Source organism: Tripterygium wilfordii, chromosome 17 (genome assembly GCF_013401445.1).
Source record: "Tripterygium wilfordii isolate XIE 37 chromosome 17, ASM1340144v1, whole genome shotgun sequence".
NCBI classification, from domain to species: domain Eukaryota; kingdom Viridiplantae; phylum Streptophyta; class Magnoliopsida; order Celastrales; family Celastraceae; genus Tripterygium; species Tripterygium wilfordii.
In genome coordinates, this window is record NC_052248.1 from 10,842,062 (window position 1) to 10,914,150 (window position 72,089).

At 37.2% G+C, this 72,089-nt stretch overlaps 2 protein-coding genes across 7 annotated transcripts in view; one reads left to right on the plus strand and one right to left on the minus strand.

Annotated features, from left to right (window-relative positions):
- Positions 1-2,855, plus strand: part of LOC119982153 (inositol-tetrakisphosphate 1-kinase 3-like) — a 6,786-nt gene extending 3,931 nt beyond the window's left edge. For 4 of the 5 annotated variants that reach the window (XM_038825366.1, XM_038825364.1, XM_038825362.1 and 1 more), the window contains 8 exons: positions 1-104; positions 255-347; positions 544-663; positions 753-929; positions 1,546-1,601; positions 1,718-1,802; positions 2,329-2,522; positions 2,600-2,855. The exon at positions 1-104 is cut by the window's left edge and continues 17 nt beyond it. In XM_038825366.1, the coding sequence (XP_038681294.1) occupies positions 1-104; positions 255-347; positions 544-663; positions 753-929; positions 1,546-1,601; positions 1,718-1,802; positions 2,329-2,420 (727 nt within the window). In that variant the 3' untranslated portion in view covers positions 2,421-2,522; positions 2,600-2,855. Of the gene's footprint in view, positions 105-254; positions 348-543; positions 664-752; positions 930-1,545; positions 1,602-1,717; positions 1,803-2,328 lie in introns of all 5 variants that reach the window. The other variant, XM_038825363.1, reaches the window with a different exon arrangement.
- Positions 2,856-6,096: 3,241 nt separating this feature from the next.
- Positions 6,097-51,943, minus strand: LOC119982056 (serine/threonine-protein kinase TOR). Of its 2 annotated transcripts, XM_038825231.1 has the most exons (57): positions 51,600-51,943; positions 50,872-51,210; positions 50,526-50,600; positions 50,165-50,337; positions 43,330-43,428; positions 41,865-42,024; positions 41,593-41,736; positions 41,229-41,398; positions 40,936-41,140; positions 40,666-40,860; positions 39,897-40,049; positions 36,934-37,055; positions 36,690-36,789; positions 36,505-36,600; positions 36,126-36,256; positions 35,245-35,347; positions 34,984-35,166; positions 34,824-34,916; positions 34,668-34,703; positions 34,477-34,575; positions 34,293-34,391; positions 33,958-34,120; positions 30,729-30,853; positions 30,535-30,587; positions 29,888-30,011; positions 29,615-29,800; positions 26,789-26,941; positions 26,572-26,724; positions 24,596-24,667; positions 24,377-24,511; positions 24,216-24,277; positions 24,002-24,099; positions 21,255-21,364; positions 20,998-21,171; positions 20,840-20,905; positions 17,979-18,047; positions 17,763-17,873; positions 16,014-16,154; positions 15,786-15,914; positions 15,529-15,694; positions 15,204-15,418; positions 14,253-14,459; positions 12,409-12,522; positions 12,121-12,324; positions 11,755-11,835; positions 10,931-11,005; positions 10,787-10,853; positions 10,542-10,702; positions 10,129-10,302; positions 9,883-10,011; positions 9,701-9,784; positions 7,608-7,669; positions 7,459-7,531; positions 7,223-7,357; positions 6,802-6,975; positions 6,454-6,719; positions 6,097-6,263 (listed from the first exon to the last, which is right to left on the minus strand). In XM_038825231.1, the coding sequence occupies exons 1-57, from the start codon at positions 51,705-51,707 to the stop codon at positions 6,245-6,247; spliced, it is 7,413 nt and encodes a 2,470-aa protein (XP_038681159.1). In that variant the 5' UTR covers positions 51,708-51,943; the 3' UTR covers positions 6,097-6,244. The 2 variants fall into 2 exon arrangements, with proteins under 2 accessions (XP_038681159.1, XP_038681160.1); XM_038825232.1 differs by lacking the exons at positions 50,526-50,600; positions 50,872-51,210; positions 51,600-51,943 and adding an exon at positions 45,462-45,496 and having other exon boundaries at positions 50,165-50,263.
- Positions 51,944-72,089: the final 20,146 nt, after the last annotated feature.

Consider the following 72,089-nt stretch of genomic DNA (forward strand, 5'->3'; position numbering starts at 1 on the left):
TCCAGAAGTAACCGTGCTTGATCCGCCGCATGCTATTCAGCATTTGCACAATCGCGAGTCCATGCTTCAGGATGTGGTAGAGCTAAATTTAACTGATTGTCATGGTAATGCTTTATGTTCGACTGTAAGAGGATTTTTTTTCTCCTTAAATTTTCTCAAGATCCTTCTTCTTTATTTTTTCGAGTACCATAGATGATGTGTAATATAATATTTTCGAGGTACTGAACAAATTCTGTAAAAACTTACTACGATAGGCAAGGTTGCTGTTCCGAGGCAAATGGTGGTCATGAAAGACCCATCATCCATCTCTCACGAAGTTAATATGGCTGGGCTAAAGCTGCCGTTAGGTTTGTTTTCTTTGTTCCCTTTGCAAGACTGGTACCCTTCAGGGGTTTTGTCTTTCAAGTTAATATATTAATTGTCATGTGTCTCTTATTGGAGCCTCATGCTCGTTAGAAACACAATTCCTGATTTTCTGTAAATGGATGCTTTATTTTTTATTTACTATTGGATTAATTGATTTCCTTAACTAATTGTTTGCAGTTGTGAAGCCACTGCTAGTAGATGGAACGGCCAAGTCACATGAGCTGTTTCTTGCTTACGATCAACATTCACTCTCAGAACTTGAACCTCCATTGGTTCTGCAAGAGTTTGTTAACCATGGTATACAGTTGCAACTAATAGATAAGCGTCATCAACCATGCAATCATCATTACTGTTATTTTGAGTTTATTTTCTTGATCTAATTGTAGGTGGTGTTCTCTTTAAGATCTATATTGTTGGGGAAACCATAAAGGTCGTGAGGCGTTTTTCTCTACCAAATGTCAACAAGTGTGAACTAGCAAAAGTGGGTGGTGTATTTCGTTTTCCAAGAGTTTCATCTGCTTCGGCTTCTGCTGACGATGCAGACCTGGATCCATCTGTTGCTGGTGCGTTCATTAGAACTTCTTCTTTAAATGATTACACGCGTTCTTCATGGTGCGTAGATTTATTAATGTGGATGCCATATCCAGTCATATTTTTATTTTGTTACTTTTAAAAATTTTACAGGAGGTTGTTTGTTAAGATTAGTTAGCGGAAGTTCTTGGGTTCAAACCTTAGCTTCCGGAATTTAAACCTTCATTTGTTGTTACCCCAAGTGTGGGCCTTTGTGTGTGTTTGTTGTTGACCTAAGTGAGGGCCTTGTGTGAGAGTAGTCCTAGTGTTGGGCTTCGGTTGTTGTGCACATGTTGGGCCGTTGAATTGCCCAGCCCACAGGTGAGGGGATTGTTAGAATATGTATAAATGATGTGAAATGCCCAACCTAACAAGTTAACTTATTGGGTTGAATCACTTGAATGGTAATGTAGGATCAATCTGTTCCTACCTAGTCAGTTGTATCAATGAGTACTTTCTTTGCGGGACCTTTGGATGGTTGAGTTTTCCATCCAGATCTTTGTTTAATTAATGCCTTCTGCCATCTTGTTTGAGACATGCAATAAATGTACCAGTTTTATGTTTATGGGTTCTAGCGGCTTTCCTCACACTAGTATGGCACTCTTGCAGAACTTCCACCACAATCATTGCTTGAGAGGCTCGCAAAGGAGCTTCGTTGCCGACTAGTAACTTCCACTACTTCTCTTTTTCCTTCTCTTCTCTCCTCCTCTAATCGAGTTATCTGACATTACTTGCATAGTTCTCTGGTCTTTTCCTTATCTGTCAAGTTTATTTGCTTCAGGGGCTCCAGTTGTTCAACATAGACATGATACGAGAGCATGGAACCAGAGATGTCTTTTACGTCATTGACATCAACTACTTCCCTGGTAAGTATAATATTTTACCTTTTTTGCTTTTCTTTTTGATGGAATCAATTTTTCTGCATTTGTAAAATTTGGAATACTTAGAATGAAACTCTTTCCTTATAATCTGCAAAGAATTATATTGTGTTTGCTTCTAAAAAAAGAGATCTGGAAAGTAATTGTAAGTTTTATATGGACAACTGAGTAAATTACATGTAATGTACCATCCTAAGGAAAACCAACATCAAGGATGGTTTTAGTCGTTTTAATAGTAAAACAAGAATACCAAAAAGGGGAGAGGGAAAAAAGGAAGAGAACAGGAGGAACTGAGAAACAAGATGCTCTGCTGGGCATATTTTAATTGTTCTTGGCACCGACTTTGGAAGGAAACTCCCAAGTAATGTGCAAGTACCCACTTAATTCTGGCACCCTCCTCTACTGTATATCTAAACTACAGCTAGACCTCTTCATGTAACAAGTTTTTTTTACGCATGTATCTTATCATATGAATATGTGGTGTGTTATTAACAAGTTCACTGACGAATTGCAGGATATGGGAAAATGCCAGATTATGAGAACATCTTTACAGATTTCCTACTGAGACTAGTGAAGAGCAAGTATGAAAATGGGGTTGCTACTTGACTGGCAGAGTACATTTGGCTATTCTATATGGTGCTCCTTGCAGGTCTAGTTTCTTGGAAAGTGAAAGAAGTTGCTAAGTATCACTTCTGTAATTGCTGGATGGTATGAAATGCCCTTGCTGCTTGCTCCCGGTTGCAATTTATAGATTCATATTTGTTGATATTTCATGCTATTTCTAGGCAAGACGATGCCTCTCCATGAACCACCGTTTGCAAGAAATAACAATGCTTTAGTGGGCTCTGGGCCTTCGACTGGATCCCATCAACGCTCTTGCGATCTGTGACAGAACTAATGATATTGATGCAGAGAGTCAGAGTAGCTCTATTGATAGATATTTTTAAATTCTTTCTTTTTGTGAAAAATTGGCAAACATTTGGGAAAATATATCTGTAAATTTCAATGATTTAGCTATGCAAGTTCCTGATGATGATGCAATATCTGTAAAATACCACCAGCATTCTTGTTTTGCATGGTGAAAAGTCCACTTGCAGTAAAAGTGCATGGATAATCTAAAGAGAGAACTATGGTTTTGGGGGGAAGTGCTAATTGCTCGTATAGGTCGATGTGATTATAAGTTAGAAAATAGGTTCCATGTGATTATAAGTTAAGACACTTTTACTAACGAGAGGTGGCTCGGTTGATAATCGGTTGGGTTAGACAGATGTGTGTCTAATGTTCAATTTCATTTCAATGAGAAAGGTAACAAAACTATTATAAACTTCTATATAAAAATAATTCGATATACTAGTAATGTCAAGCTCAATTTATTGAAAATAATTAGACGTCGTAAGGATAGTTTTGATATATCACTTTTTGTTGAAAACTAAAAGATGTAACGTAATGATCCGTCTCGGAAGGGGGTCTACGAAATTACTATACTACCCTTGACTATCAAAAATTTTGTCAAAACTCCTCGAAGTGTATTTATTGTTTATAAATAGTAGAAATATTCAAAACAAACCAAACAAATTAAATATGCGAAAGCTCAAACGACAATAATCTAACGAACACTATCCATAACCCACAATCTCAGTATTCATGGTATATCGCATCCATGCTGTCGAAAACTGGTCACCATTTACGAACTCATTTAAAAGTGGGAAAACAAAAGAGAGGTGAGCTATAGATCCCAGTAGGAGTAAGTACCCGACAGGATCCCAGATACCTATGAGACAGATATTCGAGCGAGCAACAAGCAAACGAACGAAACAAACAACCAAAAATGACTACCGAAAACAAGCGAAGCAATATCTAGGGTAGGGTATACCTACTGAACAAGCGAGCAATTAAAATGAAGATTTAACCTACTGATATCATAAACAAGCTAACGAACCAATAACAAGAAATAATGTAGATGAGCATACCAAGTCACAACCAACCATGCATAGTAGTAAGTATACATACAAAAAAAAAAGTATACATAAATGCATGTCAAATAACTACCGCTAGCAATCAACCATCGAAAAACAGCTCAACCACTACATCCAGCTACTATCAAACAACTAACAATCTCCACAACAAGCGAGCCCACTAGGCCGACAATCACAACAAAGCCCACTAGGCCATCCAGCAACGACAAAGGCCCACTAGGCCATCCAACAATAATAAAGGCGCACCACGCCATCCAACAATAACAAGACCCACTAGGCCATCATCCAGTAGTAACACGACCCACTAGGCCAATCAACATCAACACGGCCCACTAGGCCAATCTTCAACCACATGGCCCACTAGGCCAATCAACAGCCACACGGCCTACTAGGCCAACTAACAATCAATCAATCCAACAATATGATGCATGAATTTTCCATAAACTACCCATGCACTTAAAAACGATTCAAAACTAGTTTAGAGAAATATTTATTTTCGAAAAATTATATACAAGACTTACGAAGAATTCGAAACAAACCTAAACACTTTTTATTTGAAAATTTTCTACAATCCAATTTCCAAATCAATGCACTCCTAACTAAATGCCAAAAGGATTATTTTAGCACGAGTGTACTATTGTGAATCGACGAATAGAGATCACAAAACGATAAGACGAAACAAGTAATGATCACGATTTCCAAGAATGGAACACGAAACAATTGACAAAAAATAGCAACGATTAGTCAAGCGAGGAACAATTCACAGAACTATACAAAGCGATAACATATCAGGCACTAGAGGCCAAGAATGTGAGAACCCCTATCTCGATTGCAGTGATACAATCACTATGCATCTACAGTGTCAAACATGTCTCCTCCATCTCCTATAGAAATACCAAGACACTGCTGATTAATAACAACCCAATCTTATACCGGCGGCACATTACTCGAAACAATTTACTAGGACTATAATCCTATGCTCACCCTTGCCCTACCACTATCAAAATACCACGGCATTGCGTAAACATGTTATACAAAATTACCATGGGATTAACCTGTGTATTAACTCACGAATAACTAGACTCGTCATCATTAGCTACGTATAAAATTGATGAATAATTACATAAGTAATAGGAATTATAAGTGAAAGAAACAAAACTCTATCTGACCCCATATTCTTTTAACATCTCTGTACACACTAGTAATATATATTGCTATCTATACTTTACCGGTTTTATCTAATAAAACAATAAAACCATCTTATTTATAATAGTAATCATTATACAAACTGATATCCAAATGAAAGTATCAATATATTCTCCCCTATTGCAATTGGGAGCGAGTCTGTCTATCTCTAATTGATGAAATGAGTGTCGATAATGTTTGAGTGGTAGATAAAATAAGAGGCGGTAGATGAAATATTTATTTAAAAAAAAATAATATTAAAAAACATTCATTTAGGATATATATTTATTAATATTATTTTAAAATTAATGTTAAATAAAAATATTATTAATATTAAAATAATATTATTTGCATTTGTTAATAATAAGTCGGAATTGAAGATAGTTAAAAGTAGTTATATTGAAAAATAATAAAATATTTGATGTGTAGCTAGAATAAGAATGTGATTGGAGTGATGTTAAATTAAAGATTCCCTAAAATAGATTTTTGGTTAAAATGGAAAAGAGGAAGTTGGAAAATAGAGTTGTGAGTTGGAGGTTCTCTAATGCTCAACCAGCAGAAAAATGACAACCCATGAAAACTACCATAACAATTGTCGGAAAAAGTGTGGTTGAATGACAAAATTTTAAATTTTTGTAATTTCTGAAATATTTTGCACTCTCCATGAAAGTTGCCATGTTATTTGGTAATAATTTCATTCACTAATATTATCATGTTATTTTTAAGCAAATTACTTTTAACTCTTAAAGGACAAACAATTTTATTCCTTTGGGAAAACCCACTAAAATTAGTACAAAAGTCCCTGGTTCCCTCTTTTGTTCTCTCTGATTTTGTTTCTGTTTTTCCTCGCTGTTAGATGTGGTTCTTGCTCAGTTACATTGTCTGCCCTACGGGTGGAGATGGTCACCACTAGTTGTGGTGTGTGTCGGTTTTTTCTAATACAAATGGGGTCGATCACCTTCTTCCAAAAAAAAAAAAGAAAAGAAAAAAAGAACAAACTCCTAAAATATTGGAAGAAGATGGTAGTGAAAACCCACCAAAATAATGGGATGGTAATCCACTATTCCCACCACAGCACATGAGAATGACAACATAGTTTTCAATGAAGAGACAAATATACATGTAACAGAAAAATATTACAATTTTTATTAATTGAAAGAGCATCTATTTACATAGATTACAGTGACAAAGATAGGGGCAAATATGGATGCTTCTAATATCTTACCATACACAATATGTACAAAATATATGAAGTATACGATCTTCAGATCACCAGAAAGGACACCACCTGAAAAGGGGAAAAAAAAAAAAAGAATTAGCAAGTCAAAACCATTTCCTGATGTAAATACATCCAACAAAACTAAGCTACTTTTTCTTTATTTTGATAATATATATTTTTTAATTTTATGAGCTATCGAGAGGGTACTGTAAAAGTTTGATCGACATTCCGATGTAAAGCATATATTCCGATGTCCTACCCGACATAATTTTGGCACAAATTCTCATGTGATGAGGCTTGGTTAATTAACTTCTGAACTTGCAGCTTGACAGATAACCCATGCTCAACTTCACGAGTATCTCCAGAAATCAAGGTGCTGTGATCTACAGCATGTTGCATAGAGCTTGGGGATACTGAAGAACACGATGAAAAATCCCTCCCAGTAAGCTTATTGCTCATCCGAGCCATGACAAGCACAGCACGTTCATTTAAAACCTCATTCGCATCACCAAGTTGGTTAACAGCCTAAGCAAAAACCCAAGTGGAAATATTAGAATCCTGGAGTTGCAGCATCGACAAAAAAATTACAATATTCAGCATCTAATACCTGAAGAAGTTCCCTCTCACGAGCTCCACGTTGAGGTTGAACAAGCTCTCTATTTGGAGTAGTTTCCTCGTTATTTACAGCAGCAGGAGCATGACTACTTGCAAAGAATGACATTTGAGGAACTTCATTGAAGTTGAAAAGGCGCCAATTGATGAGAGGATCGTGAACGAAGGCCTAATAACAGGTGCAACTAAGAATAAGTTTTTCATATGTTACTCGGACACACAAAACAGCTAGTCCTTTTTACATGAAAGTTGTATTACAAGCATGGTAAATGGATTCGGTCAACCCATTTGAATGCATTATATTCATCCTACATATATGATATTAGGAAGTCCCATTGGATACTTTTGGACTTAAACTTGGTGACAAATATTACTGGAAATGAATAGAATTAATACAGTAATTTAGGCATTTATACCTCCATCATGGCCATGACACTATCCTTATGTGTCCTAAGGACTTGCATCACATTTTCGCAGGTAAATCGGAAGTTTCCCTCGATACCACTAACCTCCATAGCTTTCACAAGCATTCTAGTCAAGCGGAAGGGAACCTACATATATGATATTAGGAAATTCGAGATATTCAACTCTAAAATAGACCCCAAAACGTGATAAAACCGTTCCAAGCGTATAATTAGCATTTGGAACACACCTTCTCAGGGAACTTCTCTCGATTCATTGAAGCTTCAAAGCAGTCGCCAAAATCGATGTGCAAGATTTTGCCACTGCAAATAGAAAAAATTTATGCATAAGAAAATCTTCAAGCTAACATGTTTATTTCTATTTTCCATTCCTATCTACCTGTAGCGATGTAGCATAAGATTGCTTGGGTGCCGGTCACCTAAGCCAAGAAGGTAACCCACCTGGAATGAAAGCAATTTATCATAAAATCAAACACCAAGAAAAACCTATTATACAAAACAGCACACTTGCACATTCTTATATATAGACAAAATGGATAGAAAACACAAAGTAAGAACAAAATAATGGACAGGGGAGTGGTCTCTATTTACATTCACATATAGACCTAAACCCAAACTTCTTACATATGACATGTTAGAAAATATATAAATGATGTGAATATATAACAATGATGTTGGGTTGAATGACAGTAATTAATTTTAACATAGTACGGAGCGGGATGTTTTGGATTCAAACCTTAACTTCCACAATTTAGACTCCCATTTATTGTTGCCCCAAGTATGGGCCTAGTGTGAGTGTAGCCCTAGTATTGGGCCTCATTTTTTGTGCTGGGCCGTCAGATTGTCCAACCCACACGTGAGGGGAAATGATATAATATATATAAATGATGAGAAATGCCCCAATCTAACAAGTTAACCTTTTGGGTTGAATGAAAGTAACTAATATTAACAACATACATACGTACATACATTTTTCCTTTTTATTTTCCTTCAGCAAGAGCAATAAAACTCATTGGATTCAGGTATATTTGTTTTACCAAGTACAAAGTTAATTTTAGGTGAAGCTATTACAAGAGATCAGTCCTCTTGGAACCATAATTAGAAATTGAAAGACAATAATAAATTTTCTGATGCTACACATATTCCTGCGTACTGGATTTCTCTCCAGTATCTCAAAGGTGCACAATACTACAATAGAGTTAGTTAAGTTCTTCTAAAAGCTTAAGCTGATAGGAGGGGTGAGTTAAAAGGTTTTCATAAGTGATCCTATTACTCTAACACCCCCTCACTTGTGGGCCAGACTTTGCCTCTTTTAGGGAGCTCCATCAAGTGGAACATTCAATTGTTTTTCAAGCGGGTGGAGGCACGATTTAAACCCAGACATGCCGTTAGGCTGTCTTTGATACCATATGAAATACGAATTCTCCTAGAAGCTCAAGCAGATTGGAGGGGTGAATGTTAATTTCTTATATTACTTTGTAGGCCAATTACTCCAATAGAGTCACATGTAGTTTTATTTGAGCCTACCTCTAACTCCAGTTGGCGTAATGGAAGTTAATTCAAGGATAATTGTTCATATGGAAAGAAAAATATTCAAGGGAAATTTGTTTGGGCCTAACGTGGATGAAGACCTGTCCCCATAACAAGTCACCCCCTTTAAGTGTGATTGGCACCTGTTAATCCATGATAAAAGTTAAGTTTGCCCTTCCGAGAAAACTTCTTATGGGGGGGATAGGTGTCCCTGTTTTGCCTTCCTCTTACCCACTTTACACCACTCACCAAATAAACTATCTAGAAACAGTTACCCCAGAAGAAACACAATTAAATCATACAAGTCTGCAAAAGTAGAATTTCACCAAGGGGCACACAGATAGGCAACTCAAAGATAAGGAGTGCAAAGAAAACCACCAGAAGGTAACAAAACAAAAGGACACTTAAGTCATGTTACATCAAGGGTAAAAATTTCATAACAGTTGCCGCATGGCCTGGATAACTAAAAACTTAGATGTAGATAGCCAATTATCTATGACTGATTCAGTGTAGTCTCCTTCTCCTTAAAGAATCCGCTTCAAGCCAATTATCATACAAGTACTCACTGCACTTTTACCAAATACAGTTTACTGACCGGTTAGCCATATCACAGTTTATCCAACCAGACTTAACAAACACCTGCAAATAACTCTTGTAAACTTTCACCCTATTTTATTCATTTTTTCCCAATAAGTCATATTATTATTATTATTAGTGTGAGATGGGACTTTAACCTGAGCAAGTCCTAAGGAGTAGGCTACCACTAGGCAAGAACTCTTTTGTTCACCCAATTTTTTCTCTACATACTGTAAGAGTCAAAGCTCAAGCTATCTATAGATTGCAACAACATATGCCACTCCTAAGACTTCCACAACCACAAGTCATTGCACTCGTATTTCTTTAGTTAAAATATTTGTAAGTAATACCAAGATAAGCCCATACCATGCTCATAACTGCTAAACTTCGAGTATAATTTGTCCTCCTCTCTAGCCATATCTCAGAAGTGCGGCTCTTCAACCAGAGAACCTAAAAAAGATCCACATCTTGGCTCTTTCAGATAACATTCAATGAAACAAACCAAATAAGAGAAGAATAGATAAATCACAGCCTGTAACATTACTTACCCTGGCCAGGTCATTTCCTTCAGTATTTAGAAGAGCATACTGAAATACTTCTACTTTAGCAATGAGCGGCAAATGGTCATAATCCGGAGCAAAACTGAGCATGTACTTGTGCTCCTGATTCAGGGTGATCTAAAACCAGGCAAAGAAAGATTACAGTAATGAACACACTACCACACTCACATTATGATTAATGTTAGCCATGAAAAGAATGATTTTATGAAATACACTGAATGGACTTGAATGTACCTTTCTAGCATCCCTATACTCTCGAATGAGATGGTGTAAAGTGTCACAATTTGGGACCCATCCAATTAAACCACTATTTGGAGATAATGGAATGACATCGTATCGTTGGATGGAAAGATCCTTCTCAGAAGTTTTTCTAGAATTTTCGAGCAAAGTATTCACTAAGCCAAAAAGCTGTCGAAAAAGTTAGATTTCAGTCATAATAGTGTTTTGACAAGGGAAAGTAATTAAAAAAAAACAAATAATGGTCCCCTCAGAACAAATAAAAAAAGTAGCATAGGATACAGCGATGTAACATCAAAGCAACAAGTTCTACTGAAGCATCATCCAGCAGCAACACAGTGGTTGAAGTTGCCAGAAAAAAAAGATACCTGCATTCATTCATAAGAATTTAGAAAGTGCAAAGAAAATACCTGCATGACACGTTCATCTTGACGTAGATCTTCATGTCCCTTCAACAGGAATGCATAGTCTTCACCATCACTACCAATAATTGTCAATTTCCGGGGTCTCTGTTTCGATGTAATGACAACAAGCTGGGGTGCGAATGATGCAATGGTCACCACTTGTAAATCTGAATATGAAGTCAACAACTACTTAGAAAAGATACTTGGGTTTCAAGTACGAGCATGCTCTTGAGAGAACAACTGCAACCTACCAGCACGATACGTTCCTGGGACAGCAAGCTCCAAATTACGGCATTCCAACAACTCTGGTGAAACAGACTGTTCTTGAAAATAAATTAAGAACGTTAGTATCACTATAAAAACAAGTAAATGGAATATAGAAGTGTATCTCTTACCTGCAGGTCCAGGGTAGTAAGGCTTTGAAGTTGCTTGTCAATCCGTCTGAAAACATGATAATAGAGATCCCATGCCTGGTCAAAAGATAATTTATATCATCAGCGTATAGGCATCCACAATTTGCAAATTTGAACACTAGATTAATATCCCAAACAATACGTTAGATGTTATTTCAACATGAGGACCAATTACAGTAATCGTTCATTATGCGTACAAAAGGATAAACGAAGACCAAAAATTCTATGCTTTCTATTGTAAACTCTGTAAATATTGCGTTGGGCAGTCGCAAAGAAAAGAGTATCAAATTTCGTGAAGCAATACAAAAATAAACGTGGCACAAAAAGTTTCTGGTTGAGGCTTTTAAGGTTCTAACCAAATTCTATAAACGAGCAATAAGCGAAAGAAGAATAAAGAGGCATCAAACTTCGAAGTGATAGGCAAGCCTTAAATAGGAGAACTTCAAGCCCAATTGCACGTAATTGACCTATGTCCAATAGCAAAAGATAGAGGAAAAGTAGCAAAAAAGATCAATGTTATATAGCCTTCCCTCCACTCCTGAGTGATTGAATTTGTATCTTAACATTAGCACACACAGAAAATAGATAGACACAAAGCAGAACTGTTTGACTGCTATCGAACCCACTCGGCTATGGGAAAACTTTAGTGATTATCAAAGTAAGTCTGCGACTAAACTTAGAAAGCACATGAAAACTTCAGTGACTGGTTTCTCTGAAGGGAAAAAAAGTTATGCCCTTTTTATGAACCACACATGCAGACATAGAAAAACAACAGACATATTATCACTGGGTCACTGGGTCTACACCTGAGTAAGCTCAGCCTCGTTGAGAGTTCTCTTATAGTTCATGCAACATTCATACGCCTCTGACAACTCATCGCGGTATGCCTGCAACAAAATTAAGAAACAATTATTGGAAGATAATATTATACAAAACAGTCACCTGATGTTAGTGAACTGAGAGAGGAATAATTTCCAATTTTCAATATGGCAGAAGATTTGCAGGCCACAAATGATGCCCTGTTCCATACTCACGATTGGGAAAACACTAAGTAATATCCCAGAATCACAATGCCGTGAGGATTTCAAAAAAAAAATATCGATTGCTTTCAATGCTTGACAAAATAAATAGAAGTATCTAATAACACCCAGTACAAAAAGAAAAACAGAAACCTCGACAAATGCTCTCTCTTTTGTACTGATATTTTCCCTCATAGCACCTTCCTCAAGCATTTCATGCAAAGGCTCCAACACCTTCAGCATTCCTTCAATGTTATGTTCACCAAAGTACAATCGACTAGCTTCTTCCAATCCCTCATGCCACATTTCATGCCAAAGGATAGCCATCCTGATGAGCTGCTCTGACACAAGAAGTGCCTGTGTAAAAAGAACCTACTTATAAGATCAACAAAGAAAAAATTTACATTCAGCAAAAAATTCAGGATATACGGTAGATTTGACCTGATCCACCAGTACTCCACTACGCTGCCGAACTTTGTCAACGACTTCTTGAGCAGCAGCTCTGCGTAGATTACTTACTGATTTACACGCCACAAGAAGGGGATACATAAGAGCCTGCAGAAGGTACTGCATTACTATAATGCAATTGAAATCATTTTAACAAGGACTTGAAATATAAAACATACATACACGATAGAAAAGGTGGAAAAAGCTATTCCTTCGGCCTCGTTTCTTAAAACTCAATATTTTTTTCCTCCCAAAAGGTATAGATTAATGCAGCTACAGTATAAGGGGGTCTATAGAATATGACCAGAACAGAAGAACAACAAAACCAAGTCTAAAACAGATGTTGGATTTTCCCCAAGGAATGTGACTTTCACCATTAAAGGATAAACAGAAAAAAGAAACAAAAATCACCAAAAAGTCGAATTTTCCCCAAGGAATGTGACTTTCTGCCAAAGCAAATATTATCGAGGATCACGAAGCTGCTCTTCTACATTTTAAGTGGGGTTGTCCCAAGACATTTCAAAGCCACCACTGGCTCTTACCAAGACAATTTCTTCCCTTAAAGTCCAGGTGCAAGTTTCTTCGATGGAAGAGTATCTAAAAGCTGCCAGCTTTCCTTATTCAACTGAGCTTGAGGAATAAAGTTATTGTCAAGTAACCCTATTACAAGTAAGATCTCCATTCCTTGTAACAACTGAAAATATCTGGTAAACTTTTACATACACTCTGTGTAAATAGCCAATTGTGAGAAGAATTTGTCACACAACAAACGAAGATAATATGAGAATTGGGCCAGGTTATTTTATAATCAAAAAGTGTTCAGGTTTTAACTTGGAGTGAACTATTAGGATTTCCATTTTGATGAATGAAATTTGGATAAACTTAAGGGATGACAGCTAAAAAATTGCAACTATTACCAGCTATCATGTATGCTAAAGTGGATAGTGACATGAAACCTACACCATTAGCATACTTTTCTTATTATTTATTGAAATCGTTTCATTAAAATGCATGTGCTCCCCTGCTTGATATTAGGCTGATGCAGAACAACTCTGAATTAGAAGCTAGGGCTATTATAGAATCAATACAAATGGGCTAAAACATAAGTGATTATTGAAGAGAAAAGGTAGGGAAATGCATAAACTATTAGGGTCCTTGCAGGTAACAACCAGACTTGGGAGAAGAATATTGCAACTGACTTTTCAGTATGATCACAGGAAACTCAATAGATGAAGCAAAAGAGGAGAAGGCACTTAAGATCATAAGTTAAGAAAATAGTATAAAACCAATACAATAAAGATAAATATAAATATAAAGACTTTTTGACATTATATTGTTGTTACCCTATGTAGCACGGACACGGACACGGACACGTGACACGACACGACACGGACACGCGGACACGTGATTTTTTCAAAAAGTGGAAGCTTGGCAAATCCTCACTTCTTGTAAATCCAAGGCTAAGTTTTTGCTTCTGGTTTTTCAATGCACCTGTTGGTTAATCTGGAAGGAGCGTAATTCCAGAATTTTCCACGAAAAGGAGTGTTCCATTGGGATTTTCTTGGATAATTGGCTTTCAGAGCTCAAGCTCTGGTCGTTTGGTTCTTGACCTAACATTTTCGATTATATGAAAATTTTGTAGTTGTGTTTGTTCTTGGGTTGCACCCCCTTGGTGCTGGTAATAAAATTTTTCTATTCAAAAGAAGATAAAATATGAAACCTTGAATTTGAGAAGAATTACAGAAAAAGAAAACCAAATACAATTTATAAACCACAACCACCTATTATTATAAGCGAAAAACAACTAATTACAATTTAATGGTTAAAAAGAAGCAAACCTGAGGGTGACTTTGTCCAATTCGTACTAGCAGTGATTGTATCAATTCCCTCACAGCATGGTTATTTGAATGTATCCTAGCAATTATTTGAGGTAAAACAACCAGCCATGTGTTGATATTAACATGTGCAAACCCCTTTTGTAGAGCCATTTGAACTTCGATGGTATCCCCATGGTTGAACCACAATGTGAGAAGACGAAGTATGTCCTAGAGCAGATAGCAGATTTCAAATCCTTGTCCAGCAGAATATAAAATGGCAGAAACTACCAAATAGAGCTAGATCCATTAAAGCTCAATGGGCGAATAACATGATATGATACAAAACCAATTACAGAAATAGGCATTATAGATTATGTAGGCACCACAACAAGAACTCATATCTTCATCATTAGTCATATTTACAAATTAACCAACACTGTGACTAGACCCGAACATTCCTGAGAAACCCTCATCCATAATCACATGAAATCAATACATACAACCTGATCGAAGAGGAGAAAAATCTTCAGAGATTGTTTATGCATTTTCTCTTTTTTTGCTTTCTTTGGTTTGTGGGGGGCCTGTGGGCCAGGGTTCTGGCCTCCTGGGTTTTGGTGATGGGGTGGGGGGGAGAAGGGCATCACACTTGCATTTACCTATCTGTAACTTGATTATTTGTAAACGTTACTGTATCAATTCTGTTATTTCAGTTCAGTATTTGAATTTAAGGGACCTTGAATATCTGATTAACTGATTACCAGGTACCAACACAGCTGAAGGCCAGCCATGGAGCTTTTCCACTGCAACTTAGATGTCAAATGAACCACAAAAACATTCTACGCTGTACAGGAGCTAGAATCCTACATCTGCCCTCTCCAGACCCTAGAGAGGTTAGTGGGTGGATTGTGCACAGGCGTTTTGACTTTCTTTTAGCCTACCAATACAAGCACAAATAAGGAAAAAAAAAATTACCTGTAAACTATCATCAACACCTTTAGCATTAGCTGCACATGCTATTGAATGAAAATATCCAGTGACAGCTGCAACAACAAACTGCGGTGCAACAGCAGGAAACCCTCTTAAAGTGTAATGAGACATAACTGCTGTATTAAACAGTGCCCATGTATGCCAAGCTTTTGCCCACTTTGTTGCACACTGCGTAGCATTTCTAAATGCAGCAAGGATTTCTACAAAATTTGAATCTCAATCAGTAAAAGATAAAAAATACATATTTTTCTTATTGTTCTGGGCAATGACGTCATTAATACAAATAGGAAAGCTTATATGTGATGTTTACCTTGAATAGAGTCATCATCCAGTCCAGGTGAAAGTGCCCACTGCCATGACCCAAGTTCAAGATAAACACGGGCAAGAAGGGGAGCATTTGAACTCGAACCGCCCATTGAACCGGTGGGAGTAAGCGACTGAATATTAGGGACACTCGAAATCTCTCTTGCTAGATTCTAATTGCGAATTTGGATCCAAACAGAACACATAGAATGAAAACTGTAATTACAAATGAATATGTCACTAGCAGAGAGTAATCAGCTTTACCTGAAGTCTAGAAAATGCTTCTTTTCGCTTAAGATCTTCTCCTAGCGACCATTGGTACTTCAAGTATGCAAACATTACTTGGGGAGGCCCATGGTACCGTACATTTTCAGGAGAGGTGTCTGGGTCATACTGAATTCAATTCAAAAATGAAGTTAAACAGGAAAATACAAAAGAGAATTACCCATAGGTTGAGCATAGTTGATTGCTCCCAAAGCCTGCACCACTAACCTGTAAGAGCTTGACCAATGTCGATCTAGCCTGGCTAATCCTATTGCTTTTCCGACAAAGAGATGCAAACTTGAGCCACGTTTCAATGTCTTCTATAGGAGGAAGCACAAGTGCCCTAATGGTCAAAAGCGCTTGCCAGACCTACATGTTCACACATAACAAACAAGAAACAAAAAAATTAAATGCAAGTGTGCATTTGTGTCCTAACGGCCAAAGGGCTTACCAGACATAAATGTTCAAACATAACAAACAAGAAACAAAAAAGAAAAGGCGAAGCAAGTGTACATTTCTGTCCCTCATACAATCACACAGAAGAAAAAGAAACTTTCATCCAGCTGTGTCCAAATATTGTATCTTATGCCATCCTCAATACACTATAGACTCAATAGGTGATTGAACTCTCAGCAAACCATATACCGAAATGGATGACGTGAGCGAAAGCTAACTATTTAATATGATATTGGAATTTTCAGTACAAGCAAACTAACAAAATCTTTGAAGTATTGGTTCAAGAGTGAACAACAGCAAGTGAATTTGACCATGAAATGCAAAATCAAACATTTGGTTCCAAAAATATGACCCAAAATTATTAAGCAGCTCAGATACAGACTGCACCCTTCAAGTACAAAAAAGAAGAATGAAGTTTTAACTTTGACAAGGGGCTAAGTGGCCTTTTTGAAATGAGAGGCAGGCAAATGTCTTTTCGTTAAATCTCAAAGGGAAGTGAGGCATTTTACCCTAAAAGAAGGAACTGAAAATAGTTGATGAATTGTTCAAATAATGAAGAATATCTGGGAAACACATTTGTGACTTCAAGCAAAGGCATGAAAATTGTAAATCCCACCCCAATATGAATGCTAATAGTATTTCAGCTACTTAGTTCCATAGAATTCATGTTTTTTTCTGAAAATTTATTTGAAGCCAAATTTTTTCTTCATGATTATAAAATAAGGCCAGTTAGGGTTAATACACATCAGACCTGCCTTGCCATGGCCAGACAGAAGAACAGTGTGCCAAAGTGAGGTCCCATTGCCGTAAATATTCAGCCTAGGTAAAGCTGATGCTAAGATTTGAAGAAAGTTCATGCGTTGCCACCTGTTCTCCTACCTTTTGAGATGAATGTACAAAAACATTACTTCAGGATCCACTTTGCGACCTCTGAAAATGGAAAACCTAGGACACTTCTCTATGATATGCATTATGTTTGCAAAAAGACAAACATATAGTTCACTGAAAAAATGCACTCAATTTATCATACTAAAAAACTAGTCACTCATTCTACCACATCCTAAAAACCAACTAATAATAAAATCAATATTATTTCTTAAAAAAAAAAAAAAAAAAAAAAAAAAACACTAGTCGCTCTAGTTTTAACAAATGGAGGGGAAACTTCACTGCATAGAATTGACATCCAGTCCGAGAATTGCAACAGCATGCAAGCAATAATAAGTATTATACCTACCAGATTGAAAATTTTCTTTTCATGAGCAATGAAAAAATAGTATATCAGCCACCAAAAAATCGTTTCCTGACTTTCTGACACTAGAATTCACATTTTCAAGGCAGTAAATGCTTCATGTACAACCAATGAAAGGAATTGTATATCCATGACAAATTAAATTACTCTCAATGACTTGTGTACTGCGCATGAACACAAATTAACCAACTCCAACATATTCCTTTTGAAAAGATTTTGGTCCCAAATAGGAGAGAGAGAGAGAGAGACAGCACTTTGTAGAGCACATCTACCTCAACATTACGTTTTGCTCCTTTTATCCGCTCTGTCCACATATTACGAATTAGGGCACGCCTTCCTTCAGCAACAGCATTTCCGATGGGAAGAGTACAGTAATCAATAACCTGATGAGAAACATGTTTTCTCATATAATGATTCCATCTATCATGGTTTAATAGGAAAAGAATAGCTAAGCCAATAATAAAAAACAAAAATACTGCACAACATACCTCCTCTAGTTCTGACAGCTGCTGAACACGGACCATATTGTTGTAAGCTCGTTCATAGCTCTCCAGAACCTGAAAAAAATAATTATTTAATAATAGCTACAACAGCTACTTTACAATGAGAAACAAATAAGCAGCACCAATACATGCAAAAGCCATCATTTTTGCAGTTTATCAACACTTGTCAGATTCACTATTAAGCTATATTGTTTGCTAGAGAGAAAGGACAAGGAAAACAACGATGCAAAATGAGCACATCAGAGCATCAACATATATGATGAGAATGAGAAGTACTGTTGCAATGTATTAATTAAATAACCCAAAAAAGATCTGGAAAATTCTATAGTCACAATGACTAATGTGTAAGGGCACCGACTATCCCTACTCAATCCTCCTTGACACTTCATCAGTCACACCATTAGAACAATCCCAATGCTTCACATACGTGAACAATCATGTTCTCCCAGGCTGAAATGCCACATCATTGTGCAAAGTTTCAAAAAATACAAAACTACGTGGTTACTAAAGAAATTTATCTGAAATGTATATCATTTTCGATAATTCCTAATGGACAATATAATGGGAAACTAACTATTAGAGCTTCAACTCTTCAGAAATATACTGATCTAAGGAAACAAAAACAAATGTGTAGGCCCGAAAAAAAAAAAATGTGTAGGCCCGAAAAAAAAAGAGAGAACTCTTCAGAAATGTAATACTTGAATGCATACAAGATAACTCTACATACGTGAATATAAAACAAAATCACGAAAAGCCACCAGGAATAAAACCAGCTGCTGAGAAAACTTATTTAACATGCATCTAGCTGGAAGGAAAATGTTGATAGATAGCTAAATCACAACCGAAGTCTACAAAATTAAAAAATCAACCAGAAAGACAAAGCCTACGAGTTGAGCCCATATATTAACAATCTAACAACAACTTCCATTCAGAAAAACATGATATTTCCTAATGAATCATTGTTAGTTGAATCTTCATTTTTCTGGCTGCCTATAGCCCTTCATTACAAAATCCAATGCACCTATCATAATAACAATATTAACTACTAATTTCCCGAAAATTCCATATTAATTTAAACCTATATCATCATTCTGTTTCCAAAAAAAAAAAACACACTGAGCAGCAGAAGAGAGCAAATGAGAAAGGCTCAAAAGTTTTTTTTTTTTTTTTTTTGAATAGAAAAAGTTTTATCCAAGCACCAAGGGGGAGCAAACGAAACAAATTACAAGAGAGCAAATGAGAAAGGCTCAAAAGTTGTCATGGGTAAATAGCTCATGCTCTATGTTTCTCAAAGGAATGGAGAGGTTTGAACTTTGAAGATGTGATGCAGAATGAGAAGTTTGATTGATTTTGTAATTTCAGTTTTATCGATCTACGGTGTTACACTTTTACTTTCAACATCTACTCAGGGGCAAGTACTTCTCTCTTTTACTTTATAGAACGAGCTTAGTTTGGTTGACATGGGCTCAGTTTTGGGCTTAAACAAATGCTGGACGTTTCATGTGTGATCTTTAGTTGGTTATTTCCAGTCGAATAGTCATGATCTTTAGTTTCCTGCTAGAAGTAATTGATTGATCAAAATTAGAAGTTTTAGTCATTTGATTTAGGATAAGAAAATATAGATATGTTATTCTCTCTTGTTATTACTAGAATGCTTTTGAGGCCAAGGAATCTAGTTCCCTGTTTAATTTGGAGCAATGTCTATATTCTCCTTGTTTCTTTTGTTCTCTCCTACAGTAATCTCCACCTATCTGGGTCCATTCACAGATATAGTACAGCTGCCACAACTGGTTCTCTTGCTATATTTACCCCAAACGTTCTTCTACTATTAATTCCATATGTTGTCTCTCTCTCAATGTTTGAAACCCTAAGTCGAGCAAAAGAATTGTAATGGATTTCTGGATCCTTGAACAACTATCTTTTTTTGGGAAAAGATGGATCCAATAACAAGTTGGTTGAGGACTTTTGCTCAGCTTCTTTGTAGTTCCTTGTTCACACTATCTTCGTGCTTTAATAAAATTTTTACATTCAAATAAAAAACTATTCTGCTCAAGCTCTGATTCGCAAAAGTTGATTGCCAGTGAATGTCTCATGAAGCCAATCTACTAATCTTGGTGGATAAGGTTTGGTAAGATGTTCAACAAGGCTACCGTTTCTCTAGTCAGTGAAATCACATAGCAAAAACTATGCAAGTAAACTATCCATATCTCTAAATATCACTGCGTTTTCAACTTTTTTGGTTTCTCGCACGCAGATATCAACTTGCCAAAGAATTAAACACCTCCCATAGTAACAAATGACGAGATTATAGTAATGGACAACACAAGAAGCTTCTGCAGGACTTGGGAAAAATTTTCAGTATGCTACAGCATCTCTGCACAATGCTGTTGCGTTATGTAAAGTTGTTTGACTATTACAAACGGAAAGAAGGAAAATAGTACATGAAAAAATACCAAATCCAATTTGGTTTGGAAACTTTTCTCAACTGAGAGAGAGAGAGACACACACACACAATTGATGTTACTTTTTTTTTTTGATAAGTCATTCTTCCTATGGAGTAGGTAACTGCTAGGCCAAGATCTCTGTGGTTAAGTATAGACATTATCATATGTTACACCTCTTAATTTCTACTTAGTTTTTTCTTTCATGTAAAATTAGTCACTACCATCCTGGAAAGTCCAATAGCAATAATAAATAACTCAAGCCATCCGGGCATTATTATTTTTTTGACAAGTATCTAGGAAATTAACCTTCAAGAACAGGAGAGATATAAATGACAATTTCATTGATGAGGCACACCAGGAAACTATGTATAAAGTCCATAACTACAAGATTGTGAAACTAACCAGGGCAGCAAGTTCTGTGGCCAGGCACTTCCTAGCTCTCTCAACGTACTCCCGTGCTTCATCATACTTCATATCAGAATTCAAAAGATCGATAAGATAAACGTATAGGAAATACAAAAAAATAATCAGATGCAAAAGCGATATTATTAAGATGATACCTTTCCTTTACGGACTAATAGCACAGCCCTGAAAAATGTACCATTACTACTTCCATCTCCACTACCAGTAGTATTGCCCAAACCCCGAAGTTTAGTTTCGTCACCATCGTCCAATCGAGATACATACTCTGCCATTTGATCCCATTCCCCCATGTTCCAAGCAGCACTGGCAGCCTTGAATTTGTAAAACATATTAACATATGCAATGCAAAGAACTGGAAACTCAGAGCAACTAGAAAAAAAAATAAAAAACCAACCATTGGTGCCATTTCCAGTCGAGCAGCTGGCTCTGCAGGTGTCCAATATTCCTTGCACAGGTTGTTAAGTTCTTCCCATCGAGCAAGAGCGGCGAGGCATCGCATTCTCCCTTTATAATAAACAGTAAGCAGTCAAAGAAACAAATAATGCATGCCACAACCTAAAAAAATTCAAATAAAACCAACGACAAGAAAAATCAACAGATGTATAGGCCACCAAAATGAATAGGCCAGACAGTTTGAAGACCTGTTTCCGGTTCTGGTGTCCCACTAAAGGGCATGCACCTTATTATGTGCAATTTAAGTGTCTAAATTTACATTACATCAATTGCAGAAATTAGATAATAGTTGACAACATGTTGCGAATAGTGCTAGAGTGAAACTTATGAAGAGTGTTAAGATCAATTACTTTGTCATTCAACCCAATAAGTTAACTTGTTGGGTTGGGACATTTCACATCATTCATAGATACTCTAGCACTCTCCCTCACGTGTGGGCTAGGCAATCGGTCCAACACTAGGGCTACTCGCACACAAGGCCCTTACTTGGGGCAATAACAAACACATAACACACACAAAGGCCCAAACTTGGGGCAACAAAAAATGCGGGGTTTATATTACAAAAGTAAGGTTTGAGCCCAAGACCTCTTGCTCCGATACCATGTCAAGATTAGTTACTTTGACATTTAACCCAATAAGTTTCACTTCTTGGGTTGGGGTATTTCACATCATTTATACATGCTCTAACAAAGAGGAATACAAACGTAAGAGAATGTAGATTGAATGCAACTTTATATGCCAATCAGCCACCCACTGAATTTCTTCATATTTAACATGGAACCTAATACCAATACCCAGAGGTTTCCTAGTGCTTTTAGAGGAATGGAATTTTCTTTATGTGATATTGAAAGTAAATGGATTTATAATCTCTTATTCTTGGTCAGAAATGTAGTGGAAAATTACTGCAACTTGAAAGCCATCTGCTTTTGATTTGATACAACATTAGAGCCCACTATTGTCACTTTCTTAGTACCTTACCATAAAAAGTGTTCTCCTATTGAGAGAGAGAGACATCCATGCCTGGAGAGTTAAACTCCAAAAGTTATTTAAAGAGAGGACAATCTCTTTGAGAGAGGCAAACAACTCCCATGAATAAGGAACCCGCAGCATTGGCAGGGTCAAGAAATGCAAGATGTATGCAATCTTTCCCTTGCATAGCAGATAGGCTGTTTCAAGGAATACAGCCCATGACGACTAAGTTGCGGTGAACAAACTTTACCAGCAGACCAAGGGTTTGCCCTTTATTTGTTGAAGACATTGCAGTAAACTAAATCATCCACCATAAACAGTAAGCAAGTCCTAAGTTGAGAATCACCAAGTCTTGATCCCTCATCATCATACTTGAGAATTGAGTGTCATGAATGTATTGATGTTACATTGTTACCCAGGATATAAGAAACTAGAAATATGGACAGTTAAGTTTAAAATTGGAAGAGAGAGAGAGAGAGAGAGAGAGAGAGAGAGAGAGAGAGAGAGAGAATCAGAAACAAACAGCTGCAACATATTTCTTTTTTGAGCAATAAATCCAGAATAATTTCATTAATAAATTATACGTAAAGTTTATTTTTTTTATGAACAGATTTTGATTTTAATGTTTGTTAACTTAGGTTATAAGAAGCTTCGACCTGTTCGAAATCATACGAGTGGCTACCACTAGGCCAAGAGCATGGATCACCACTTGTTTGAAGTATCACTCACACATGTCAGGCCATGCTGAAATCCAGAAACTTCAACCAAAACTTGATTTTCTTTTCTCCTGGAGTTTTGCTTTCAGTTGGAATAAATAGTAGGGCATTTAATACGATCATGAATTTTCCAGTCAAGAAAACAATCCAATAGTCTCATCAAATGCATAAAACCAAATAAGACAAGCCCAGCGCACAAGTTGCAGCAACTACAGTAACTTGGGGAGAAAAAGGCAGACAGTCTTCCCCCCTCATCTTGGAAAGACTGTTTCTATGGTTTGAACTTTCAGTAGCAAAATAATGACTCACAAGGACTAGGCAACTTGCTTTAAGCATTGAATAGCTAATAGCAATATTTGACATCGAATGGTTGACAGAAATATATATATATATAGAGGGCTTCTCAGGTGAGGGATCCCGCACTTTAAATAAAGTGCGGGATCCATCTAACACCATTCACTCGCGGGTCCCATCACATGTGGGGGCCACACTTACACATAATGAATGGTGTTAGATGGATCCCTCATTTTAAATAAAGTGAGGGATCCCTCACTTGAGAATTTTCATATATATATATATATATATATATATATATATTGTTTTAAAAAATAATTAGTTTCGGCAAAGAGCACTCCATGCTGTAAGCACCTGTGCCACTGTACCACTGGAAACCCAATTGACACTGACAAAATTATAGATGCATTTTTTACAAATTGAAACTAGATGATAGATACAAATATAGCACACCAAATGACAGGTACATCATTAACAAAGCATGCTGCCCACGTTTGGTTCATTAACTCGAGCGAAAGTATCAAATCTAACAATTCAACAAGAGTGCAATTATGAGGTGTTGGAATCATAACAGTTATTTCTGAAATAAAAAAGTGTACCCACATGATTAGGGAATCAAGAAACTGACTGCCGAAAGTGAAATTAGTAAATCATTAATAAATGAAAAATGGAAAGAAAAAAAAAAGCCAACAAGCCATAGTTAAGATACCTAATCTAGCTTCCAAAACAAGATGAGGACTTGATGTTTGCGAGGTTTTGTTAGTGTATGCTTTGAGGGCATCATCCCACCTCTGCAATTTTTCATACCTAAACAAGGGGATTAAGTAATAAAAATACTGTTCCAGCTTCAAAATACAAACCCTATCATTGTTATGTGAATACAGGAAATGTAAATGGTGTAATTCGTAAGTAGTTAATGATACCATGATTCCTTCAATTGAACATCAAGGTGCTGCTGTGCATGGGTCAATATTCCAACTGCAGCCTAAGATCCAAAAACATGATCAACAATAAAACATGAATATAATGACATCTCATGAAGATACTACCAAGATAAACATTAAATTTATCTTCAGAACTAGACCTCATGCTGTTGTAACTGATTATTTATATGAATAAGAGCTTCAACTACAGCAACAGGATGAGCGTCCATCCTCCTCGAACATGCACCTTCAAATTCCATTTCTTTGTAATGAAGTGCCTTTGCAAATGCACGACACTGAAAAAACAAGTGTTATTTAATACTAACAGCATGCATGAAAGACATCAGAAAAACACTAATATAATAGAAAGTCATATGTACCTTTTCAGCAAGAGCACCAAGGAGACGGATGTCGATAGGAAGAGTTTTCTCATCATGTTCCATGAACTCTGCCTGCGAGAGCCCGCGTTAATGTGGTTGTTCATAAAATTTCATGATGAATAAATATGGTGAAAAGAACAATGTCAAAATTTTCAGAAGCAAATAAGCAGTGTTCCACTATAACAATTGTACAAAAGACTGCTTGTTCTGTTCCCCCCTCTTCCCTCCTTTTTGACAATAGTAACTCCCAATAATTACCATTTTAATTCAGAAGAAAAGCACTAGCAACTAGCAAGCAAATCAGGCAAATCAAACAACAGCCACAATCTGTTAAGAAGCCAGGACCATTAGCCAAACGGCCCAAACCAACTCAAAATATTTGATGATGTAGAAAGACTTTGAAGTGTCAAACTTTTCAACCATAACAGATGCTTCTCGCATAAGGCATAAGGCTTTCCTCAAATGCCATTGACCAATCTTGAAAGAAACTCCAAACTTCTTTTGTTTTTAAGAAAATCTACACGTCTTATCAACACAAGAAAATTGTCATCACTAGTCAGAAACAACTCCATTTCAAAAAGTACGATGGATCAGCGTTGGTGAGAGGAGGCTGGATAAATTATAATGATGATAATGTAGGAAAAGGCTCGGACACATGCATATGTTGCTGCTCTTCTTTTAAGATTAGAAGATGGAAGATCTAAAAAAGGGGCAAAGTTAGCTTTCTTAAGATTAGACATCCAACCAAAACTATTTAGCGGGATTTATGTTTCATCTAATGCAACGAAAAACACTGTAAAGCACAAGAATTCTTAATCACAAACGGACTTACTATATCCTTCAGAATTTCCCTTTTTTTTTAGAAGTAAAAGGAATTGCATTAGATGGCGCCAAGGGGTGCACCCCAATAGTCCAATACGGTTATTTATAAGAAATAAGACCAACTACATCAAGGATAGTGTTTCCGTCAATGTTATGAGATCCACAGCACCAAACACAAATAAAAGAGAACTTTTCGCAAATAAAAAAGAACCACTTATCCTGTAAAATGGAAAAGTAAGACAGTTCACTTATTCCACCCTTTCCAAAGCTATGAATAGCACAATGGATTGAACAAATTTCCTCCCACTGTTTACTCCATTACACAAAAAGCACATTTAGCTCTTTGATGCATCCTACTGACAATTTCATACCCATTAAGTTCCAAGGCACAGAAACATTTCTCAAGATGCTATGGAGAATATGATGTGTGACTGTTTCTCATTGCTAAGAAAATATCAGCTGGCAATAGCAATCCCTCTTTCTTGAACATGATCATCTATCAAGATTCTATCTGGCCATTATCCAAAGACAAAAGGCCATTTTGGAAGCACCTTGTCTTGCAAATCTCCTTCCAAGGAAATCCCATCCAATCCCCCCCCAAACCAAATCGGATTGTCCTCCTCCCTCATCCTGACCGTTACATGTAAATGGTTTCTGAAAAATTAATAAAGATGTTCATCTCTCAATCCATAGCATTCCTATTGAAAGGAATACTAACTGATGACTGTTTAGGTTAGCAAAGCTCAAGTCCTTTTGAAATTATTGCATTAAACAGTTCAAGGTCCAACATAAAGAATGCACATGTTATTGAACACAGCTGGTCTGTTCTTTTCCATTGGCACATCGAGGTTCTGCAGTGAGTTACATAATTTAGAGAACTGTTTCTTTTATTTAATAATTACAAATATACAATAAAAACATTGGTTAACAAATAATCTGATTAGAGCATGGTTTTGATAGATTGGCTATTAAGGTATTCTGCGAGAAGAAAAAAACTGTAAAAGCATGAAACCTATATTCCATGTAACTGGAAGATATTTGTGGACGTACTTATAATACTTTCAAAAAATAAAATAAAAAAAACAAACAACTACTTTTCAGGAGACATGATGTAAAACTAAGAACTCTAGATGATGCATGTTGAAAATACATACCAAGTTAAGAAGTGTAGCCAGAATTTCTGGAGGAATATTTGGAGATGAAAATGCCATCTCTAAACTCCGTACCAGCTGTCTCTGACTGGCCTCATTCAGTTGTGCCCAACAGCTAACAAAGCCTGCAGCAAACAATTCCCGGCCAACAAAAGGCTGCGAATCCGAAAATCAGTACCCAAAAATCCAAAGAATGCAGAATTGAAAACTTTAGTCGTACCTGTAACTGTGCAAGTCTTGCACAAGTTCGCAATGCAGGAGATGGTGATTCCCTCAGAAGTTCAATGCTAAAATGCCGCATCCATTCTGCCCAATCCTCCTTCGTACTGCGTTGAGAAGCCTCTCCAGCAGTACGCAGTCGACCATCATTGACCTGCAACAAAAACATAAAATTTAGCAACCAATGCGTGCAAGTGATGAAGAGCAGAGCAAGATTTGTTGGAAGGTAGCAAAAAACAACCATTTTTCTGTGAGTTCTTCCTATAAGGAACTTCTGAAAGATAAATTGCACAATGGGAACTCTCAATTCCCTTGGCAATGGCTATGGAAATCTAAGGCTCCCCCTAAGTATGTTTTTTTCTGCTGGGAGGCAGTTTGGGGTAGAATCCTAACAATGGATAACTTACAAAGAAGAGGCATTTCGTTGGTGAACCGATGTTGCCTCTGTAAAGCAGGTTTGGAATCTATCAGCCATCTTCTCTTGCACTGCGAGTGGTCCTCTAAAATTTGGGCATATGTTCTGAGGCTGCTGGGCATTTCTTGGGTCACTAATTCTTCAGTGGACAAGGAATTATTGGCTTGGAAGGGTGTAAGCAGGGACAAAAGGCAAGGAAGTTTTATCCAATTAATTCCAATTTCTGTGATGTGGATGCTATGGCTGGAGAGGAATAACAGAGTGCTCAAAAACAAAGAATCCTCCATAGACACTTTCTTAGTCACCTGGTTTAATTGCCTTAGGTTCTGGGGCACTTCCTTTTCTGGGAACATTTTTGATCATCTGTTTATCTCCCGTTGTAATTTGGATTTATGTCACCAACAAAAAAGTATGGGGTATACCATCTAATGAAGATAAAAGTTGACTGGGAGAGAGAGAGAGAGAGAGATTTATCCATGACATGTGCAAATTGTCACAGTTTGGGCCATCCTTAAAACAACGTTGAACATCAACATTTTTTAATCAAAACATATTAATTTAATTAAAGATGGTAAAGCCGAGACTTGAACCCTGCACGCAATTATAGACAATCCTTACCATGAAAATGAACATTAAATGAAGTCATTTCAATTTCTATACAAAATGCAAAGCCAAATCCTCCCTACTTAAAAGTTCAAATTATTTATATATCTCCAGCTTAAAAGTTCAATTAAGTATCCATCATCCCATCCTTCAAATCTAGACTGAGTCCATGACTCCAGATGCCACAATATCATTGTCATCTTTTCTTACTTTCGTGGAACATAAAAGCAAAGCATAGAAACTGTCTGAAGTATCAATCTAAAGGGTAAACCTTTACTTTTTCACAAGCGACCCCACTTACATAAAATCCTTATCAAATGCACACCCAACCTACAAGAGGAAGGAAAAAGAAATCTCTTACTATATCCTTTATACATACTCTACCATCACAAGAACCAGGACTAATACACATGCACTCCAGCAAAGGCCAGCTGGCAATGGGCTGTAAGCCCATAAATACAGTAGCAGTTCAGAAACCTCACTATAAAAGGGCACGTGAGAACTACAACCCAGCAAATCCCATCAGACCATGGGAAAGGCCTCCAACAAGTCAATTGGAAACTAGTTCTCTTATCTAATGGAGAAAATGGAACACTTCGGAACGGGGGTGGAAGGAAGAATGGAAAGAAGAGCAGAGGGGGAGGTCAAGAAAGCCCTAACATGATTGGTGGGGCATTTTGATCCCTTTTCCTTGCACCATCAGCCCCCTCCGGGTTCTGGTTCCAGAAAGGGTCAATGCATTTGGGCTCTTGTGATTGTCTTGATTAAAAAAAATGCAATATCTTCCACTTCTTTCTCTATCATCATTAATGCATCCTTAGGTCATCATAAGGTTTAAGGAGATCAACCATCACATTTCTTCTTTTTTTCAGGAACTTGCAGAATGCAGAATTTAATTATAAACTAGTTGATTCCCAGAAGGAATCAAGTGGAGGATGATTTTTCAGGTGGTAGAAGAAAAGAAAAGAACTTGAGTTTGAAAGAGAGAGCTCTTTCAAAGAGAGGAAGATTAAGGCTAATTAAAATACCCTAGCTAATCCACCGGTTTATTCTATGCTTTTTTCTCCATGCAAGGTCTCTATTAGAAAGAGATATTTAAAGGGATCAAGTCTGTTTTACATTTCAACAAGGTGCCGATGAAGGTTCTAAAGGAAAATGGAAGTTTCTAGAGAAAACCTTTGGAAAAAAGATAAGGGTCAGAGCATAATGGATGGATTTTAAAAGGGAAAAGGAAGAAATAGGTGTCTGAGGGAACATTAGAAAATTCCTTTTCTACAGTTGAAGTCCAACTGAAGTGAATCCACAGACTATGATCATTATTTACTATTTGGGGAAAAAAAAACTGATCTCAGTTTTATAGCTTGTAAAAAAGAGAAAATACAACTTGCAGAATACACTGTCAAAAGCATATAATGTAGGTTCTGGAAACCATAATGAATACCATTGACAAAATGTTTCGAGTTCATTACAGTTGAAATTTCATAATAAAAGGAAACAAGTTGGAATGGGTTTGCAGGGAAACACATTTATATCTATTATAAAGAGATTCTTTCTTTCTTTTTTCTTTTTTGGGTGACTGATCATGCGGGTATACTCTAAGCATATAGTTTTTTCCATCTGATTAGTCGTTGCTTATCAATGCATTTGGATATCACGTATGAACCTGGCCTGCAGCTTCTTACTAGGTATAAAAATATATTGCCTCACTATAACAGACCATAGATTGTATATACACATGACAATCTCCAAAGCAAATGAAAAATGACAGCACTATTAAACATAAGGCATAAATAAAGAGATAGATCCTACCTGATGCCCTCTAAGTTGTCTTTGCACATCAGTCCCATCTTCGTATGGATCATTGTCCATATCATTCAGAGGGTCACTAATAACCTCCACAGGATGACGCCGACTTAACCTTTGAGCAGCCGTGCTTCCCAAGATTAGTGGTTCGCGTCTGCACAGACGTCCTTCAATTTCCTCGAATTCTTTATGCTGAGATCAGAATTTCCTAAATCATTATAAATTCCCCATAGAAATTCAGGCAATAACAATGAAAAGTAATTAGATAAAAAGCAAGACCCGTAATCGATGTTTCAGCAAAAGCTTGTGTATGGATGGGATGAAAATTGTGAAGTCCTCTCCAAGGGCATGAGCAAGACAGCAAAGCGCATCAACAGCGTCTTTCCTCAGCTCATCATTTTTCCTGTAGACAAAAAATTGACATAGTTGAAGCATCCTAAACGTGCAGCACCCAGTCGATGTATAAACACAGAGGACAATAAGTCTCATATTCTAAACTTGCAATGTTATCCCAGGATACAGATAAATGGAAAAAACAAGCAGAAACCGTCAATGGAATATAAACTCCCACACTTTACTGACAGTATGACCTCATGGCTAAGTATCTTCTAGAATAGAGAGAGGCAGAATCATCATAGAGATTAGTATATTCAGAATGACCCATTGACAGCAAAAGTGTATTATTAAAATGAAAGATCTACTAATTCAAAATCTGGGAAGAAGGATACCTTTAAAACCTCATTGTAAATTCATACCAAGAATAAAGCATTTACATACCTTTACTGGGAAAGAAAAAGAACATCAAAAGGGGTGCATCCATATTCTTTTAGATGCACAGACAAACACACCACTATTTATAACAGAGTCCTAAAGAGACAGGTTTTCTACAATATTACGACAGTAATAGAAGGGAAAGCGAGATTTACCCATCCAAGACAATCTTCAAATGGTGAACAAGAGAAGAAATGTGACCAGTAACCTGAAAAAATGAGGGGAGAGGTGGGGAGAAACTAGTTAAATAAATTATTACAGGAAGATTAAAAAACAGACAGGGAAACACAAAGTAAGATCTGACATTAAGCCTTCAAGCTAATAAACTGAGAAAAGCACACCCACCAACCTGCACTCGTGGGATCAATCTTGTCAGAGTTCTAATAGCAGCACGTCTTATATCCACTGAAGCATCCACCTTAAACAATCGAATAAGTGCAGGAAGAAGTAGGTGCATATGTTCATCCAGGGTCCCTGCGTTGTAAAATTGTCTTGATACAATCATCATCTAAACTTAAACAATAAATTTCACTTTAGTACTACGAAACTATGGTGGTCTGGCATTTGCTATAAGTTTTTGGAGGACATCTCCCAATCTTCCCTGTAATTCCTTTCGTGGACCTTCTTGGCGCTAAATGAATTTCTTTCTCCATACAAAAAACACACACGGTAGTGGGCCCCTTACTTAGTCCCTTCTTAATTATGAAGCAAAAGAACAAGGGAAAAAAAAAAAAAAAGAGAAAAAGAAAAAGGATAACACATCTAACCCTGACACCTTCCTAGCTCCGAACTTGAGAGCAATTTTTGTATTGTCCAACGGAGATGAGGATATGAACATCTGCCCTTGGGGCAGGGAAACATGTAGCTGGACCACTTGAACTAGTGTTGCTCCTCCCAAACTCGAAGACTACAAATCTAAAAACTTGAAAATTATGAAGCAAAGGCCAAAACGATTAGTCCAACGCAGGCCCACATTCTCTTCATACCATCACACTTTGGGATACAAAATAATAACAATTTGACTCTAATATAAATATTTGATCGCACCTATTTCTAATTTCAACAGGGTTTCTAGAGATAATCTAACCCAATTGAATAAATGTATCCTTAGCTCTTTAAAACAACCACGGAGTGTCTTTAGGCATGCAAAGATAGCTACTAGCCAAATTTTGTATCAAGTTTTGGTGTTCCTCTCCATACCAATCTGCTTGAGGCTTTTTTCCCAGTCTCCTTGTAGTTCTCTGAGTGACACCCCCCTTGGTGCCTTAATAAACTTTTAACCATTCAAAAAAAAATAAAATCTTATCAACATCCTCTATTAGCAAACATCCACTCCTAACGAATCTCATTGTTTCTTTCCATCCAAAAGAATGACACGCCACCAAAAATAAAAAAAACAACCTTCACAAAAAGTGTTTAAATGCTCCAAGTATCAAATACAAGCTAAAGTCCACTTCACGTTCCAGCCAGTTCTATGCCCTGATATAGGAAGAATGTTATGGTAGGTTAGACCACCGACATAGGACTTGCCAAACTCTATGTTCATGAATCCAAATAAAGAATCCTTTGAGGGTCCCATACTTGCAACCCGTTGCATTAGACCCTGGGTGTAGTGATAAATGAGCAAGGATAGTTAGAGCATTCCCACAAGCAATGAGCTGCAACAGACCCCAGGTATAGTGACAGTGACCAAGTGCTAGGGCATTCCCCGCAAGTGATACACCCCATAGATGGCCAGATATAGTGAAGAATAACGTCGCAAGGGTTCTCTCACATAGGTAGGTGGGTGGGGGTAAAGAAATTAGTCCATGATCATAGGATTCAGATAGGCACTTACTGACAGATTAATGAAACTAGTTGATACTATGGTTGGATGCACTACTACAGTACTACTAACATAATATGCTCGCAAGACACTTCAATAGGTGAAAAAGCTAGAGAGATTGAAACCATATAAGCTTTTGTACACCAGAAAATATGGGAATACGAAGAGGTAAAACAGCAAGGTGATAGGATTCTAGTAGTTAAGATGTTAAATTAATGTTAGCTGAGAAGGTAATTAATATAATTGGCACTAGAAAATCCACAAAATAAGATTAGACGAAAAAATTAATACGAAAAAAGAAAGAAAAGAAAAGTAGTTATATTTTGGAAAGCCACAAGATATAGTGAGAAATTTAGAGCTTGTACGTTTCTGTTATTGTTTAGTGGTTACTTTTTTGAGTTAAAAAGGGGAAGGTGTTTGGTAAAATCAGTATTGCTTTCTAAATAGGGGTCCTATTTATTACACATCTGATTGTTTCTAGATACCACAAAAAGAAACTTTCTTGTTTTCTGTCAAGTGTCAAACTCCACTCTCTATTTATGCCCTAACTAAGAAACTCCAGAGACTTAGAGAGAAACTCCGACAACTATATTTAAGACTCCAAATAGATATTATAGATGCCAATATTCAGAGTTTAATGAAGACTAACCTTGAAATTTCATTATCAATAGAAGAAAGATGGTTGAATAATTTTAAAACCGCAGAAGTTGAGGATTAAGACAACAAATAATTGCAGCCTCCATGAAGCAATTCAAACTCGAGCTCAATTGTGCTCAATTCAATTTTAGATTTTGTGAACTGTTGTTTTATCACAAAAGTTTAAGCTGATGGGAAGGGTGAATGTTTTATTATTGATTGTAATTCCTCTAAGACTCCTCTTAAGTTCATGACCGTGCTCAATAGCATACATAAATGTTAAATATTAGTATATTTAATATCACAAATATAGCTGTGTGTACTTAATATGTGTAGAATTATGTTACTACATCGAAAATTCAAGTTCAAAATAGCCAGCTATAACATATCAGTGAGCTCAATCAAACTGAAATCGATCTGCAAATGGTATTGATTCAATCTAAGTCACATTCACAGATAAAACTAAAAGGAAACTTCAGCATTTTCTCTCGGTAAGGCCTTTACAAAGTGGGAGAGGGGGAAGGTGACGGGGCCTCAAACTCTGGTTTTCTGGGTGGAAAAGGACCATCATTGAGAATCCAACTATTGGCTCAAGTCTAAAGCAAACTTGAGCTTGAACTTAAATGCTATTCATCAAGCTGAGTCAAGCCATACAAAAGCTCGTCTTTATACATACCTAACAAGAATTTTAGACTTTAACAGTCGACAAAATTTAATAATTTTTAGAAAATGGATAGTAAAAAAGCCAGCAAGCAAGCTGAGCCAAGCCATACAAATGCTCGGCTTTATAGAGCCCTAAGAGGATTTAGAGCTCAGCAGTAAACAAAATTAAATTAATTTTAGCAAATGGATAATGAAAGAGGCAGCAAACAGCTTTTATTTATGATAATATCAAAAACAAAAAGCTGCATCGCTAATCTGACTTTATTTGTCTATGAATTCTCAGTTTCTCATACTTCCCATGTGGCAGGTAGATTCTATATTTCTCTAGTTGTTTTGCGTGCACATTTTTCTTTTTGGTGCTGCCATTGTCTACATTTTATGTATAAATTATACCACGTTTGGCTGCAAAAAATATACGATTTATCAAAAGAATAAAAAGTGAAATAGTACTAACCACCAAACACTTCAAGAGTATGGAGAATATCCAAAACATAGGTGTAGTCATTACGCCTCTCTGCATCACTTAGAACTTGTATACAACATGGAAGAATATCAGGCAGATAGGTTCTGAATTCATCATTCAAAGCCAAGCAAAGCTGCTCCACTAGATGCAAAACCTGAGGAGTAAAAAAAGGAAGGTGGGAGGACAGAGAGAGGACAATAATTCAGATAAGAAGGTATGGAGAGAGAGGGAGAGAGAGAGAGAGAGGGAGAGAACTACAAACAGGATGTTGCATGCAGGATACTAATTTTATAAAAAATATTAGATTAACAAGAACAAATTCTTACTGGGAAGCCACGAGAAGGGCGATTGGCAGCTGGAAAACTGAAGGATGACCATAATTCGGAAATTAACGACAGCAACTCAGGCAAATATTTACGAATGTGCTGCATATGCACATCAAAGCTCCATAAACCATTTTCAGAATACCATTCTACAATTAAAATGATTCTGTATGGTAAAAATATATACCTGACGCACAATAGAAACCAGGGTCCCAAGTTTCCACGTTATAAAATCCTTTAGATGATCATCACAGGTCCGAACTGTGTGAAAAAGTTCGGGCAAAACCTACAGACGATTGAGGTCAATCAGAAGCAATAAAAGGAAATTTCAAGAGGGGAACCACTGAAATATGAAGTGGGGAACTTTAATAGATATACCTTTGGTAAGTATGGAACGCAACCAAGACCCATTGACTATTCTCGCAAGCAAACCAAATAATCACAATAGTATCAAAAACAAATCATAAAGAGAGGAACACAAACAGCAACATGAATCAAAGAAACAAAAACAGCATTCCCTCAACTTGAACATACCTTAAAAATGAACATAAGAGATCCAACCACCTTTTGGTGATAACTAGCCAGTGAAGGATCTGTAAGTATTCTCATGAGAGAGTTGATAGCAACCTGAATTCAACAGAGACATTAAAACAACAAAGTATGAAGAGAATGATATATGAGTTTTAAGTACTACCGTTGAGAAATAATCCTCAGATGTAGCAAAAGACGGCCACAGTTCCATAGGGAGTTCATCCGTGGATGGAATGTGTTGACCTGAATCGCTGGCTGCACGGCCAACATCCCCATGTGACCCAGGTAAACTTTGCTGATTCCTTTTATGAGCATGAGGATCTAGAGCCCCCATAATACCAAGAACCTGAAGAATCGAAAAGTTATTACACATATAAAAAGTTCTAAAGAATAAACTTGACTGTTCTAGCTCATACGAAGCTACCTTTAGTACTTCACGTCTGGTAGACCACACCAACTCACCATTCAACAATTTCAAAAGCAAGCCAAGTAATGAAGGGTGCTCATTGTAAGGAGTTATGACGTACCTATCAACAATATAAACCATTCACACGTACAATATTATAAATGAAAAACAACATCCGATGCACAAAGCTCCAGTGATAATACTTGTCCATATAATATTTGTCCTCCAAACCACTGCACACATCTGAATCTATTCAAAAATATCCATACCCATGGCCTGAGTATAACTCTAAATCCATGTTTTATGTTTTTATCTGGGCACCCCCTTAGTGCCCCAAATTGTACTTCAAATATAAATATATATATATATATATATATATATATATATGTGCGTGTGTGTGTGTGTGTAACTACTAATGTGATACAAAAACTAAAGAAAAAGCAATAACTAAGTTGATAGTTGTTCTGAATAGCCAAATTGAGCAACAACACTATTTGGTATCAAAGGAAATTCAACCAAGTGTTCATCAGGAATATTATCCACAACAGCCATCCACAAGATAAACTGACAAACGACTGAAACGAGGATGTGGAAACATCTGTATTTATCATTTCTCAACTGCGATATAAAGGAAAAGCACCCTCAGCTAGCAGGATCCAGAAAGAAAGGTATAAACATCGTTCCCCAAATGTTGTGAAAAGTATGTTTCCATCAATTGAGCCTATGATGCCAGTTTGCAATGAAGCAACTATAGCACACACACAAAGGCTCCCTCTTAAATCTCAACAATAACACCAATAATATACATATACATATACATATATATGTATATATATATATATAACTTGTTTCAAAGAAATCACGATCTTTTTTTATGTAACATAATGGCCATGTCATACCCAGTGCTCTGTACCACTTGACCAAGAGTTGAAACAGCCACTTCACGTTTTGCAACTGCTGCTCCATCCCGTAAAGCATCAACAATTAAAGGCATAAGCTCAGAAATGTACTGTCTCATTGCAAAACCACCCTACACAAACCACAAACCAAAAGGTTTTACTCATATTGCTAATATACTGAATATAACTTGACCATTAGCAATTGCAACCATGCATATACTATTCCATACTTCCTTTCGCAGAGCAACAAATAAGATAGTTTCAAAGACTACGGTTTTAATATCCCTCAAAGGAGCCTCAAGAAAAAGTAATCCAGTGTCCATATAATGATTAATCCCAACTCAAACTAAAATTTCTGTGAACACGGAAATTTACCCACCACTCTGGCGAGATCACCAACAGTCACTAGTACTCCACTAATTATGCCATGAATGGCATTGACCCCAGTGCCCTCAAGAAGTCTTGCCACAAGAGCCTGAAAGATAGGATTTTCCGCAAGTGAAGAAATATAACAATTTTAAAATAACTGAATAAATGTCAAAACGAATATATAAATTAGGAAACCTTATGCACTGGAGCAATGTATGGAAGAATTAGCCGTTCACAGTTACGAATCAAACAACCCAATAACTTTGCACTTTCCTCCTTGCATTTGTTATCTGCACTGCTGACATTGCAATAGAAATTAAACTGGGACACTTTTGCGGGGTAATAGAGAACATAAAAAAAATTTCTGTAACTAACCCAGATCCCCCCCCCCCCCAAATAATGGCAATAATAAGTTTGCATACAGCAATAAACACGTCACCTTTGTTCTAAATATGTCAACAGCTGTATGAGATGTCTACGAAGTGCTGGAAGAACATATGCTGGATTCTTTTCAGATAATCTTCCAGCCAAGGAGATGGCATATTCTCGAACCTCAAAATCCTTTTACAACAGCAAATGCAAACCGAAAATATAACAAGGAAATCAAAGACTTGAACAAGAATAAAGTATATTGAAGAACACAATCTACGTTAAACAAAGGTTCAGTCCATAGAACGGTTCTATGCAATGAATAACTGAACAGAGAAACAAAAACACATATTGTCAACAGAAACATTAATCTAAAGGCAAGTCCACAAACCAGAAGTCCTACACTAAGATCCTTTGAACATGATTTTTGCATTTCAATTATCACAATACATTTTAACTGTGAGAATGCAAGGGAAACAATTTTCTCATACATTGAGATGGAGGAGAAAATAAAACAAATATATAAAATCAAAGATAGGCACTGTACCATGTCCTAATTAAAGAAAAAATAATGATAATAATAATAATGACTTGTTATTAAATGAATAAAAGATGTAGGGTGAAATAGGGTGCGCTGGAAGCTTGGGCAAGCGGGACCAAAGCAGGAAACGTGTTACTAGACTTAAGGGGGAGGGCTGTTACAGTTGGTATCGGAGCCGACGTCAGGTGTGTGGACTCATGAGGACATTAGCCTCCTTACGGGGGTGAGATAGGGTGTGCTGGAAGCTTGGGCAAGCAGGTCCGAAGTGTCCATCGTGCTGCCAAGTGTCAGGACTATCTCATAAATCCCACATCGCTCGGGGATAAAGGGAAGTGCAAAATATAATAGGTCAAACTCTCAAATCAATAACAATCAGTTTTCCTAGGAGTGGTTGCACCAGATCCCATTGGAACTCCACAATTAAGCGTGCTTTTGCGAAAGCAAGATTGGGATGGGTGACCTCCTGGGAAGACAAAGCCATGAGAGTCTGTGAGTCCCGATGTGGCTGAGCCCAAAGCCGACAAAGTGTTACTGGACTTGAAGGAGCGAGTTGTTACAAGCACAATCGTATGCACACAAAAACACGAGCAATCGAAAAGATTCTACAGCATCCTCGGGTTTACGTTTTGTTCCTCCAGCAATCATAGTATCAACTATCAAGTATTGTTTCCTATACATTAAGATGGAGGAGAAAATAAAACAAACATATAAAAGACAGGCACACTCGTGTGCACACAAAAACCATAGAAAGGGTCATTTTCTAAACGGCAATAAATACGTTACTTTCAATGAAGGAAATTGCTTACATCAAAGATGAAGTGCCAACATAGAGTATTTGAGATAAATAGACAACATAACCAATCTAAACTATCACAACCACCCAAAAGTAATGCGTTTGGTGTCATAGGCAATAAAGAGCAGAAATCTTATTTTTTCCATTCTTCTTTTTGGCTGCAATCTAAACAGAAAGTTCCATTGAGTTCAACACGGACTAAATACCAACACTATGAAGCAAACTTTGCGTCAAAGCATCAGAACTGTGTCTGGTACAAAACTGCATAATTCAACTTTGAAAGATTAGCAGAAGATAATCTACGTACAATGGGAAAAATTCTCACTATATAGACTTTAGAGAAGGGGGCATGTTTTAACAAATATATGTGCCTTGTGCAAGATAGATGGGAGTCCGTGAACCATATTCTGCCCATTGTCTTTGGCCAAGAAAAAATTTAGAATGTTTTTTTAAGAATTATGAACATAAGTTGGGTCTCACCCTGGAACCATTGAGAATGAGCTAAAGGACTGGAAATTTTATTGCAAGTAAAAGGAACAACACCACATGATGGATTCCGGCCAATTTGGAAACAAAGGAACTACAATGTTTTTAATGGGGGTGGAAACTTGCTTAGACATACAAGTAATTACAAACTCTTTGCTTTTGGTCTAAAGGAGTTAGTAGTAAATGAGGTTATTCTACTTAATGTCAAAGCAACTCAGCAATTGTACCCCCTTCGCACCTTTTTATTTCAATTCATTCTTGCAACATTCAAAAACCACTATAAACAACTAGTTGGCTCATTAGTGTGTACCCAATCCGGCTCTCGGGCCATTATAACTGCTTGTGTAAAAGTGTTAAGGTTTTAGTTTATGGTGAACAAATGCCTCAAATATAAGCCTTTCATTGAGATTGGCCCATCTCCTTTTCATAGCTCTTCACTTATGAAATTTATGATGCATTTGTAATCTTATATTGGCAAGACTTCCACAGCTTTAGCAGTCAAGAATTTCACCATTTTCAAGAAAAAATGTAAAGGAAACACGAAGTTGAGACGAAACTAAAGTAGAAAGCACAAATCAGTCATGCATACTGAATTTAGAAGATCTCTTCCTTTCAATACTTTGGGCATCAATCTAAAGAGAACTTTCAACCAATAGATTCAATACACACTGAACACTAAACTACGATGCTAAATTTTTTTTCCCTAAAGCAAACAAAGACCCAGCCAGCACAAAAGTACACAATCGGACGACAACCAGAAATAGCTGTCTTACTATAAATAAATCACAATAAACCAGAAGCCTATCAAACACAAAGGTCATTGAAATGAAATTAAGAGCAAATAGCAAATGAGTAATACTGTCGATGCCAGAATTTTATGCAAAAGATAGAGCTACGGAGATATTGACAGAAGCAAGCAAATAAAGCAATTTCCTCAAAGATGAGCTCCTGCCGGGAAAAAAAACACAAAAAGAAATAGTTCATACGTTAATTCTCAAGAAATACACAACAAAGGGTAAGAGAAGTTCAAAATGTTGTGGACTTTTGCATTCAAAATGTTCTTTTTTCCTGAATGACAACTCAAAATTTATTGGCAAAATAGAGTTGAAGGGTCTTCTATAATAGTCATATTAATCAAATAAACATCAAAAATCTTAAGCTCAGTTCAACATTTCTAAAGACAATCAACATTGAGTGGTAGCTGAAATCATACCTCGTCATTTAAAGCAGCAAAAACTGCACTGAGACAATCAGCCTGGGCCAAAAACTCATCGAAACCTCTATCTCTATGCATCGAGGAAAAGATAGAGTGACGAACAGTAACATCAGCATCTGCAACAGCTGCTGTGAGAAGCTTCCCCACAAGCTGAAGGAAGCCCAAGTTCAATTGTCAAACAAGAAATAACACATGTTAAGAGTATTTACTAAAGTGTTCTCCAGTTCAGTAAAAGCACATAAATTGTAGATAAGATGGGCTTCTTTTATAAAAAATTGGAACCTTTGAGAAAATTAACATTGGGCACCAAAAGGAGAAGAATAATAATCACCAGAAAAGAGCCAAAAAAAGAAAGGAACTGTGAATGTGATTGACACTACCATTGCAGCATAAATAGTAACTACTAGAAAGAACAGCTCCCACCACTAGAGCGACTTGCACCAGAACAAACAGATGAAAAGTTGACTTATTGTCACATCTATACACAGAAAACTAGACTTACTAATTCTTAGTAACTTAGAAGATGAATCAGATGATGCAAGACTTGAGGTGTCTTTGTATAGGACAAATGGACAATGACTCTAACGCAAATAAACTTCAATTTAAAACTAGTCAAAGATAACCAGGAGAAAACTTCATGTAACAAGTTGCCACAAATAACAAAATAAGAACTCAAACCGAGCCCCCTCCCCAAAAGCAACATCAAATTCAGCAAGCACAAGAAAACTATTCAACTTATGATGCTAAATAATATAGAAAATCAAACCTCTTCAACAAGGCGTCGTCGCTTTCCCCCCGTTCGGTTGGACCTACTGGAACCAAACTGCGTACACACTATGCCAGAAAAAGAATTGGAAACTAATTTGCAGCAACACAATGCAGCATCTTTCCGTGTGCCTCCATCCTCATCATCCAAATAAACAACAACTGATTCTCTAGCGAACTCAAGGAGTTCATGACCCTGGCCAAGAAGTAGCTTCAGAGCAAAATTTTAGGAGATTGTATGTTCCAAAACAGATAATGTCTTGAATTAAACCTTGAAATTAAAACGAGCAAGAGTTTGTAGAGCAAGTTGTACTAAGGCTGGACCACTGAAGTCAGAAACTTGTTGTGCTGGATTCACTGTATTGCCTCGAACCATGCCAACAGCTGTCCTGGCCTGTGAATAGTGGGACTTTGAGAGAACAAGCGAAATGCAGTCGAGCAGCCGATCTTGAATGGTTGGCAGCAATGATGGGATACTGAAAAACTAGCCAATGTCAGGTAAATATAAATAGCTCAAAAACCAATCACCAAGAATCTTCAGAATAGTCAACAATGACCCAGTACCTGACAGTTATTTGCTCAAGGGCATCAACAAGTGTTGGGGAAAGACCAGCAGAGAACATAACATCCAACAGACCTCGAACATAAGGCTCCATAGCAGGGCCCATTGCTTTTGCTATGTTCCCAACACAAGCCAGAGCCTCAAGTGAGGGTCTACCTCTCCGTGGAGCAATCTAGATATCCCAAAAGAAGAGTGGAGGCAAGAGAAATAGAGATTGGGAGAGAAATAACAATCACAGTTTAGTTCTTATGAAACTCATATGGCAGAAATCAAGAGTCTACAAGCTACATAGTGCAATGTGATAAGAAGAAAATGACTATCATGTCGAAAAAAGAGCCATGCTAGGAAGTAGCAACAGTCACTTACAGCATCACGTAAGTGAGACATTATTGTTGGCAAATAGTGTACAAGCTCGCCATCTAAAGCACCAGCCATTTCCCCAAGTGCAATGAACCCACTTCCACGTTCAGCTGGTAACCGAAGAACAGCAAGAATGTGATTCATGCATATCTGCAAGACATTGCAGCTTCCAAATTAATTTAAAACATAAATATTAACTTAGCAAGATTGTTTTCCCATAAAATGACCTCGACATCATCTCTGAGTGTATAGCTTTACTAGATGATCACATCACATACCGTTAGATAGTTTGTAACAAAACGATCGCGCAGAAAATGAGCAATGCGAGGTAGCAAAGAAGTTATGCTCAGACGAACAAGTCGATCCCGGTGCTCTAGGTATCTCAGAACAATTTCAGCAACTTCTCTGTAACGTGACATCATAAATTCACCTGTATTCCTGCTCAGAGTATTCTGGTTAATACTACATTGCACTATTATCAGTCAAAAGATGTCAAGCACATGAGGGCTAAAATGCAATATCTTGTTTCCACACAACAACAGAAAGCATTTAACATCACCTTATGAGCCAGTAGATGTATAAATCAATGTCTCACTGGAGGAGACTTATTTTTCTTTATTAACTATCTCTAAAGTACATGCAAGCTCCCATGCATGGCTGCCTTGCCATGTATTAACTTTCAATTTGGCTTCTTTATTGGCACATACCAAAGGAAGGACTAAAACACAATATCACTCTTCATCAGATATTCGGTTTGCAAGTATGTCGTAACTCGTAACTCTTTCATTACTGTGCACAAAAAACAAATCCTTAGGACTTCGCCGCAACTGATACAAAGAATCTTCTAGTATCAATATCGAGTTCCAAGAGTGTCATGCCAGATTCAGATGCCAAAAAAAATTCAAGAAATCAAAGCCGCAGTTTTAGCCATGATGATATTCTCAACTTCATTTACAATTCCCATTTAGAACTCCCAAAAGAAACTAAGATAATTCTTTCTCTTTGTTGAACGGAATATTTTTTATTAAAGCACCAAGCCACCAACCATGTGCAAAAACAATCTACACAAAGGCTAAGCAAAAGGACTCATAAAAAAAATTGTGACACGAGACAGGGTGCCAAACTATAACCAAGTAAAACAACTATCAAGGAAAAAATCGAAGCAAGCTTCACTGCCAGTGAAAATTCTATTGTTTCTCTTTCCAAATCATTCACATAATTTCCAAAGGAATAGACTCTAGGTCTTACTGTTAGATTTGTAGCTGCTAAGGGAACTCAAGATAATTCAGTACAATTCGATTAGCGAAGGCCTAAAAGCATTAAAACAAAACGGAACTCAATATGCTAATATATGGCCACAACAGGCAGCTCACTGATAATTATTTCTTTTACAAGACAGATGCATCTATGACAGAAATTGCCAAGCATCCGATATCCAGATAAAATATATAGGAACAGATTAGATATTGCTGCCACCCATCAAAATATATGAAGTGCACAGACCATATAGTGATCCAAAAAGTGATTGGAATGACATTTAAACAATATGTGAAATCTATAGATATCGCCAAAGTCCAAACAGGATGAAAATGAGTAGCTATAAAAGCAATGATTATAATGCAGAACAAAAAAAAGGCAAGTAAGAGCTCTTTTAGTAAACCAATCTACACGAGCCACAGAAACAAACTAGTGCAGATGCTGAAAACTGCAAGCCTGTGTAAGAAAATTAATCATTTTACAAACCTCAACAGCTCTCCAACTGCAAGTAAAGAACCATGTATGCTGTGGACAGGAGCATTTTTACCCAAGCCATCTTGTGTAGCCTCGAACATCCGATAATACCTATCAGGAATCAATACCATTAAATCTATTAGGCCAATCAAGTGTTCCTGTAAAACACTACTTAAAAGAAAATTAATTCAATACATTCGAAAGAATTAAGTTTGGATGCCAGACAATAGAATTTTCCTCATCACCATTCAGGTATTCACGTAGTTTCATTCCATTCCTTAAAGCAGATAAATCCTCTACAAAGTATATCAAATCTAAACAGGTCCAGTAGCTAACCTTGTGTAGTCTAATCTTTGCCATTGGTTCAGTAAAAAATGCATGAAAGAGGAAAATATAATAGTAGTTATAATGACCTTATTTCTTGTGGAAGAATGTACACAGGTGATTAATATAGCATCTCTTTTTCTCTATTCAAAAAGAAGATTAATTCCCAAATTGCTTATTACACTTTCAAGCGCCATAACAGCATAAGCCTTGACCAAGTAGGCAATAAGGTGACAATATTTCATTCAATAGCCCACTTGCCACCATTGGCTTACTCACTTCCATTTTGGCTATTTTATTGGCAGTCAAAAAAATACTGCAGCATATGAAGCATGCACTAGATTCAAGATTAAAAAAAAGGGTCACAGTAGTGCATAGTAGTAATAAAATGTCTTTTCAGCATCATCACCATCATCCGAGCCTTCATCCAAAAGTTTGCGGTACATTACATGAGTCTATGAGAAAATCAACGGGAATCAATACGTGTATTCGTTTTCGCCATTCATTTCTATCTAGGATTATACTTTCATCAACTCTTATGGGATCCATATCCTTTCTTACTACTTCAACCATGTCTTTTAGGTCTTCTTCTTCGATTCCTACTCTCTTATACAAATTCTCACAATTCTCCTCATCTACGTTGTACATGCTCATACCATTTTAAACGATTTCCTCGCAACTTATCTGCACTTGGTGCTACTCCTACCTTAGATCTAATAATCTCATTTCTTATCCTTATCTTCCCTCATGTGGCCACACATCCAACAAAGCATTCGAATTTTTGTTACACATTTTTTGGATATGTTCTCTCTTAATAGTCCAACACTAAGATCTATATATCATTGCGGGTCATATAGCTTACCTATAGAATTTTCCTTTCAACCTTAAAGGAATCCTTCAGTCGCATAAAACCCCATATGCACTCCTCCACTTTATCCACCCGTTTTTAATCTTATTAACTACATATGCACTAATGTCTGCATCATCTTGAGAAATCAAGCCAAGATATTTAAAAACCTTACTTTTTGTTACTTCTCTCCCATCTAATTCAATTGTTTGTTCATTTCGTTGTCTACTCTTACTAAACTTACATTTCATATATTATGTTTTAGTCCTACATAATTTAAATCCTTTAGACTCTAAGGCTTGTCTCCACATCTTGAGTTTTGAGTTAACTCTCAATATTGTTTGATCCACCATAACTATATCATCCGCAAACAACATGCACCGAGCTACCTCACCTTGGATTATGTAGTGAGAGATTCATCCATCACTATAACAAATAGGAACGGACTTAGAGCCGAAGGTGCAAACATATTGTGATGGGAAAGTTCTAACTCCTCCATCAGTCCTCACACTAGCCATAGCTCCTTCATACATATCTTTGATCATAGTAACATAACTATAGGGACTCCTTGCTTCTCTAAAATCCACGACATTACTTCCCTAGGCACCATATCATATGCCTTCTCTAAGTATATAAATACTAAATGGAGATCTTTTACCTTCTGAATAAAAAATCTTTTATGGAAAACCTTTTATGGAAGAGGTTGGACCACCAACATTTTTACAGTTGGACTGGAGGGAGGAGGTGTGGAAGAAGAACATGTAATTACATCATTAGCAAGCAAAAAACTTGCAACTAAAGTAAAAAAAAGTATACAAGGAATGTGAAATGAAACAAAGAAGAACAACAAATCTAACAAGATGCAAAGATTGAAAAAAAAAAAGAAGTGCAAAATCTAAGAGCAGCATACACTGACATCTACATCAATTTCCCATATCATTATCTCCAACAAACGATTCGTGATAAAACCCACCTTGAAGTTTGTTATGTCCCTTCTCCTGCCCCACTCTGCAATTATTCATGGCAACGCCCATTAAACTATATAACTTAACATGTCTAGAACAAAACTCTGAAGAAAATGAACATTGCACTAATTAATGATCTATTGTTTCCCCACCTAACTAGCACATAAAAAAAAACTTAGTACAAGTCTCTGTCCATCAGAAGTTTTGCCACCAACATAGGCACTATGACAGCCCAGAACAAAACTCTGAAGAAAATGAACATTGCACTAATTAATGATCTATTGTTTCCCCACCTAACTAGTACATAAAAAACCAACTTAGTACAAGTCTCTGTCCATCAGAAGTTTTGCCACCAACATAGGCACTATGACAGTCACCCAAGATTAAAAAACGTTGCAGAAGGAATAGAAAGTTTCCAAATATTCACCTAAGTAACCTATATCAATATTTATGATAAAAAGATTTAACAATAAATTCCATCTTTACAATGAGGCTCGAACTCATACTTGACCATTTTTCACATCATCCCTTTAATAGAATAGAGTGAGGCCCTAACTCATTGCTATCACCCGCTAACTCATTGCTATCACCCGAATAGAGTGACTCATTGCTATCACCCCTTTGATAGAATAGAGTGAGGCTCTAACTCATACATTACCATTTTTGTTATCACCCCTTCGATAGAACAACCTCTGACTAAAATATTCCCAATCTTGAATATGGTGTCATCTCCCAATCCTCCAAACTCTATCATGCTAAGGTGCCTAAGTAGCCATTCTACTACACATTCCATATGATTGCTACTCTATGATTTTATACACAACAATGAAAGACGAATTAGGAAAACCATCCTTCAACATAATTTGACTACTCCAAGTTTAAAGTCAGGTCACCCCCGATGCACAAGCCTCTGGCAATGGTAACGACCTTTAGAAAAGGCAAACGTAAATTGTCTTACACTGTATCTCAGAGGCACACTTGAAAAGCATAGATTGCATTAAAGTAATTTTACCACAAGCCCATGGTTCACCATTAAAATACTCCATAAATGTTAGCCCCTACCTCAAAAGGACTTTTTTTAAACCAATATACCATCTGCTACCTACAACGATAGCAGTATAGGGAAACTATCCCATTCAGTTCTAGCAGAGCCATTGCAACCCAGAACTGCTGAAAAACACCGAGATACTCCGACCTTTGGACCTCTCAGTGATACGCAGAGAGTCCGTTCTACGACCTTCAATAGCCAAATCAAAGGATTAACGTTTAATAGATACGAATCTTCTAGCTCCCCTTTGAATAGAGGGTGGCATAGCCCTTTTTGTAGGTTCCTTCTTACCCTTAGCATCACTGGCTCCTTCAGACCTGGGCTTTCCTTGAGCATTTGCGACTAACGATACTCATGACACCTCGGCTTTTGAGTGGGTATTGTTAGTTTGTGTGTGGTGTTTGTTTGGTGGTTGGTATTCTATGTGTTTATTATAGGTGGGGCTGTTGGCATTGTAAGCGGTGGATGTGGGGGTGTTGTTTGGGGGGGGGGGGATACGGTGGATAGGGCGGAAGATGTGGCTCTGGTGGTGGAGGGGCTGGGTAGTTGTGGTATTAAGTGTCTTGGTGGGGTCGGAAGCTGGGGTGGGGGTAGTGTTGGCGGTAGTGGTGGTGAAAGGTTAGGGTTGTAGGTATGGTGTGCGTATTGAAATTGTGGTTGTGTATGGTGGTAGAGAGGCAAGAGGGGGTATGATGGGTATGGGTATGGTGGGTATGTCAGAGACGATGGGATTGGGTATAGTGGGTAGGTCGGAGACAAAGGATTTGGGTATGGCTGGTAAGCGAGCGCCAGTGGGTATGGATAGGGTGGTAGGGGGAATGGATAGCGGAGGTTCATTGGTATGCACCCTTGTCTTTTAGTGTTTCATCTTAGAGAAGGTTCAGGGCACATTGAGTCATCAATCTCCAAACGACCAAAGACTCCTTCCACCATAGCATATCCGCATCTTCCTCTTCCTCAACATACTTCTCCCCTCATCATCTGACTCAACAAATTGCAATTTTTTCTAAAAATATGCATCAGAACTGTGACCCTTCTCTCCACAGATGCATCAAATGTGAGTAATAGCTGGATTTTTTAGTAGCAGGTACCAACAATGATTTTTCCACTAATTTTTAACATTTCCCCTTCCATTGTTATGTGTTTTTGTTGTGCTCCTACCACCTCTTTGACCAGTTATGACAGCACCTTAATCAAGTTTTAGGGGATTATATTAAGTGCCCGAACGACCTGAATAGCAGCGCAATTCTACCAACTTGTCAATAAATAGGTCTCCAGTCTCCATGGGGCCACCGGCCCACCGCGCATTACCTGTTTCTCCACCATCAAGACTTATTGCTGAGCATCTTCAAGATTGAGAATCTGAACATACCCATCTCATCCTTTATGGATTGCTCCACGCCAATAGGATAGCGAGAAGTTCTTCGCTCGACATGCCTTGCTATTTTAGAACAACAAACTTCTTCCATTGTAGATGATATTTAGCTTAATGACCCATACCAATCCACCAAAATCTCCCTTTAAATTCTCAAGTCATTGGCGCACAAGAAGAGTTTTTAAAAAGGGATGCAAAGGAATTTGATAAGCTAGTGCTGCAATCAACAACTTCTCACGCCATAGGTTTTTTTTTTTAATTTTGCTCACTCTTTCAACCTAATTTGTTTCCAACTCAGTGTTGTCACGAGGCGGCCGGGCGTGCGCCTAGGCGCTCCAGGCGAGGCGAGGCGAGGCAAGGCAAGGCAAGGCAAGGCGCAGCATGGGTGCCTCGCCTAGCCTTAATCGCCTAGCTTCAGCCAAGCGTGGCCTAGGCGCGCGCCTCAGACCAGGCGCAAGGCTGGTCAAGCGCACGCCTAGGAGAATTGAGGTCAAAATGATCTCTTTTTTTAATTTCAAAAGTATTTCCTGATTGTCAAAATGAGGTCCACTAATTATATGGCTTCACATTAAGGTTAAATGAGGTCCACGTGTCAAGACCACTATCTTTGGTGACTTATAGCAACAACAATTGCGTAGGTGTCTGACTCCCCTTCTTGCTATATTTTCCGCAATCACAAGTCTATCAGTGGTGTTCCTCAATCCTCAAAAATGATCCTTTATATGCCTTTATCACATGAATGCTAAATGAGGTCCATGTGTCAAGGCCACACTATCTTTTGGTGACTTACAGGCTTACAGCAACCAAAGCATTTGCTTAGGTGTCTGTTAATCTAGTACACCTGTTCTTCAAAAATGAGCATTTCCTGCTTCTAATAAATTATTTAATTTTAACCTATATTAGTCAGAAGTTCATATCATATTATCCTTCAAAATTAATTAATATTTGATCAGAATTACATGGGATAAAATCTCTATATTTAAAGGAATAAAATTTTCCCTTTTTTCGCCTAGCTTTGCTCTAGGCGCGCGCCTTGCGCCTCAGGCATTTGATGTGTAATGCGCCTTTGTGCGCCTTACGCCTTTAACAACACTGTTCCAACTAGGTTCCGTACCACATTTACATCAATGACCAGCAAAGCAAAAGAATTTAGTTTGCACTCAACCATCTTTTTCAGCATTTCTTTTTCCCGTTGATTCGTACTACAAGATTATTTTATTATGGCCAAATATGACCAGACATTGATTGACTGAAAATAGAATAGTAGACGCCATTCTTTTGTGTTGTTTAATTCTATGTTCTCACTTGTTCATGAGAGCAAAAATTTTCAACACACTATTGTGATATATCGCCTCTAGTCCGGTCTTAAACAATGAGAAATTAGATTAATTTCAGTTTGACATTTTATTATAAAGAGAACAAGGAGAAGGGTGGCAACTAGAAGAAAAACCCATTTATCTGGGAGGTCCAATCACCCTAATAAAGAGTATGATCCAGTCAGCTTACTTAGTTCACGTCTTCATTACGCAGTGGTATCATAGGATAATAGGCCCTAGAGTTTCAAACGGAATTTACTATTGGAACATTTACAACAATGGCCCCACTTTTATCTTTAATTTAGTTGCCTAGTTGGATCATTTACATGTTTGACATTTAAGAGTTCAATTTCTTTTTCTCTTTTTTTCTTTTTTTTTTTTTAAATAAAAAATTTTGTCGCAAACTTATATGCTCAAGAGCATTGTTACAAAGGAAGGCACACCATAGTTTAAAACAACTAAACCAGCTATATATGAAGATGTCAAAAAAAAAGACTCTTTTGAATTGAAAATCCTAAAATTCCTCTCCCTCCAGATCAGACAAATAATGGACATAGGAAGCATCTGCAAATTCTTCTTGTATTCTTGTTAGTGCACAGGTTGCTTTGGGTGACAATAACTTATTTTCTTAGTCCATGAAAATCAATCTATCATTCTATAGATACACGATAGCCTCAACTATTAAAACTTGCATGGTAAGAAATGAAAAGAATCATCAAATTAGCTGTATTCCACTATAGAAACTAGAATACTTCACAATGTGAACTTGCATGGTAAGAAATGAAAAGAATCATCAAATTAGCTGTATTCCACTATAGAAACTAGAATACTTCACAATGTGCTATTGATTTTCCTCCTTTGTCCCATTTGTAAGTTATTGACACATTTATAACTTATTGACACATGATAATCAGATATATATGTTGTCAATAATCAGATATATATGTTGTGAAAAAAAAAAATTAAACTAACCACTGTACACGCCAGCGCGTCTCACGCTTTTCAATTACTCGAAGGCAAGCACGCAAGGCCTCCACAGCACGTTCTCGAACAGCTAATGTTGGATGCCTCAATGCAACCCAGATAGCATCAACAAATTCAGGCACATGAACGTTGAATACAGTGGAAGCATTTTCAGCCATTTCCTACAATAATCAATCATAAATCTCACGTCCTATAACAACAAAAACAGACAAAAGAAACTAACCAAAAACAAACTGTAATAACTAGAAGTTCAAGATGACCTTGCCACTTCCAGGAGAAGGAATACTTCATGCTGGAATTAACATACTATAGTTGCAGATAATATTGCTAGCAGAAAAATCAAACTTACTTTTAATATTAAGACAGCTGCAAAAAGTCGATATTCTGCTCTATCCCCATGAAGCCAGTCCAGTGCCATTTTCACCTAAAACAACAATATATATTAGATAAAAAGACGTAAACAACTCCCGTGCACAAGACTCCCGCAGTGGGCATGATCGATGACAGACATGATGTATGTACGCAGACCTTACCCCACATACTATGTGGAGAGTCTGTTTCCATGAATTAAACCTATGACCTCTAGGTTGCACCCGTACAACTCTACCACTAGGCCACATATTAGGCTATAACAATATATATCAGATATCACAACAAAATAACCATATTAAAAACTAATGAAAGATGTAACCAACCTGAAACTCCACTTCATCAGCAGTCATGGCACCACCAGCCCTTGCTAGATGGCCAAGAACCCTACTAGCAAGGCCCAAAACTTCAGGATCCCTCTTTACCTCGAATACAGTACGCATGTAATTAGAGAACTTTGAGACCTTGGAGGCATTCTCACCAAGTGCCACATCTATTAACTCATCAATAGCTCTTAAAGCTCCCAAATTCTCAGCAACATCATTGCTTTCCAAGAGAACAGAAATACGATCGTACAACTGATCCATAAATCGAGAAAAAGCTTCTCCACTGAGATCACGTGCTTGTTCCTCCAGATGTTTTCTTAAAGCCGACGCAGCACCCTCCTGTAAACAATTGAATATAAACCAAAAAGTATGAAAAAAAATGCTTAAAACAGTTTGTGCCCAGAACTGTCATTTCAAGAGTTTATCACAGTATTAAGAAAATTCTGGTAAATAATACAAGTAATATTTTGTTGTACTACTGAGAGCTAAGAGACTCAAGTAATCAATGTTTTCCAACAACTTACGTCGAACTCCTGAAATTCGGATAAGCCTAAAGCAGCTCATCTAAAGAAGTGGTCGAAAACCAAAACCATAGAGATCATCTTCCGCACAAAGTCTCTAGCTACGAAACATTAAATTACAAAACTCAAAGAGATTCACTTCCCTCCTAATTCAACAACTAGTTTCACTTCAATTAACTAACACAACGAAGAGAAAAATCTTGATACCTTGGGGTTACCACGGGTGCAAAGGTCTTGTAGGATCCGATTGAGCACCTCGAAGCTACCGCCGGATGAAACCCCAAGAAAGCGTAGGGACTGTGAAACGGCGGCCATTACGTGGCTCTCCCTTGAACCCCTAAACCCTAACTCTCTACCCCTGATTCCCTCTGCCAAGCAGATCTCGATACATCCGAAGAAAGAAGAAGACTACAGTGATAGTTCTTGCTGTTGGCGTTCCAAAAAGGGGGAGAATTTTTTTCGAGTTAGAAATAGAGAATACCAAGGATATGGACGTTATGAGCACGCGTGGTGTCTGGTTGCTTCGAGTAACTGGTGCTAAAATGCGCTGCTATCTCAAACAGTACAGAGTATAGGGGAGGGTGCTAATATTTAGATGAATAATACCTGACACTCAAAAAAAATACTCAAAAAAGACCCCCTTTTAATGTGTAGTGTTAGATGTGAAGTGCATCCTATATATATTTTTAATCAATGGTTATTTTAATATCACATACATTTGGTGGATTTTTGGGATGATATTTTTGGGGTCTCTAGCATTGTCCTTTTTAGATAACCTTATTTGCATCCATTATTTACCAATACACCCACTCTCAATAAATCTCAATTAAAATTATAATAATTATGAGTTTATCCTATTTATTCTTTTTTTAAAATTTTACAGACTACACCCATAATCTCAATCGTTAGATCTCACCACTGAATACATCCACTCTAAATAAATCTCAATTAAAATTATAATAATTATGAGTTTATCACATTTGTTCTTTTTTAAAAAATTTAACAGACTGCACCCCATAATCTCAATCGTTGAATCTCACCACTGGCTGAGATTAAAGAAAATTTAAAAATTGAATGAAGGAAGGGTGAGATGGCGGCATCTGCAAGTGCAGGTGGTGTTGGCATGGTAATGGTGCATTTGTTCAACGTTAGGTATCACGTCATCACCAAAGTGGCCCTTAATGTTGGAGTCAACCAGATCGGGGTTCAAACCTGGAATCAATTTCGTCCCCTACTTGTCTTCTTTTCGTTATGGAAGGTATGAACAAAACCAAAACAACCATAGTCAGCACTACAACCACAATAGTCTACAAAGCCGTCAAACAACATAACTTCCCTCTCCAAAAGCCCCCTTTCTAGTTCGCCCCCACCACCCATCCTCCCGGAGTCCTCTCCACCACATTGCATCCGTTTTCGCACGATTTGGGGGGTTTAAACGGGGTTTTGCAAGGTGAATCGTTGATGGGTTCTCCGTTGTTGGTTTATCAAATACGGGTTGGGGAGCGAAGCTTGAGATGTCGTTAGCTAGTAGAGAAGCCATAGTTATGGCTGCCAATAGAGGCTGAGAAACGAAAGGAGGAGATGGTCGGTTAAGAAGGGTTGAGAAGGAGATGATGGCGGTAGGGCCAAGAGGGGGTGTATATAAATGAGAGTTTTTTGTGTTTTTTGGGGTGTACTTAGTGAAAGTTGTGGTTCAAATAAGATTCATCAATTTTTATTGAGTCTAATGAAAAATGTAAAATTATTTTTGGGCCAAGCCCATTTAAAATTGAAGTATAATCCATTTTTAAAATTTAATTAACTCAAAATTTTAATTAAAAAGACTTTATTTCCTCATCAAATAAAACTAAAGTAGTAAGTACAATAAAAACATTAAATCAATGTAATTTGACAATCAAATTTTGATTGAACTCCAACCTAATCCACAAATTAGTTTCTGACATAATCTACAAATTAGGTTGCATTTGGTAGAGAGTATGACTGACAGAGTATGCATTATCAATTTATACTAGAGTATACGCCGTAACATACGATGATTAGGTGTTTGGTGAAACTATAAAATACGATGATTAAACATACTGCCTGTTTAGTGCAGCGGATCCTCTACACCAGCTGTTGTCACCTTCCGCTGCACCAAACGATACAGCGGAACCAGCGGATCCGCTGGAGGGAAAGAAGCTCCCTCACTGCGGAAGGCTAAACGTCTCCCTTCTTTTTTTCTTATTACATTTTATTATTTTTTAATAATGTGGGTCCTACAAATGATAACATTTAGTAATATTTATAACATTAATTTCTTTTACTTTTTTATTAATATTTAAAACATTAATTTCAGTTTTGATATAAACAATTTATAATTAATTTTAATAATAAATTATATTTATTAGCTTAAATATAATAACAAAATGATTAAAAAATTATGAAAATTAATATTTAAAATTATTTTTAACAGTTTTAATACTATAAAAGTATTTTAACAGTTTTAATACTTAAAATAAAAAATATTAAAATTTTATTAATTAATAATTGAAAATATTTATTAATTAATACTTAAAAATATCTATTAAATTAATACTTAAAATGATTTTTAATAAGAATTATATTTATTAGATTAATTTTAATATAAAAATAAAAAATTAATAGTATAATATTTTATTTCAACAATTTTTCCGCTAGCGTCAGTTTTTAATTCACCAAGCACCTCACAACATATTTCACAGCTTTAAGCTCAACATATTTTTCACAGCTTTTCCGTTAGTATTGAAAATCAATCTTTCCGCTGTACCAAACGGAGTCATAGAGTACATGATGTCCAATTACGTATAAGTAAAATTCAACAGTTTGCAAGATTTCGTAAAGAAATCCAATAATCTAGACTGAAGGCCACAACATTCCTATATTGTACTGCCAAAGATCCCTATTAAAATCCCAAAGCTACAACACACATTACAAAAAATTACAATAGCTGGAGCATCACTAGATATGTAATACCCCGTCCTAAAATAAATAAATAAGTAAAAAGAATAAAAAGGGCTTAGTTATGCAAATAATAACATTGTGGGGTGAAAAAAAACATTCAAAAGGGCTTAAAGGATTATTTGGAATAGCTTTATGGGTCAAAATATAAAAAAGAAAACAAATTAAGGATTTTAAAAATTAATGAGAAAAAAAAATGAAATGGGTGAAGGTTTGCACCTTAATAGAATTAAGAACAATGTTGGGTTGAAAGAAATCTCTCGATTTTGAGAACAAGTCTCGATTTTTGTTTAATTTTTTTTATTCATCCATATAAGTACAACTCTACCGACTTATATAGTCAAAGCAAACAACCCAAAACCTACTCAAACTAGAAGACCAAAACTATATAGAAAACTACTTTATACCTAAGCTAGACTAATTAAAAGAAAATACCAACAAGAATATAAATACTAAACAAATACTAATTGGAAGTAAATACTAATAATATAGGAAACTAGACTAACTAGGGCTTGTCTTTCCTTGGTTCTCATCATTCCTTCCCTCTTCAAGACTATCCTTGTCCACAAGGATGAAACTGCATCTTGAACAACTTTTAACCATTGCATTAGTCTCCCTTTGTTGGAGAAAAACTCGACCTCGAATTTTAAATAGTACTAGCAATAAAAACCCTATCAAGAATAGCATCATCGATACGAAGAAGCATGTCTTTGACCAATACTTCCTTGAACCCTCAACTTTAATTATCAAAGAGAGCGAAGGATTCTTGACCTTGCTAAACCAGTTGGGAATGACAAAATCAACATATTCAACAAGCACCATAATATTGTCAGGATTTGCTAGTTGAATAATGTCTAATTTTTCCACCAATATTTCTTCCTTGATCTCTTCTTGCAGCAACAAATCTCCTTCGTCCGGATAATCATCGAATATTGGGATCGATAATTCATCTATTCCCACATCAATAGAATTCACGTTCAAGTCTTCCTCTTTTTCTTCATCGAAAATAGATATTGATAATTATTCAGATCATCTTTGCTCTTGACGAGTAAGTCATCAATCTTATCTAGTTGTTGCTAGATAAGGGCAAACTGTTGTAGAATCTCCATGCGAAACCCTTGAAGATTGGCTTTGATACGATTCTAGTTAGAACCCATGACGAGTTCTCTTAATGAACGCACCAATGATGAAAACCTTGATCTTAATAGAATTAAGAACAATTTTGGGTTGAGAGAAATCTCTCGATTTTGAGAACAAGTCTCGATTTTTGTTTAATTTCTTTTATTCATCCAAATAAGTACAACTCTACTGGCTTATATAGCCAAAGCAAACAACCCAAAACCTACTCAAACTAGAAGACCAAAACTATATAGAAAACTACTTTATAGCTAAGATAGACTAATTAAAAGAAAATACCAATAAGAATATAAATACTAAACAAATACTAATTGGAAGTAAATACTAATAATATAAGAAACTAGATTAACTAGGACTTGTCTTTCCTTGGTTCTCATCACCTTCACCGGACACACACACACAAAAGGGGGGAAAACCACCCTTTTCCCTCACTTTCTCCCTAACCCATCTCACACCACACACGACATCTATTTTCTGACGAATCTCTGGCGAGTTTTCCGGCTTGCAAGAGTGCTCTTTTGTTGGAACCTACATCCCCACTTCATTTGTTTATAGAGAGAGAAAGGATTAAGGTAAGTCTTTGAACCTAGGGTTTGTGGATTAAATGGGTCATGGTGGTTTTGATTCAAATTGAGTTTTTCTTTATCCAATAGCTCTAATTAGACTCTAATCACATTGGATTACTAGGTTCAAGTGTGGGTTTTGAATCAACTCAAGAGGGGAGAGTTCTATTTCTTCATTTGGTGGCACTATCTAGTTTTAAGGTAAGATTTATTTTCTCAAATTGTTCTAATTAAGGTTGGGTTGACATGATAAATAATATATGGTGGGATTAGATTGTCTAATCTTTGAATTTAACGTAGAATGTGGATTTCTAAGAAATGGGTTGGATTTTAGAGTATGGAATGTAAGACTTGAATGGATTGATGAATATGGAAATTTAATGAAGCTTATTTCATTGATTAGGTTAGTGAATTTACAAGGAGTATACGTTGTGTTTATGGTAAGAACTTGCAATTCGCTTTGAGGTAAGGATTTTTCCCATTTTTGTTGGATTCTTCAAATTTCGCAAAAGTGCCTTAAATTTCCTCTTCTTGGATATCATATTATTGTTTGGTTTAGTAAGTTCATTTGGGCTACTCTTTGTTTGTTCCAAAGAGGGCCGAACCCCTATTTTATTCTTGTTATTTGCTATATTTATAATTGATTATTCATTGTACATTAAACCTTGGAAAATGTCAAGCTTGATTGACATGTTTGAAATGCTCTTCATGAAATGTTGATGTATATGGACATTGCATTCTATTGTGCATTATTAGCAGCATGATGAATCACCGGATATAGACTTGGGTGTTTCATGTTAGGTGTTGGTGGATTGGGGGTTTCTGTGATATTGGGCCAAAAGGGTTCCCTGTGATTGGGTCTCTTGTGCGGATATATGTGATTATGGACTCAAAAGGGTGCCCTGTGATTGGGACTCATGAGAGGATATTAGGACAAGAGGGTTCCCTGTGATTGGGATTCTTGTGCCTGATATTTGACATTCTTGAGTATTTACTGGTGTTCCGGATATCTGGTGCTTGTAAATGCTCGAGAATGATGAGATTTTGATAGTTGATCATTGGAGGTGAGTTTGAATGTTCGGATGGGTGGACCAGGTGCATATTTTCTCATTGACATGTTGCTGCATTTACCTTTTTGAAACTTCAGCCTTTATTTATACTCTTTATATCCCTATTGAGCATTCGGCTCATACCCTATATTTTCTATTCCTTTCAAGTGAGCCTATTCCTGATGTGGGTCATTCAAATCAGTAGAAAGGGGCATGACCGTGGTGGACTGGATAGTGTTGGGTGGTTGTTGTCGTATTTACTAGTTTGTTTTATTTACCTACTTATGTTGTGAGACCACTTTTGCGTATTGTAGACTTTGTGTTGGATTATGTTATGTCATGGTTATTTGGTTAGGCCAAGAGGATTCTTCGTGTGATCAGGACTCTTGTGCCAAATAAAGTTGTTGTGGATATGGGACCTTAAGTGCTGTTGGCATAAGTTTGCCCAGATATTTGACCTGAGGGCCTTGATTTGGATATTTATTATTTATATATGAGTGTGTTTTCCTTTAATGTGAATTTGGCCTTAGTGACTAGTAGTCATACTTTCTTCCCTCACGCTCCGAGGTTCGGGGCATGACAAGATACTTACTTAAAAGAGTACTGTGGGAATTGCACAACATGAAGTCTATTTGGGACAAACTTTTTCTAGTAAATTTGCAATCTCACTGGTCATTTCAATGTTTTCTTCCTCTAACCTTCGGTGCATCTCTGAAACCTCTTTGTTGGCTTCCATACAAACGAATAAGGAACAAATAAGTACTTGTCATCCATAATAGAACTCACGTAAAAAAAATGACAGAATCATATAACTCATACCCTTTCTCACATTTGCAGAATTGCATGTCATAATAGCCCAAGTACATAGCATCATTCCTCGTAGGTCATCAACAACTCCAAATCAATCGTATTTTCAACCAAAAAAAGAAAATTCAAGTGGGTATCCGAAATTGAAGGACATAAAAATTGAAAAGATACAGAAAAAGAAGAATTGAAAAAATAAAAAAGGAAATCTAGAATTTCAATTTACTTAGTATCAGATCTAAGGTTGCAGCGATGTAAGAAACCATGAACAGTTCTAGATGAAGAAGCTGAGATCAATCAACCCTGTAGATACTTGTAGAGGCGCCAATCATGAAAGGTAACAAAAACACACGAGTAGGAAGAGGCTGAGGGATAGGGAGCGTAAACTATGTACAGTGGATGAAAAATATATCAAATGTTGAGTGTATTTTTTCAGTAGAAATGATAAGATATATGTCGATGTTTCTTTTGCGTTTGGTTGTAGGGCCTGCGTATGCCGCTAGCTGTGTCACTACGCATATGCTCAACCAAATGAAGCCTTAGTTTTAAGAGAGAGAGGGTTGGTCTCGTAGAAATTATTGTGCAAAACATACCTTGAGGCCTTTTCAATAGTTCTGGCCAACATAAGTCAAAGACCTGGTTTCAGTAGAAACATCCACACTCAAAAATCCTTAACTCAGTGGATTCTCACATAATCAAAGATCCATCCGAACTCACAAATTAAATATAAGTATAAACAATCATCAACCTCCCTAATCTCCAGAGAAGGAGAGATGGAGAACATGTGTAAATAAGACACCTTTACCTCAAGAAATCTTCACCAAAAACTCATATCTAATAAAAAGACACAGTAGATAAGCTATGATGTGGAGATGAACGATGGATGAAGAGAAAAATTATTGTTTTTTTCTTTGGTTTTGGCTTGCTTCCCACTTTGGATTTGGAGTTTCCATTGAATTGAACCTTTCTTTAAAGTCGAGAATGAGTTATTTAAATTGTTGTTGTCTGCATTGCTTTAATATTTATTTTTGCAATTGAATAGCCATTGAAGACCTTCAAAGGTCATCTTTTGCTTCCCCCAGTTTACCATCTTCTCCTCTCTAGAAAATGTGCTAAAAATAGCACATCCAGGTGTGGGGTGCCATTCTACCTCCCCATTTGTCACCTCGGTTGGAGTGTGATTTTTGCATGATGAGGTGCTATAATGGTAGTTGGAGTGGATAACATCCCGGATAGAGTTGCTTGTAGAGAGGGATTCAGGAGAGGTTGAGTGTCAAAAAACACTGGACTCCTCCGGTGGGCACCTCCAGTCGTTAGATTAAGGCTAGGAAAATAATTTTTTGTTTTCCAACATATACTAAAATTAAGAAGTCTCACTTTATCTTATCTCTCTTCCTCTTCCCGTCCATCTCTCACTTTATCTTCTTCTTCCTCCTTCTATCCAACGCTTCTTTCTCTCAAGATATTTTTCTTTCTTAAATCTTCTTGTTCCCGTTATTGTGCATTCCATGTTACTACAAATATTGCATTCTTTTTTTCGTAAAATTAACAACTAAATTTTAAGTTTCTTATTCAGAGGTTTTCCAAATTTTATTTTATTTTTAAGTTTCATATTGCATTCTAATTAAGATGAATTTAATAAGTTCTTCTATTTTTTCTTCTATATGGGCATCTAATTAGTTGATGCCCTTATAGAAGAAATCAAATGCAGTTCTTTTTTTCTTGTTTGTAGCAATAAAATTAACCCAAGTTCTTTTTTTTCTTGTTTGTAAAAATAAAATTAACACAAAATCAACCCAACATTTCTAAGTTAAGGTGAAGTTAATTCAATGGCCGGTAAGTGCAGAGCTGAAGAGAATTTTGAAACCGAGGTTATTAGATGTCTAATACTCTCATATGTAAAAGACTAAGGAGGATATAATTTATTGACTTTAATCAACCATAAAATGAGAGATGGAGAGGAAGAGAGAGACGGAGAAAGTAGATAAAGTGATATTTTTAAATTATAATCTGTGTTCGAAAAAAAGAGTTATTTTCTTAGCAGATTGGAGGAGTTCAGTATTTTTTGACACTAAACCTCCCCAATACAACAGAGAGTTTTCTTATGTTTTTATGTGTTTGAGTTTTTACATTTAAAACACTTCTAGACAAAAACTATTATTACTAACCCAAACAACGTTAGGGGAATTATTGTAATGGTTATTTGTTGTTTATTCTTCTTTTATTATTTAGCAAATTGATTGTAATGAAGCTTATAAAAAATTGAACCAAAGGTTTAATGACAAGTTCATTAGATTTTGCTAAATATTTTTTTTTCTTTTTTTTATTCTCATATGATGAATTCTCATTATTGTTTTTTTAAATGTTATGAGCATCAAAACACAACTTCCTAAAGAAAAGGGGAAACTACTACTCTAAACTTATAACATCCTTTAAAGTAGTAGTTTTCACTCCCCTTCAGTAATCTACTCCATTCGTGTCATTGGGTATTTCATGTTCTCTTAAACAAAATCTCACATCACTTGGGTACTAGTATTTGTGCTAGTATATTAGAGTGAGTTTCCCTTCTCCCTTATAAGTCTGTTTGCAAAGGAGACATTGGGGCCCACATTTATTTACATGTATCAGAGTAGCCCAACGTCTTGATGGAGAATACTAGCCTCTACCTTGTCCATGCGTGTTGAGTCTGACATAATCACATGAGGAAGAGTGTTAAAGCAAAATCTCACATCGCTTGGGTATTAGCACTTGTGCTAGTATATTAAAGTGAGTTTTCCTGCTCCTTTGTAAGGCGGTCGATTTGCAAGGGAGACAATGGGCCCACATTTTTTTACATGTTTATGAGATAAAAAATACAATTCATATACAAATTTTAAGGAATCAGATGTGTGGGCTCTTTGTGTCGGCAAATGTGTACAGCTCCTGAGGGGGTACAACATGTGGCAGAGGAGGCATGTCCACTATCCCATATCGGACAATGCTTGAGGGAAAGTGCAGAATATAATAGACCAAACTCTCAAACTAATAACAACCGGTTTTCCTTGGATTGGTGACACCAAATCCCATAAAAACTCCTTAATTAAACGTGCTTCGACGAGAGCAATATTGAGATGAGTGATCTCCTGGGAAGACAAATGGACCCAAAGCGGACAAAGTCTTATTAGACTTGAGAAGGCGGGTTCTTATGTGTTTGAAATCAATGATCCTTCTTCGTATCTCTAAAATGTTCCTACTTTTCATTATTATTATAATCATTGAAAATAGGCAAAGAAAAGAAAAGAAAAAGAAGTAAAGATAGTTTAATGATCCATGATAGACAATCTGAGCTATATCTTCTATGATAATGGTGATCAGTTTATTGCACAATGTCCATGATAGACAATAGTATAATTGTAAAGCACAGCAGAAAATGTGGTTGGAGGGGGTAGGGTGGAAATAGAGTTCACAGAGATGATATGTTTAAGTCAGAATATAATACTCAAAAAGCTTAAATCGAATATGCTTGAACTTAATATAATCACAGAGCATTGCAAAACATAGAAAAGAAAAGGTTAACACCAAGATATGAATCACGAAGAGATACAATCATAACTCAAATCTAAACTAGTACACACAGACAATTGTCAGAGAAGGCACCCTAGAAGCAGTGCCCAAATTACAGTCTGTCTAGGCTAATCTAGGTCAGAAACTAATTGGTGATTCATTCATATAATGAGCCAGCTGCACAATGTATGAGTTTGGCAGTGTGTTGCAACTGTGTTCAGTTGCAACACACCTTACAGCACCACAGTTTTTTGTGACACGCCAAACAGCTTTTGCGTTCCAACTCACCTCACAGCACCACAGCTTTTTACCGCACAGCACCCCCAAACGCTTACAATATATGTTGAATTGTCCTACGTAATCAAATTAGGTCAATTATTTTATTTTAGATTAATGTACAATGTAAACCTTAAGTGATTTTATATTAATATTATTAGTCATCTAATATAACCGTAATTTAGATACGCCAAACGCACCTCACAGTACCGCACCGCACCACAGTTTTAAAAGTGATGCGCCAAACAGCTTTTTGCGTTCTAACTCACCTCACAGCACCACAGTTTTATAACTCACAGCACCACACCGCACCTCACAACACCTCACAGCATTCCCAAACAAGCCTAATATATGGTCATGGAGAAGTGAATTGTTTTCTAAGCCTGCTTGAGCGTCTAACTGGTGTGATGATCTCTTCCTCTCAATCTCCCTTCAAAGCAAAAAACAAGCAGCAAAAGTAAGAAACATGCCATTGAGAAACTATGCATTCTTGCTGGGAATTGTAAAAATGCCAATTAGAATAGAAAACTCACATTATTGTTGGGAATCTTCTCATAAGTGGTGAAACTACCGTAAGAAGGTGAACCCATAGAGTGATCGGATGAAGCTAAAGACTCTCTCCTACCGCTTTTTTGTAGGCCTTTTTTCATTACTTTGTGTTTCATTTAACCTCAAACTCTTCTTGTTATACGATGAACTTTTTTGGAAACTACTCATTTTCGAGGGGCATGAGTCTCCTACAGTTTCAGCTTCTTTCTGCCAAATCCTTGAAGATATCTCCTGAAAGTTGTACTCCACATTGACCGACTTCGAATCATCAGCCATTTTTTTAGGCCCTGGAATATGACCTACTTGAATTTCAACAGTTGGTGAACGACAGGCTCCTTTCATTCTATACAAAAAAACTTTTGCAGTAACTAGACTCAGAAGCAACAAAATATATCCTAGTGAATCATGTAATAAGAATCAGTATCGTAAAATATTAGTCAAGTTCATTTTTTCTGAAGTTTGTGGAGTCTCCATCCAAACATCAGTTTCAGAGTTGCCATGACCATCATCTACTCTCCTGGCATCATCTTCTAAAGGAGTCATATGCTGCTGACTTACTTGAGCTTTAATGTCTATATTACTTTGTGTCTTCCTAGCAGGAGTAGTTTCAACTATTTTTGTCTAAACGTGTCTATCAATTACTGTAACTTGTGCAGTGATATTGACTACTTCAAATTTCTGTTCTCTATCTTCAACCAGGACATTATCTAAGCTGTTTTGTTTTTTGATTACTACAACCTGAGCAGTGATATTGACTTCTTCAAATTTTGGTTCTATATCTCCAGCCAAGAGATTATCTAAGCTATCTTGTTTTTCTCTCTCTTTCTCTGCTTGAACTTTGTAGGCCTCTTCATCTTCATAATCTGAATCTTCAATTTCTGTGGTGTCTTGGATATCCTTTCCTTGGCTTGCAACAACTTCATAGTCCTCATCATCATAACCCATATCTTCACACTCTTCGAACATCAAATTTTCAGCAACACTCTCAATTGTAGGCTTCACCTCATCCTTTTCTGTTTCTAAACCCTTATGATCAAACAGTCGATACCAATCAGGCAAATGATCCTCAATCAAACAAGTCAAATTACTAAACTGTGAAGGACTTTCATTGTGCTTGCCTCTTAGAGTTAAAATCAGCTTAGAAATATAAGATTTCGCTGACCATAGCCTTAAATTCTGAGCTAGTAGCTGATCAAGATTGGCTTTTGCTATTTTAGTGGCTATAGGTGGGGCATGTAGCCTAGAGAAGCTAAAATCTTTAAACACAGAAGGATACTTAACCGGTGAATTAGTTGCTGAGAACACAAAACAAGCAACTGCCGCGAATGAAAGAAAAGCAACAAACTTTGATCTTGTGCAGAAGCGTGGCTTGGATACCCATTTTGCTTCAACTGTCCCCTTGGGCATGTTAGGACCAATGGGCAGTAGTTAAGTTTTACACAGTTCTTCATCATCTTTTTCATTTTCCTCCTCTTCTTCACTAATGTCATTTGATGAAAAGTTTTCAGGCTCTTTCTCTGAATCCTCAGACTGTGTTTCTTCATTAACTTTTTTATCTGAGTGACTTTCAAGCACAAAACTCTGCTCAAGTTGCTTGGCATCCTTCGCCTTAAGAAAAATCTCTATCCTCGAATTGGGTTTATAATGAAGAAAATGGGGCCTTGGTGACATAATTATTCTTAGGATCATATGGAGGCATCTGTGGATCAACATCAAGAGGTGCTAAACTAGGAAAAGGAGGCCTGGGGCTAATCTTGAAACTTGGGTCAACATTAACAAGATCAGATTCACCCATAATAGCCTCCATTGATGATTCCAATTCATTCTTGTAACCCAAAGGAACCTTAGTATCAGGAAATGACTCACATTTCATGGCTTCCTTGAAAGTAGAAAAGAAGTGTGTGTTGATTCATTTCTTTCAACAAATATTTTCTTTTTCGGAGAGGCACTGAATTTTGAGGTTGCAGAGATTGTTGGAGACATGAAATTCTTTCTACCCTTTGTAGCAGATGGCGATCGGAGTTTTGCAGCCTTTTGATTCGGGTCTTTGCCATTTTCTTTGTCTTCAACCTCGCGAAAAGAAATGACTACATTTTCTCGGCTCATGGAGTTTTTTCGGGGAGTATCTGTAGTCACATTCCAACAAAGAATTTTAAAAAAAAAATCAGAGGAAAAAAGTAGAAACACAAAAACTGAACTGATGTAATTCAAACCCTAAACCCTGTTGATTCAAGTAGAATGCCACGGATTAGAGATGGAATCACAGACTAGCCTTGTTGATTCTCAACGAATACCAAGGTTAGAGACGGCGGAGAAAACTCCTTTTCTTACTATATTCCAAGAACTCTCACAACACACGCTAGAACTTTCCCATAAACCCTAGAGCAATGGGCCAAAACAACAAATAGGCTCACAACAAAAGCCCAACAGGGACCACAGGCCCACACAAACAAAAAGAAAAGCCCAAAACAAAGTCTTAACAAAACAACACAGATTAGACAGAGCCAAAGATACAGAGTTAAACATTCAGTCGCTCATACTTCTCTAAAAACAGAACTGCAGCTTGATCCACATCATCCCCTCCAGGTAACAAGAAATTTGACCTCAAATTGTTGAATTCTTCCAGCGCAGAAGTATCCACATATGGAATGAGATGCTTGACATTAAAAACATCGCTTGTCCGAACATGGCTGGGGAGCTTCAAACGGTACGCATTGGGATTGATTTTAGCAAGCACTTCCAGGGGCCCAATTTTTTGGGAAGACAGTTTATTGTACTCACCTGGCGAAAAACGGTCTTTAGTGAGTACGGCCCAGACGAAGTCACCCACCTCGAACTCGAGATGACGGCGCTTCTTATCAGTGGATTGCTTATATTTAAACATGGACTCAAGCAACCGTCGCTAGGTGGTGCGATAAATTTGCTGAAGTTGATCCACGAAAGATTCTGCCTTGCCATGGATACGCGTCAAACCCAGAGTAGGAATCAAGTCCACTAGGGTGCGAGGTGAATAACCATAGACAATAAAGAAAGGAGGAAACCCAGTGCTGCGATTGACCGTGTGGTTTATAGCAAATTCAGCTTGACAGAGGCAGATGTCCCACGACTTGAGATCATCCCCGACCAAACTTCTCAACACATTACCCAGAGATCTGTTAATCACCTCAGTTTGGCCATCCGTCTACGGATGATAAGCACTACTAAACTTAAGTTCTATCTTAGTAAGCTTCCACAAACTCCTCCAAAAATGAGACAAGAACCGAGTATCCCGATCAGACACAATAGACAACGATAACCCGTGGAGGCGATAAATATCGTGAAAATACAACTCAGCAACCGGCTAGCATCTGTGGTTTTCTTACAAGGCATGAAATGTGCCATTTTAGAAAAATGATCAACCACCACATAGATAGCATCAAAACCCCGCTGAGTTCGAGGAAGGCCGAGGACAAAATCCTTGCTCACATCTATCCAAGGTTGCGAAGGCACTGGTAAGGGCATATATAAACTTGCGTTGGTGGCTGATCCCTTAGAGACCTGACAAACATGATAACCATCGACAAACCGCGAGATATCTCGCCTCATTGAAGGCCAAAAATAAGATAGAGCTATTGCTGCAACTGATTTATCCTGGCCCATATGGCCACGATTGTGCACCTCTTTAATGATCTGAAGCCGCAAACTTCCCTGAGGTATGCATAATTGGTTCCCACGGAACAAGTAACCCTCGTGGAGATGGAACGCAGAAGGCTCACGAGCGGCAATAACGCCCAACACATCACTGAAATAAGGATCAGAGGAGTACAATTCCTGAATATGCTCAAGACCCACTAATTGTGTACTCAAGGTGGTCAGTAAACAAGTGTGGCGACCCAACGCATCCGCGACCTTATTCAGTGCCCCCGTAGTATGCTTGACAGTGAACGTGAAGCGCTGTAAAAAATTAGCCCACGCGGCGTGTCGGAAAGACAGTTTGCTTTGACTGTTAATATGTTTCAAAGCTTCATGATCAGAATATAGAACGAACTCGTCATGAATGAGATAGCAGTACCAATGTCGTAAGGCCTGGACTATGGCATAGAACTCAATATCATAAACACTATAGTTGAGTTTGGCTCCAGAGAGCTTCTCACTAAAAAAGGCAACTGGTTTACCACTTTGGCTCAACACTGCGCCTATGCCCAACTTGGAAGCATCGCAATGCAATTCAAAGGGTTGGGTGAAGTTTGGCAAGGCTAACAGAGGAGCAGTACTCAGAACAATTTTAATCTTCTTAAACGCTGTCGCGGCTGCAATAGTCCATGGGAATTTTTTGCCTTTCATACACTCGATCACTGGAGCCATTATAGAACTGAAATTAGCAATGAATCGTCTATAAAACGAGGCCAAGCCGTGAAAGCTTCGCACCTCAAACAAGGACTTAGGGTCAGGCCAATCACGGATCGCTGCTATCTTTGCATCATCCACTGCAATACCTTGTGATGAAATGATATACCCCAAAAATAATATTCTTTCCTCCATAAATAAACACTTGTTGATACCCCAAAATAACTTCTCTCGCCGAAGCACTAGTAACACATCTCTCAAATGTTGAAGGTGCAACTCCGGAGTCGCGCTATAAATCAATATGTCATCGAAGTAGACAACTACACACTTGCCAATAAAAGGCCGCAATATTTGGTTCATAAATCTCATAAAAGTGCTCGGTGCATTCGACAATCCAAATGGCATCACAAGCCATTCATAGAGACCCTCACGCGTTTTAAATGTCGTCTTCCATTCATCCCCGGGGCGAATATGGATTTGGAGATACCCGCTCTTTAGGTCCAATTTACTAAAGATGGAGGCACCCGTAAGTTGATCTAACAAGTCATCCAATCTCGGAATGGGAAATCAGTATCTTGTAGTAATCTTGTTAATTGCACGACTATCAATACACATGCGCCATGAACTATCTTTCTTGGGTGTCAATAAAGCCGGCACCGCACAAGGACTTAAACTCTCCCGAATATGCCCTTTCTGCACCAACTCTTCAACTTGGCGTCGGAGTTCCTCGTGTTCTAAAGGACTCATCCGGTAATGGGGTCGATTTGGAAGCACACTTCCTGGCACTAAATCAATGCGATGCTGAATATCACGCAAAGGAGGAAGACCCATTGGTAATTGTTCAGGGAAGACATCACCAAATTCTATTAATAGTGGCCGAACTTCCTCTGGTATTGCCTTACCTTTCATTACTTCTTTAGCCACCAACAGATAGGCCAAACCTGTTTCACCCAGCTCCTCTTCAAAATGACGGAGAGAAAGTAAGTTAGGATTACCCTCGTATGATGACACTCCTAGATGTGGCTCGGGACTGGGCAGGGCACTATTTTCGTGGATTCGAACACAAAAGTATAGGTATTCTGCTGTCCATCATGAATCGTATGTCGATCAAATTGCCAAGGCCTTCCTAACAACAAATGGTATGCATCCATCTCAACCACATCACACCACACTTGGTCCCGATACTTCACCCCCACAGAGAAACAAACCAAACACCTCTTGGACACCCTAACTTCAACTCCCTTTTGAATCTAGGACAGTCGATATGGTTTCGGATGATCCTCTGTATTCAATTTGAGTTTTCTTATAACATCACCTGAAACTACATTTTCACAGCTACCGAAATCAATAATGAATCTACAGACTTTTCCCCCCACTGTACAAGTTGATTGGAAAACCGCACTACGCAACCAATTCTCTCCATCCACCACCCGGGGTGTATAACAGGAACGTCGGACAACCAAAGAATAACCCTGGTCACCTGGTACTAATTCTTCTTTCAAGTCCGCATCCTCATCCACATTAATCTCCCCCTCTTCACCAAGAGCACTCTGATAATCCCCATCAGTCTCTACTAACAACACTTTACCTCCCCGATCCCCTTTACGATACTCAAAAGCCCTATGACCAGGTTCCCCACACTTGAAACACTTTAGCCCCGTAGTTGGTACTCGATTTACAGAGGGTGTTGGCATTTTTTTGGTGGAATACTGGTTTCTGTTTTACTACTTCCCCCCCAAAAAGGCTCCACTCCCTTCCTATTCAGACGACCCTCCAATTGCTTGGCACGCTGGTAAGCTTCAGCGACCGTAAATATGTCAAACATATTAAGCACATCCTAGTACTGTCCTCGCAATCCGCCAACGTAACGAGACACAAGTTGTTCTTCTGTCTCTGATATGTCATTTCTCGCTATCAACTGATAAAACTCTTTCGTGTAATCATCTACACTACGCCCCCCATGCGTAGATTTTGGAGTTGTTGGTACAGCGTACGAACGTAGTTATATGGGAGAAATGTGGCTCGCATATACTTCTTCATTTTCTCCCAAGAATCCACTTTGTTCTTTCCCTGCCTAGTTCTATTCAGTTTGAGCTGCTGCCATCACGCGGCTGTGCGTCCCCTTAGTCGTGTAGCAACTAATGGAACCCGCTTACGCAACGACACTTCTTTAAACTCAAGTACTTCATCCACAGCATACAACCAATCTATAAACTCCTCTGCACATAACCCTCCAGTAAACTCCGAAATGTCTACACGAAGGCCTGATTCCCATTTGTTGGAAGTGACTATTCACTGTGGTCCTTTGTGATTCCTCCCTGGTCTTGTGGCTGCAAATGGATTGTGAAGCTCTTCACCAGAACCCTCAGTTAAAGTTTCTTCTAAGTCTGGGGGTTGTTGTTCCAATCGCATTCCCTGTAAAACAGTAGAAATCCCCACCACTTGTTGGGCTAATGCTTCCACTTGTTTAGTTAAATGTGTCATGTTTTCCCTACCACCAACTTCCCCCTCATCTGTTTCCTTATTATTGCATTTCCTGGGCGACATCCTGTAACAGAACGGAACGAACAAACCTGCCTTTGATACCAACTGATGTAATTCAAACCCTAAACCCTGTTGATTCGAGTAGAATGCCACGGATTAGAGATGGAATCACGGACTAAGCCTTGTTGATTCTCAACGAATACCAAGGTTAGAGACGGCGGAGAAAACTCCTTTTCTTACTATATCCAAAAACTCTCACAACACACACTAGAACTTTCCCATAAACCCTAGAGCAACGGGCCAAAACAACAAACAGGCTCATAACAAAAGCCCAACAGGGACCACAGGCCCACACAAACAGAAAGAAAAGCCCAAAACAAAGTCTTAACAAAACAACACAGATTAGACAGAGCCAAAGATACAGAGTTAAACATTCAGTCGCTCATACTTCTCTAAAAACAGAACTGCAGCTTGATCCACATCATCTGAACTCAATTGAATAAGAGAGAAACATGATAGATAATTTGTCGACTATTAAAGCTTCAGAATAAAATACCACCCACATTTTTCTTTTCCTAGAAAGATAAGGTAGATTATTCTTTCAGACATAGACGTTAAGTTAACCAAAAGTACATCCCACATTTATGCAATATCATCATCAATTAAGATAGTTAATTTCATTTGAGGCCCAAAAAAACATAATCTTTTCACATTTCTCCCATTTTTCTTTTCAGCCAAACAGTAAATTACCTGAAAAAAAAATTCTAGTAAATTCCCAGTAATTTCATGGTGTATTTTCAGATGTTTCTGGTTCTAGATTTTCAAAATTTTCTCCCAAAAAGAACAAAGTTTAGGCGAATGGGTTACCATCTTCAATCAAGAGAAAAGATATAATCAAATAAACTCATACTGATATCAAATTTTATCACTTTTGAAGAAACAAATAAAATGTATCATCATTTCATATCATAATCCTTCGTTCTTTTCCATTATCTTGGTAACCAAACAAAAAATTAGGACCCAACAAAACAAAATTTAACTAATAAAATTGAATTCAAAGAACACAGAACCTGAAGGGGTATTAGCAGGAGCATTCGGTTTCAACCCTCGAACGTTTGTGTTAATCGATGGCTTGCTAAATGGGTTTCCAGTGAAACTCCTTCTCATGGGGTCTCTGGTCTTTGAGTTTCTTGAATTAGGGTTTAGTCTACTTGAGACGTGAGAGGAAGTTGTCATCGGTACCGGCACAACCATGGCTTCTGTTCCGATTGAAAGATTGAGTTCAATATTTCTTTGAATGGCAACCAAATCTGCGATATGAAAAGCAAGAATCGCAAGGCAGTCAATTTGACCTGAGAGAGAGAGAGAGAGAGAGAGAGAGAGGAGATGTAACAGCTAGCTGTCAAATTAAAGAGATTTAACTGTGGACTTTTTTCGACCGTTGGAGAGAGGATTTGAAAATGCTAAAGCCATTTGATCAGTTAGATTTGTGTGATAGTATGGAGGAAAAAAGTATGAAGTAGCGGTTGGAGATCTTTCCTTAATTCAATACTTTTGCTTTCATCGATGGATTTGGAAATAAATAAAAATATTATTATCCCACCCCCAATAGGGAAAAAGCATTCTCACCCTCTCAAATTGGTTATCCCACCCCCAATAATTGATTTTAATTTATTATTATTTTTTATATATGATTTGATATTTAACTCTTTCGAATTGCGTGTGATTTGACAATTGTTTCTCATTCCAAAAAAGGGAATTGCTAAATACACACAGTTTTTTGCTAAATACACACAAACCTGCGCTGTCCTATCAACATCAGTAGACAGTTCAATCACCACCCTACGATATCTAGACTTGTAAATCATCATGATTATATGACAATTGTCAACGCCCTGCAGCCACTTGATTAGTAGACGACTTAGTTTGTGGGACCGACCACCGTTTAGAATAGAATGGGGAGTGTGTAATTGCAGCTTAAAAGTTAAAAACAGTCTTTGACAATGATTGGGGTTTTAAAACGAGAAGGACACGTCACTGTTAAATGGTGGGTTAACAACTAAATTTATTGTTCAATCATTTAATTAATCACGTTATTTTTTGTAACTGTTTATTTATGTATTTATATAAATAAATATAAATATAAATAATTGGTTTCTGAAAATGACCTAGAATTATTGGGAATAAATAATGAAGTAATGACAAGTCATATGAGGCTTCCCAATTTTGGCAAATTCACAATGTTTATTCTATTATACCGCCTCAATCAAAAGTGGATTTGTAATGTCAACTTCAATTTTCTCTTCACAATCATCCGCAAGTTCTTCTTTTTTTCATTTCGTTTTTGATAGTATAATCCTGTAAACAATAAATTTCACTTGAGTACCAGTAATTAATCAACATATTTTGTGAAACAAATAAGAAATGTCTTTAGTATCTATATTTACCTTATCACTAGAACTACTACTTGACAATCATAGATCTTCGGCCCAAGCTCTCATTTCTTCCAAATGGTCCATATCCGCAAGAATAAAAATTGAGCCCGGACGTTGGTTGAGTGTAGGGAAGATGTTACCACCCTACAACACCCATTTAAAAATGATTACCAAACTTAATCAAAGGCTAACTAAATATATTTTTTCGTTATCCTTTAAACCAATTAAACTTATTAAGACTATCAAACTCAAATAAAACAAACCCAATAATTTATAAACTCAATTCAATCTGCACATTTGCCCAAAATTAACAAGTATGACCCATTTAATCATTCCCACGTTATAAATAAAATCCATTTAATCTTGGCTGAAGCAAAACATTTACTGGGCCGGATAGGATAGATCATCAACATAAATTCCACAAAGCTACGACTAAGCGAATTAAAAAACTCATGGCTCCATGGTCCCTTGATCCGATCCATCTTTTGATTTGAGAAGCAAGAGTGAATCAACATGAACGGGTATATATATATATATACCCGAAAGAGGAGACGA

Bases quoted from the DNA above. Each gene is read 5' to 3' on its own strand.
- LOC119982056 (XM_038825231.1), bottom strand. From the start codon at position 51,707: ATGGCCGCCGTTTCACAGTCCCTACGCTTTCTTGGGGTTTCATCCGGC. The intron at 42,025-43,329 runs GTTTGTAAAATG...TACTCTGAGCAG, and splicing joins GCAGTTGGAGAGCTGTTGAG to GAATACAGGTGAATTTATGA. The intron at 10,012-10,128 runs GTACATTCAAGT...GCCTGGTTTTAG, and splicing joins AGTATAGGGATGCTAGAAAG to ATCACCCTGAATCAGGAGCA.